The 56,085-nt window shown below is 40.8% G+C and overlaps 1 protein-coding gene and 1 long non-coding RNA gene across 2 annotated transcripts; both read left to right on the forward strand.

Moving 5' to 3' along the window:
- Window positions 1–15,109: 15,109 nt before the first annotated feature.
- Window positions 15,110–17,371, forward strand: LOC119726102. Its single transcript, XR_005270769.1, has 3 exons — window positions 15,110–15,143; window positions 16,059–16,130; window positions 17,296–17,371. It is a non-coding gene; the product is annotated as an uncharacterized LOC119726102 (long non-coding RNA).
- Window positions 17,372–17,456: 85 nt separating this feature from the next.
- On the forward strand, window positions 17,457–19,203 carry LOC119726000 (G-protein coupled receptor GRL101-like). Its single transcript, XM_038197621.1, has 3 exons — window positions 17,457–17,566; window positions 17,778–17,861; window positions 17,982–19,203. The coding sequence occupies exons 1-3, from the start codon at window positions 17,457–17,459 to the stop codon at window positions 19,156–19,158; spliced, it is 1,371 nt and encodes a 456-aa protein (XP_038053549.1). The 3' UTR covers window positions 19,159–19,203.
- Window positions 19,204–56,085: the final 36,882 nt, after the last annotated feature.

The raw sequence follows: 56,085 nt of genomic DNA on the forward strand, positions 1-56,085 counted from the left end.
ACTCGACAACAGGATCGGCTCGGCCCTGGTGAAAATGGAGGTTGAGTTTACTGTTCACAAAACACATGGTAACATATTTGTTTAGCGCTGGTCGTTTCTGTTCCATTTCCCCATTTGATCCATGAATTCGTAATACACCATAACGAAAGCCATCTCCATATTTTTCTTATTCCATCGTAACCTCTATGTTTATTTTGAATTCGTGACTAACATTGTTATCACTGTATCGTGATGCGTGACGTCGACACAACGTAACTCTACAAGTTTGAATTGCATCGCCACTGTTTATTATGAGGAAAGTAACTGTTGTCCCTTTCCCTCCATACCCACTTTCGATGCTTCATCCACCCGTACCTGGTCATCTTATTCACCTCATGTACCAATAGTTAAATGGGATATATTTTTCACATTTCTTATAAAAATCTCAATCTCGAAATGACTATTTTTTCGTATTGAGCAGTGCAACAGCCTTAACCTCAATGAAATTCTTTCCTCCGAGTATAGTATAAATGTTGCCACCGTTCTTGTGTTTCCTTAGACTGTGACACCGGGTACTTTCAATGTCCGTCCAATATGGCCTGCATCGACAAGACATATCGATGTGATGGCTTCAGTGACTGTGAAGTGCACGGAGATGAGCTTGGATGCGGTAAGCAAGTTTTGTGTATATCTGTAAAGGGTAATTCCACGCAAAAAGTGGACACGGCTGGAAAGTGGAAACTAGGTGAAATCTCCGAAACTACAAGCATCACTAAAACGAATGACTACAAAAAAACGAATTTGCTTTTTCAATTCAACGCCGATGGCTACTCAAGACGATTTTCACAAATTTAAGAACAATTGAGCTTGGGCATGTTCAGGGACGAAATTAAAGTATCGAAATAGGGATTTCATGTAATACAAGTGTTAAAATAACTGGGAAACCTATAACAATAATTCAATGATAATAACACAACTGAACCTTTCTGCCATTTCATTTATTTTTCGTTATGTATCACAAGCTGATTTACCCGATCATAGATCGGGTAGGGCGTATTTGTGTTGGGGTTGAAAGTGTGGGGAGTTAAATGTAAATGGGGGATTTAGTTGAGAAGACATGTAGCTATAGAAAAGCAATTTACGGTGACGCGATCTGAGGCAATTTCTGACCACGTAAGATATAGTAAAACAAAAGATCATCTTTTAAACATCATTTTCGAGTTTGGAGTCATTGAATCAGCTGTTCTGAGCAAAAGAATATTATTGTAGGCTACAATTTTTATTCGGGGAAGAAAAAGTGGCGGTAGGGAACCAAACGATATTCAGTGCCCGCTTTTAAATGTTGGGGTGGGGGTCCCCCGTGCCCCACCGATTGACGCCGCGCCCATGATAATTATGTACCATGGCATGTATAACTGTCTGTAAATTTTCCCGTTGGTCTGTTGCATTTTGTGAGGCAGTCGCGTTTGTTAATGTGGGAAAACTGAGTTGAAAGACTTACCGTATAGTACACAGGCGAAGGCTGATTGTACTGTTTTGACAATAAATCATAATGGAATAAAACGTGAAGGTGGCATTTGCAATAGAAATGTTGAGTGTGTTACCATAAAATTACATAGTCTGAATCATGGAGGAAGGTCATTATGAAGGTAGTATTGGACTCTTCAACAAACGTAAACTTGAACTTCTTACAATTTGCGAGACCTGCGAGGAAAAAGTCGATTTAACTATTTTATTCAAGTTGGCATGGTTCAACCATAATATAAGCAAGGCCAAACAGCCAACAACCGCCAATATTATTATTTATGCACTCTTCGTTATTCCAACCCAACATAGTTCAAAGATCACAATATTTGAAGCAATGCATCGATACCTCGTTGATTTACCCGATCATAGATCGGATAGGGCGTAGAGTTGGGGATGAAAATGTGGGGAGATGAATGTAATTGGGGGATTTAGTTGAGAAGACATGCAGTTATAGAAAAGCAATTTCTGTGGTGCGATCTGAGGCAATTTCTGACCACTAAAACAATTTTTTTTTTAGCAAAAGATCATCTTTTAAACATCATTTTCGAGTTTGGTGTCATTGAATCAGCTATTCTGAGTACTAATAGAATCATTATACATGTAGTAGCTACAATTGTTATTTGGGGAAGAACAGTGGGGGGGGGGGGAGGGGACCCAAAAAGTCTCCACCACTTTAAAATGGGGGGGGGGGTGGAGGGGTTCCCCGTCCCCCACCGATTGACGCCCATGATAATTATGTACCATGGCAACAGTCTGTAAATGTTCCCGTTGGTCTGTTAAATTGGCATTTTGTGAGGCAGTGGCATTTGTGAGAAAACGTACTTGAAAGGCTTGCCGTAGTACACAGGCGAAGGCTGATTAAGAAGGTCATAATTAAGTTTCAGTATATTGGACTCTTCAACAAACGTAAACTTGAACGTCTTACAATTTGCGAGACTGTCTGCGAGGAACTTGGCGAGTCAACTGTTATTCAACTTGGGTCAACCATCTATATAAGAGCAAATTTTACTCGGCCTCCGAGAAATGTGTGCTCCTGAAACGATCTGAGACCGCGGTCTTTCGCGACGCCAAAATCGCTCCACGTCCGTGGGAAAATGTGGAGGGTGTCTTCCGCCGGATCGGACACATTTTCGTTGATTTTTTGTGTGACTGCGTTTGAGATCGCGATGTTTGAAGCAATGCATCGATCCTTCGTTGATCCCAGACAGGCCCCCGAAATTATAACGCAACACATGTGGCGGGCAGCGAACTCACAACGCTCAGCCTTGGTGGAAGCATGGAGCTGTATTAACACACGATGGAAGCAACAGAGCACTATACACGTCACTCACATGCTTGTGCTTCAAATCATGCAAATAGCGAGCACCGTAGACCCAACCTCGTTTCCAGGGTGTGGAGCAGGCTGCAGTACGCGTTGCCATCGACAGTTTTGCATAGCCCGGAAATACTACGCAGTGTAGACTTTCGATTGGTCAGACCGCGCAAGGCATACTTAATGTGTAGTCCTTCTGAGTATTCGTTGCACTCGGCGCAGGGGCGGCAAGCGAAGCATATGAAAGAATAGGGGCACTCGGTGGCCACGCACCATGGTGAAAAAATATTTTACCAAGGTCACCCCATACCACAATTTGGTGAACGCTTTGGCAGAACGGCTGAGTAGAACACGTAAACGAAACCCCTACGTTGACCTCGCTGACCTCGCACAGTCTAGACTCGCAGAAAAGCCAGCACAGGGGGCGGCCAGGCAGTCAACGTGAAAGCGCACACGACGGAAAATTCCTGTGCAAAATGCAGTCACGAAAAATAGACGAAAAGGATCGCCGGTCCGTACGGGAAAATCAGGACGACCCGAAGTGTCCGACCCGGCGGAAGACACCCTCCGTATTTTTCCACGGACGTGGAGCGATTTTGGCGCCGCGGGAGCCCGCGGTCTCGGATCCTTTCATGAGCAAACATCGTCTCGGAGGCCGAGTTAAACTCTCTCTTATATATATAGATGTCAGATTATAAGCTTTCTTAAAGTATGTTCTTTGGGTATTTCGTCTAGTACATTCTGAAAAAAAAGTATCACAAGAACTAAAGAAGTTGCCTCATTAAAATGGGATTAACCTGCAGGGCTATTTAAAATCCATATCATTTGAGCTGCTCACAATTCCACATTCTTGTGTAAATGGTGCGTGATCAAAGGCAAAGGGTTTGGGACTACTTCAGTCTTTATTAGTCAGCGTCTAAACACACTACTAAGAAAGTCTCTTTTTAATTCTGGTTACCATTCATTACAGGGGGATGTCGTGTGGATGAGATTGAATGCGTCCCCGGCGGGAGCTGTATTCGATCAATGTATGTCTGCGATACAGTTTCACACTGCCCCGCCGCCAACGACGAATTTAATTGTGGTAAGTTATTTACAACTTATACAAACATTTCGATACATTTATATCGCAACATTGCATAAACAAACAGCTAAACAATCGGAATGTAGTACAATATCGTTAATAAAACTGAAAAAGAAACGAAAACAGGATTAGACATGAAGTTCTTTCTGTATTTTTTGCGTGTCTTTTAGAAGCTGTGATCGGTGCAGTATAATGAAATCCCAATCACAAGTCTCCCTACTGATTTTTTTAAGCGACAAGCTATTTTATGAAACTTCAATCTCATCACCTGTTTTACTAGTAACTTTACTTGTAACAATTATTACATTACATTTTGGTCTTATGTCCTGCATGTTAAACAAGTCGAGAAGGACATCCGAGATCCATTTCGTCTGTCACTGATCATGGTCGAAACTCACACGATTTAGGGTCAACATGACACGTTTTTGACTCATTGTGATTTTTAGTATTCATATAGCTTTTCCTATTTCCTCCTCTTTTATTTCGGTCCTACAACTCCGAAAAATGAAATATCAGTGAATAGGATTTTGTCAAAACAGTGTAACATAGTGACACAAATCACACAATGAAGACCCCGGGCACACTAGAAGTGCTGCAACTGTAGCCTTTAGAATGTAATTGGGGCATTGAGTATTGTTGAGTACAGAACATGTCACATGATGCTTATGATACTGTGGACGTATGGTTGAACCTCGGCGAAAACTATTCCTGAAAGCCCACACAATTCCTCCTGATATTTTGATTTAGTGCTCCAAAGTCCTACGTTCTTTTTCAAATTGTTTATTTTTATTCTCCTGGGGCTGCTTGAAAGCCTACGGAAAACCTAGCAAAAGTGTCATTCTGACCCGAAAAGCAATTGTGACCCTGAAAGTGTCAGGCCTAGATTCCGGTTCAAATCTTACCAGGGCCTTTTGAGAGTGTAGGCCTATTACAGTCAGTTTGAAAGATAATAACTTTTCCTCACAGACAATTTATATTCCAGATCTTTGCAGTAATATGACTTCAGATTTTAATAGATACTCACTTTCACTGATAGGTGATTTAGAGTCCCGCATTAACCTGACCCAGGCCGGTATCTACTCCCTTGACCGGCGCGGCCTGAACGACGACACCGTTTGGGACGTGTCCTCCCCGGCCGGCACGCGGATCGTGGTCACCGTGGCTTACCCGACCAGCTGCCTGATAATATTCGGTGACGGACCCTATACCAGGTGAAATGACACAGTAGTTTGATTTTCAATATTCGATGTTATGAAGATTGGTACGGCGAAAATGAGTTTTAATATTGGAATTGCCTACTCATTAATGCTGCAGAAACAGAGTGAACGCTTAATTGTCTGAAGTTTCTATAATCAGAAAGTTCATTAGTCAGAAAGTTTTAAGGTTCACCAGTCCGAAGGTTCGATAATCAAAAAGTTTAAATTAACCTTTGGACTATTGAACCTTGTTTTCGTTTCGAACTCTTGAACTTTCGGACTAATTAACCTTACTCTTGATTCGGAATGCTGAAATTTGGACACAATTAATTAACCATATGATTATCTAGCCTTCGGACCAACGAAGCTTCGGACTATCGCATCAAAAGCTCGGATTAACGAAGAAGCTTTTTTTTCATTTTCGGACATGTTTTTGGGAATATTGGACCTTCAGACTATCGAACCTTTGGAATATCAGGCGGACCCCCGCGAACATGCATTTATATGTCTTGTATCGAATTAACATTACGTTAACAGGTACAGCGATCCCTCCAGTGGGTTTCGTACGATCATATCCCCAGGCCACCCCGGTGGAGCTGACCGCTCGGTGTACCCGCACACCCTCACGTCCAGCGGGCCGCACATGTGGATAATGGCCACGGACTGTTACTACATCTTTGTGAAGAACACAAACAATGGGTTCTGGCTTCAATTTCAGGCCTTCTCTGAAGCAGGTATGACCGCGTTGAATAATAATTCGGACAATTATGTAATCAGATAATGTATAACACGTAAACAGAGTGGGTTGTATGCACAGAAAGCCAGCGAGAACGCCCTCGTGCAACACTGATTAATATGCTCAATATTAACCTCTTGTCAGTGTTCTAGTTTGTCAGGGATGTCAGAAGTGAAACAGCTATACATTACCGAATGAGACTTATTTTTCATTGTTTTTGGCCCAAATGTCAATTTATTTTCAATTGGTCAAGTTTGGACTTCCTGAAATGTTGTAGTAATCGGAACACCTTTTACTATTACTTCAGTCAGTGTTACCCCTTTGTCGTTGGTATTTGACACAATGAACACATATATGTTGTGTTTTGTGTCCCAAACAGAATGTTCATCTAACCTTGTGCTATGCGGGTCTGGAAGAACGTGCATCGAGTCATCAGCTCTCTGCGATGGGAAAGTGGATTGCCCAGAGTACGAAGACGAAGTTGGATGCGGTTGGTATCTTTCTTTCCCGATGAACTCAATTGAGTGATTGGCTTTTTATGGCGGGCAACATCACAATTATTTAATCAGATGTCCTAGGGATACCAAAAAATATCATCTTAGAATTTTATTTTAGGGAGATGCATGGAAACCAATTGTTCCTGCCATATATGTTGGTCGGTCAAGTAGTGATTCGAAACACGGGCCTGCAGCAGAGCATCTCAGAAAGGTACCCATCCAGGAGCCTCTCACCAATGCTCAGTGTCCTGATGTTTAAACGCAGTAAGGGAAAATGTATTGCAATTTTGGTACATCACTTAACTCGTGACGCTTATTTACGTCAGTATGATTTGTCAATGACATAGATAACGTCTAATAATTGTCCAACAGCCATGCATTTGTGTTGCGTTTTTGGTCTTCATCTTGTCACGGACAAAAGATCTCCAACAACCGTTATTTGGTCCTTGACCGGTCGGTCTGTAGGGTAACTCGATTGGTTTGTTTGTCAATCAGTCACTTGATCAGTCATTTGGCATGATTTTTTGTGTTTTTTTTTACGTTAGACGATGAGTTGAAAACTCATAAGGTCGGGCAATGTGTATGTGTCTCAGTGACTATGCGTTTAAGAAACAAAATCTGAAACAGTAACATCGAAGTTTGCGCTTTCTTTGAGTAGGGGACTGCGGTCAAGACGAATTCAAGTGTCTCTTTGGAGGAAAATGTATATCCAAAAATGCAATCTGCGATGGAGCAGTCGACTGTGAGGAAGCATCTGATGAATTCAGCTGCGGTGAGTTTATTTATTGTTGATAAATAAAGTAGTCAAAGCAGTCGGGCAAACTAGGAAAGGCAAAATGTAACGTCCAAACAGTTCAGGCAGACAGTAAGTGACACCGACCAAGCATATCTGCTAAAAGAAAAGAACAAAACGTCAATAACTCATAACATTGAGGCTCGTTTCTTATTATGTAATAGTAATATTTCACTCTCTGATATCAACTTATATTGTATCTTCGATGAAGCGGCCTCAAATTTGTCGATCTCTCCTATGCACGTTTGTTAATATATTTGTTTAAATATTAATGCATGTATATTCGTTTGCATTATATAGGGCCGTGTGGAGACCTTTACTTTAACCTCACCGACACTGGGACGGTAACACTCACGTCCCCGGCCTGGCCGCACAACTACCCCGACGAAGTGAAATGTACGTATCTGCTCCAAGCCGCACGGGGACACCGTGTCATGGTGACTTTCATGACCTTTGACACGGAGCAGGGCTACGACAATCTGTGGATCGGCAATGGGCTCACCCCGATGGAGGACGTCATTCTACAGCTCAGCGGGTAACGATATATGGATTTGGACCGTTGTGATAGTCGTGTCCATCACAATGCTCATAAGTCTGACCTGAAGTAAATCACAAGTCAGTCAACGGGTCCTGCCACATGTAACCGGAGATGAACAATCAACAAAGGCCTTGATCATAGCTATTTTAAACAGCCTAAGACTTGTAACTTGCCGACTTGTTCAACTTTGTGTCAGTATACAGGGTGACCAATTTAGGAGATGTCGTTTTTATAACTTACTCGGGGTTGTGACTAGACTTGTACAAATGGTACATGACTTGTGAGGACTCGTGGGGACTTATTATGAGCCTGACTTAACAACACTAGTTCGAAGAAGAAAATACCGGGAAAATAAGGACTGTTCACTTACTTCAAACCGCACGTTTAGTTATAAAAATACGAACTTGGAGAACTTTGATGTACGAGTTCGCTCGTCTCCGACGCACTGGAGACATTTGATGTTTGTCTTTCTCGCAGTGGATACAATATCACTGATCTGTGTATAGAAAACGTGGAAGCCAGCGTTCACTATTATTAGCACTCCCGTAACAATGGAATTGAGATTAGTTATACTGGTTCCCGTACAATTAGAATGACGCTAGCGCGTAGCTTCAACGGTGTGTACAGCGAACAATGACCAATGAGCTTTCTAGAATTTTACACTCTGATATCAGTGATGTATGCGTGGTCACATATGTGCTTTTTTATGGGTGGCGTCAACTCACTTCCTCCCATTTTTACACTGGAATTTCCGCAAGACAGCATCACGTATTTAGATTATTGTGACAAAGCTATCATGTTGGTGTAGGTAGGCGAGTTGAAATTGTTCTTTCCATGTGCGCACGACCCGTGCTCACGCAATGCACGTATATTGTTTAAGGCAGTTGACCTACCTACAATGCTTCCCATGTTTGCCTCAAAACTATTTTTGGAAAGGGATTGATCATCGGCTAACTTTTTTTGGATAGGAAGGTGGGACGTGCACCTTGTTAAATTACTTTTCTTTAGTGGTTCTCATCTTACATTGAACTTTTTCCCAGAAACCACTTTGACCATTTTGCATCATGCATGCAACGATTCACAAAACTTGTTTAAAGACATGTTTAGAGTTAGTAAAATGATGATAGCCTCTAAAGGTATGCAATACGACGTTATTTTAGTTTTGTGTATGTTCTTTGTATCCTATCAACGCTAACATCTTTCTTTCATTGCAGCGAAAAGTTTCCCGCGAGGGTTGCTGCGATGGGGCATACGATGTATTTGATGTTTTCTTCTGACGACAAGTACAAGTATCCGGGGTTTTCGCTGCGAGTTGAACATGTTTCTCCTGATCAAGGTAAATCCTGTTCTTTTGATGTTAAAATAAAAAGAGAACAGAATTATGTTTTTTATATTAACTAAATAATTCCAAACCTTTCTCCCGACAGTTTCCTGTGAAGCAGGGCAAACGCTGTGCGACTACAAGGATTTTATCTGCGTCAGCGAGAACAACGAAGGAGTATGTCCTGACCGTAAGTAGTTCATACATTAAATACATTTTTGTGAACTGAAATAGTTAAATGTCAGACTAAATTGTGAACAACAATGACGTTCTCAAATCACCTTCTAATCGCACTCGATTTAAATTATGCATAGGCCTACCTACGACTATTACAAAATTAGTCAGTTGTATGATTTAAGTAGTTTTTTTTTGTATATAAGTACAGGATTTGATGTTAATTTTGTGCAAGTTATTTGCAAGATCGCCCTGCGTGAAGGTATGTTTTATGACAATTCCCGATTACCATAGACGAGTAAATTGATCTAATACGTAATGACGTCACGCTCTGTTCGTAATGACGTCCCGCTCATGCGTGCTTCTTGTGGGTGGGGTAGGGTACGTCTTACTAAACATGCTTCCATTTTGACACTTTAAATTGAGCATGACGTAATGAAGTAATTCAGAGTTTCAACTACGATTTGTATTTTTTCATAGGGCTATCAGGTTTGATAATCTGATTTGATATTAATTCATTTTATTCACTTTTTTAATGTATTTTGACGTTTGAAACGCACCTTAAAATCCTCAAAACAAGACCTCTTTATTCAGTTTATCCTATAATCAGAATATTTTTGTCAAAGAAATATTTGTTTGGTCTGTATCATTACAGTGGAATGCGACCGCAACGCCGTGACCTTCCTCGACGACGCTGTGAACGTCAAGTCGCCGGAATATCCGCAGCCCTACCCGTCTGGCCTGTACTGCCGATGGGACGTACCCTCCCGCGGCCTGGCTCCAGCCACGCTGTTCCGTGTCCTTGACTTCTCCACCGAGGCAGGCGAGGATGTGGTCCAGGTCATCGGGCTCACTTTCCCCGGGGGTGAACCAGTGGGCTACACGCTTGCGGGGACCACAACCAAGATACTCGCCGTGATGTTTAACGCTTCGATGGAACTGACTGTCCGATTCCAGACCGACTCTAACATCCAGCTGACTGGATTCCACTTCCACCTGATCAATATCAATTTAACAGCTGGGGAGTCAGGTGAATAAGATTATGTTGACGTCACATTACATTAACCTGTACATTTTCACAACGAACCAGATTGCGAATGAAACAGTTAAAATGTTTTACTCTTAATTGTTGCCAAAAATAACTACATCAAATATTAAAAACGGTGAGGTTAAACAGGCAACGATATGCGAAGTGATAAACAATTCCTCATTGAAACAGTTGCCTGACTAAAAGTAGTTTAAATTATACCATTTTTAATATAAATACAGTAACGCAGGAATTAGTATAGGCCAAAAAAAAATACTCGGTCTCTGGTGAGCGCGTGCGTCGATTTTTATCATGCGCGTCAACCTTTTTTTTGTCTTCAAATTAACGCGGAAGCTACAACAGCGCCCTCTATTGCCGCCCCTCCTCAAATTGTTGTACCAAGGAGCACCAAGGAATGGGGAAATTGCACCAATGCAAATGATTAAGGACACCAATGCAAATTATGGAGGACACCAATGTATAACGAGGACACAACAAAGCAAAATAGTACCCACCTTGTCTGTACAACTCAAGCTTGAAAAAAAAAAGCCCCCAAAAAAAAAAAAACGTGTCGCCGCATTGATTCCGGAACTTTGGTCTGACCAGAGACCGATTATTATTTTTTTGGGGCCTTATTTTTTTTTTTTACAGCAAAATCTGATTTTTGTTTTAAAAATTACAAGCCAATTAAGTTTGAGGATCAAATTCCAAATAACGTTGTTAATTAATTCTACCTGCAACACATTATTTCTCACTCGTGAGAATCGAGCCACGAATTTTAGAGTGGACGTTAGCCCTCGTCATTGCTCGCTCACATCATCGTCATTTTTCGCTTAAATGTGTTTTGTTTGTTATTCTCTTTCGAAGATTCGCAATCACTTCACTATTTAAATGTGTTTTGTTTTCCCCTGCAGATTGGTGCATGTTTGACGGGCAGTCAGGATTCCTGTGCGAAGAGGGAGCGTGTCTTGTAGCATCAGCAGAATGCGATGGATTCCTTGACTGCCTGAACGGAGAAGACGAGGACGAATGTGGTAAGCTGTGGAAACATCCTAAACAGGTTATCAGTGAACATAGTACGGCATGTATTGTCTGATGTTGACTGGTACTTTGCTTCTTAATATTTGTTGCTATCTAAGGCCTATATCTATAGAACTATAGTTCCGATTTGGTTGTAACTTGGTATGCACCTAAACCGGGATGTGTAATAGATGACAATTTCAGTGACATCGTGGTGACGTTATGATGGCGTCATCACATGTCATGTGATCACACATTGAACATATTTTTGTTTGTTCTTCGGCCAATATAGGCCTATAGGCCTACAGAAGTATTTTTTTTCCACAGAAGTAATTTAGTTATGTAACTTGGTAGGTAGTTGTAGACCGGGATGTGTTATAGATGACCATGAGGTGACGTCAAGATGACGTCATCACCTGTCATTTAAAGTCACATTGAACATGTACAATTCGAAGGCCTATGAGAATGTAAGCACTTACTATTGAACACCACCTTCAATTGTACGCATTGCAATATCTACAGAGGTACAGTTCCTGGATGGAACTTCTTCTTGTAACTGTACTTGCCAGATGTCAGCAAAATGGTTTGCCGAAACATCCCTCTGTTTATCTACAAACATAAGTTTACTTTTACACAACTGAATTAATTCACATTTTAGTTTTAGCTGTGATCCTTTTCTATTGTTTCAGCTTATGTGTACTGCCCATCAGATTACCACTGCAGCCGAACAAAAACCTGCATTGTGTTCCAAAATGTTTGCGACGGTAAAATTGACTGTGAGCACGGCGACGATGAAGTGGAATGCGGTGAGGACTTTTATAATGCATCCAATTCTAGTCCAGGTGTTTCGCCTATGGTTTCCAATGCTTGTACTAGAATGGTATCCGTGTGAAATTATTTTTCCCCATTTTATTCGCTTGAATAAGTCCCCGTTATCTGAGTTTACATTAAGGCGCTGATCATGTTATATGTAATGAGCTCAATGTTTAATTATTGGGTTCAATCTACCGTAAACGTTAGTTTCATTGCAATTGTATTTGTATGAAACAAATAATGAATGTTTCATGTTCTTGCTATGGAAAGAATAATTGTGTACGCTAACGCCTGGTAGAATGGAATATTCTATCTGCTCTTCTCGAGTTGTTCTTACCATTGCACTCATATAAATCCCTTATTTGTATAGTACATGTAGTAAATTAAACAAAGTGGCGTAACAATGTCATTTTGGTTTGTAAATGGCACTTGCTAGATCATCCGTGCTGAAAGGTAGACATTTTCCCCCTTTCGGTCACTCCCGGCCACCGTAGAATGAAACGCCAAGATTAGGCTGTAGGTGGCGCTTTTCTTGGCGGCACAATGCCAACGGTCTCTTGGCAATAAAAAAAAATTCACTCATGAAAAGGGTACTCGTGAGAAAATAGGGGCGTGTTAATATTTCCCTTAGCCCCTGGATGCTACGTCGCTATTTTGCAAAACAGAACACTTTTTAATTATACACGGGGCCCACCAAACAACGGAACTACGTACCTCCACCACCCCAACACTCAACAACCTATACCAATAAACAAGCAGAATTCTGTGAAAAGCAAAAGCTTAGGAAACAAAGATCGCCCGATGCCTTCCAGAACGTTTTGTTCCTGTGCCTATTTTGTGGAACAAAGTCGGGAGTGATTTCGTCTCGATGAATTACTAAACCACGCCCACAACTTTGGCTTAATTTGATAGAGGGGTTAATTGTTAGGTTATCATACCCACATTAAAGATGTGTGCTTCACAAAATAGACAGCAAAACTACTGGACCAAATCTGGAAATGTTGTTGTCATATTTCTTCTAAATCATTATCAAAGGCAGAAAAAGGTACGCCGCTCGGTGTTTTTTTTTTTTTTTTTTTGGGGGGGGGGCAGGATGGGACACCATGTATAGATGCACTGTTTATTTTTGTCCGCCTTTTCGGCAGCGGTTGGGGTTCGGTGCGGTCTGTTATGAGGTTGGCATTAAAACAAAAGTGAAAAGATACTTTACCAAAAAGAATGTGCATTGACGACTAAGTATCCTTCTAGAAGGGGTAATGCAATAAGCAAAGAAGTACATAGTGTGTTTTAAAATAATTTTGCAGATAACAAACGCTGTCCAAACAATTGCTCCTGTACGTACGTCAAGGGCCAATTCCAGGTAATGTGTTCACATGATTGGAAACCAGATGATCTACAAGACATCGCAAAAATCACCGTGGCACTGTGAGTATTTCTAAGCTGAAAAGTGCAACTGAGTTGTCATGTCTTGTCTCATTTCTCGTCTTGTTCAACCATATCTCGGGTTTTTTTTGTCTCATCTAATATCGTCTCGTCTCGTCTCTTCTGGTTTTGTGTCGCATTGTGTCTATTTGTCTTTCTTATCTAAAACTCTTAGGTCTTCTTCGTCTCATTGTACCCACTCTCTTCAAGTCTCTCACATCGAATGTCTTCTTCCTCTTTGTGTTTGTATGTTTTATTAAAACAACACCCTATTACATGTCCTTTGTGTGACTTACACAACATGTTTGGTACATGCCATTGTCAAGGGCGGATCCAGAACACAATTTTTTATTTTATTTTTTTTTTTTTTGGGGGGGGGGGCAAATAATATTTTGGTACCCAAAAAGTGTGTCCAAAAAAGTTACGGCGTTGGGTTTGGGGCCAACTTAAGGGCCCCTAATTTTTGTTTGATTTTAGATGCCCTGTGGTGCGATCTGAGGCAATTTATGACCACTTTAACTAATGTTTTTGATGAAAAGATGGTGGTTTAATTTTATTTAAAAATCGTCCCTACCGTTTTAAAAGTATACCGATTAGTTGCACGATATATAAACTGTCACTCAACCTTGTTTTGTTTGTTTGTTAATAATGCATTCAACGACAGTTTTCTCTTTTTATCAATATATATATAGCCGGCTGACCCGGCAAAAAAAACACAGTTCCATTCAACTCGTACCAGGACTTTTCAAAGAATTGAAGCTTCTTCGATCTCTGTAAGTAGGAGTGGCAAAAGAAACACATTTTTACTTTGTCCGTGTCTGCGACTCTTTTGTTGGAACTTAATCAATTAGCAAAGAATGTACATGTATCAGTGTAATGCTTGCCTATAAAGCAGTGATATGCCCCTCCCCCCCCAAAAAAAAAAAAACCCCAAATGAATGAATAAATGAATGACGAACCAACCAACCAACCAACCAACCAACCAACCAACCAACCAACCAACCAACCAACCAACCAACCAACCAACCAACCAACCAACTAACCAACCAACCAACCAACCAACCAATACATCAATCAATACATCGATCAATACATCAATCAATACACCAATCAATACATCAATACATCGATCAATACATCAATTAATCAATCAATACATCAATCAATCAATCAAGACATCAATCAATGCATCAATCAATCAATACAAATGAAAATAAAATATAACAAAATGAAATAACAGGTGTTTCCGCCCGTTGAATTTTTGCGAGCAGCGCATTCATTACCGTTGGATCAATATTCAAAGAGCGAGTCATTTAAGCCTGTCTTGAAGTTCAGTTAATCAGTTCTGGTGAATAATGCAGGTGTTAAATTACAAAACCAACCCCATGTTAAGAACTGTCTGTCCGCTTTTTATTCCAAATTAAAGACCGCCAAACTAAATGACGTGGTAATAACCTTTATGTTAGGCCAAAGGTCTCCTGTTGTGATTCTTTCCCGGACGTCTACCTTCAAAATCTACAATGATGCTTGCAAATGTTTAATCTTTGCAAAATCGACAGTTCTTTCATCATTATATTCGACGATTAAAACATCATTGATATTATACTTTGTTTGTTTGTTTATATTTTAAAGATCTGTCCCCTACAATAAGCTACGTGAGATCCCACCGGGAACCTTCTACGGCTTGGCAAATCTTACATATCTGTGAGTTATATTTTTCGAAATTATTCTTCCAAGAATGATTAAAATATGACCTGAGAAAAAAGACACGTCTGGCAACTTTAGCAATCGCAATCACTTAACCTTTCATTTGTTTATCTCGAAATTTAAGGTTGGAACTGGCAGAGTTTGTATCATGTATAGCATCAGATAGGAGGGCAACACAGTGACGGAAGTGGAATTGTAGTCCCTTCAAGTAAAACTACAATCTACTCTTATTTCTTAAAGGCAGAGTAGATTACTCATTGGTGAATTTGTTTCGTTTGAAGCAACAAAAGTGTTCCACATATCAATAAACAAATAAACAAATAACCCCATGACGTTGTAGCTCTGTTAATGCCAGTGTTGCACTAAATGTTGTGACTCGAAGCGAGTCCAGACATTTTAAGGAAGTGAAACGATCCGAGTCGAGACATTAGGTCAAGAAGGTCGAGTCGAGTCACAGTTTATGGTCGAGTCAGGTCACAATTTGTGGGCGAGTTGATTCGAGTTGAGTCAACTTTATGCTCGAGCCAGTTCGAGCTGGTTTTTTGAACGATTTATATTTATTGTCTATTTAGAACATCATCTAATACATATTTTATAGGGAGTTTAGTGTCATCACTCTCTTCAAATCAAGTATCACCTTTAAGCCAAAAATTGGTTAGTTACTTCCAATTCATTTCTGTTTAACTTCGACAATGGCTTTTGAACCTTGTTGAGTACGGATGTCAGCATAAGACTGTTCGGTATGCCAGTCAAGGTCTACGTCATGGCTGGAGCCTCGTGAAGTCACATTTGGCATTTACTATCTCCCTTCTGTGGTCCATATCGAGTTCTTGTAATCTCTTTACCTAACAGTGTTTCTCATCTTCCGCACTAATTTGCCTTCGTGCATATTTTGTTTGAATGACTGTACAGCAATATTTCCGGGAATGAGATGACTGAGATAGTAGCCGACACATTCAGTGAACTCCAGAACCTCGAAGCGCTGTAAGTGAACTATAGAACATTTCAATCTGATCCAAGTATAGTGTTAATCAAATGGAGCATCTGGGACAAATGTAAACATGTTCTGAGTAGGATATGACCCAATCTTGATCGCACCAGATGTGCATGTTAAGAGTTTCCAACATTTTCGTTTCAAACAGTATTGTGAAAAAAAAACACGGTAACTTGAACAGGGGTACAATTGTTACACTACCTGTTCATAACGTCCATACGTAAAGGGATCATTTTGGGTCAGTATCCCCCTGTGGAAACATTTTGACCCCGCATATTGTCATATCTGATCCGTGACCTAAAAGCCCCAGTCACACATTCACGGTTTGCAGCTACATATATCCACGGTTTAAAACTCGTGTTGAACCGTGTGAGTACCGTATCCATCATTAGTACCTCCGCAGTTATCCGTCATCTTCCTTGGGTATTCATGGAGGGGCTACGGGAGTTTAAAACTGTTCCAAACTTCCGTGGTGAATCTTCAAGAAAATCCTTCCGTAGTGCAACCGCGGGACATCCGTATGACAACCGTGCTAATTCGAAGGGTTATTCGTGGCTATTCGTACATATTCTTGGAGATTCGTAGCTCATTCGTGGTAGAAATCTCTACGAATTCGTTGCAAATGTCCAACGGATATGCCAAGATATGCTAGGATTCTGCTAAGGTTGTACTACGAGTGTGTATGCCTCATTCGTAAGAGAATCAACCCAGTTGTCCGTGACCCAATCGCATACAACTGGGGCGTTAAGGTCATTTTTCTTTGTAATACCGTCGATATTCTTCACCAATTCGTTCGCATTCTTGACAAACCGTGGTGTATTCGTGATTAAACTTAGGACAGTCGTGGATATCCGTCCTGAAACCGTAGTGCACTCTTAGAAAGTCGATTTCTCCACGAATCTCGACGGTTCATCGTTATCGATGATTCTTGGTAAACCATGGATATTCTTAGCCCCCACCATGAGTGTGCGACTGGGGCTATATTTATTATGCCGCAAGATGTATATGTCAATAATCTGCACATTCATGTAAATTGGGGGAAGTTTTAATTTAGACAACATGACCAACTTTCCACGGCTTCAAGCGTGTGATTGATTATAATCAGTACGACATTTGGGAAATAAAAGACAAGATTACTCATTGTATTTTCAACAGGGTCATTACGGATGCACCAGAATTGCGAATTGCAGCTAAGAATGCATTCACTGGTCTCTACAATCTGAAAACGTTGTAAGTATATAATTTATACGGGCAGAAAAGCAGGCTACCACTTATTTTGTTTTGAATGTTGGTTTGATCCATCTATTTTGAAAATTATGGCCCAGACGAGTGTTGAATTTGAATATCAACTTGGTATCAACAATACGCTGTCGGCTGCCAACGGCCAAATGTTCTCAATCAACCGAGCTGCGTGTGATATCCAGGGGTATTTTAGTGTTGATGTAGGTTTATAATGAGATTGGAGTCTTAACATGATTTAAAAACGGATCTTCCTTTTGTAATGTTTTAAACCACATCGTCTGTTAGGTTTCTAAGCAGTGATAGATATTATTCTAGTCGTGTGTACACCATGTATCGGTGATGAACATACCAGGTTTAGATTTAAATATTTTGGTGCGTGATTATGATTTCTGCAGTGTCCTGGTGCGAGACGTAGCCGACGGTGACCCACTAGATGCGAAAAATGGAGCCTTTTCCTCTCTACCTGCTTCTACAAAAGCGTAATATATGTTTGATCTAGATAATATTTTGTTTTGTTATGAGCAAAGAGACGCCATACTTTCCAACGTTGAAGGATTTGAAGGTTTTCTCAAGTTTACTTTCAATTGGTTCTTCCTCAGTGTTGTTGATGACTACCGACTTTGCTGCAATCTCCTGAGAGATATTCCAGGCTTCCAGATAGGCAACTGTCACACCACACAGTCACAGCCCCCGCTCAACCTCTGCGGTTCACTCATGCAGAACTACGGACTGCGCGTGTGCATGTGGGTCCTTGGGATTAGCGCCCTCTTTGGCAACTTCGGGGTTATCGTTTGGCGGCTTTGGCATAGGGATGGAAATGAAGTCAAGAAGACCCACTCTTTATTGGTGCTTAATCTTGCGGTGTCAGATTTCATCATGGGGGTATATATGTTGATGATAGCCGCTGCCGACATCCACTACGGGGAGTGGTACTCCACTCAAGCAGCGCAGTGGCGGACCAGCGCGCCGTGTAAGGCTGCCGGGGTGTTGGCCGTTCTGTCCAGTGAGGCCTCGGTGTTCTTCGTTACAATGATCAGTCTTCATTGCCTCCTGGGAATCGTGTTTCCCTTCACCAGGATGAAGCTCAGCGAGACATCTGCCAACAAGTTCATCGTAACGGGTTGGGTGACGGCTCTCTGCTTAAGCATCGTACCGACTCTAGTCGTAGACTCGAACTCGGACGTCTACGGTCTATCAGACGTCTGTATCGGCCTGCCCCTGACCACCAAAGCGACAGGAGTCCAGCTTGAGCCCAGCGACGTTGACAATCCGTTCGGGGACGCAAATGCCTTGCAGATTGTTTCTTCAACCGGCCAGAAGCCTGCATGGATCCTGTCCATCGTGTTGTTTCTCGGCGTCAATTTGTGCTGTTTCCTGGTCGTCCTCGTCTGTTACATCGCCATCTTCGTCAAGGCCAAGCGGTCCGCTCGCAAGGTCAAGAAGAACTCGCACCGGGACCGCGATATCAAGATGGCTGCCAAGATGGCACTTATCGTCGGTACAGACTTTGCCTGCTGGATGCCCGTCATCATTCTCGGTATCCTGTCTCAGGCTGGGGCGGTGCAGGTCGGTGCTGAGGTCTACTCCTGGATCGTGGTCCTCGTCCTACCCATCAACTCGTCTCTCAACCCGTACCTGTACACCATCTATTCCTCTGCAATGGCAAAGCGCAGCGCGCAGCCGAGTATCGAAAAGTCGAGTAATAAAGTTTTGAAACCCAAAACTGGGTCAATCGAAACAGTGAACTCCTCCTTGTCAGATAGCAAGCATATTTGAGTGACAAGGGTGGGCACAGGCAAGAACTAGCAATCGTCTTACGTTCATAAGCCCGACAGTGAAAAAAAAAAAACAGCTGAAAGCCATACGGCTTATGTACGAAGCAAAAGACCTGTAGGGAAGGAGTAGTGATTTTGTTGTACGCCAACGACCGCCTTGGAGGCACTGTTGGGTAGTGGCATAAGGAACTCTCTCCGGGTTGGACGTATCGTGCACTTACAACATTTTTAGGCGTCTAGCAAAATTAAGCACTGGTTAATATGTCCACTGTAGTGATTAGAAATAGTTTATTTGCTTTGCCCATAAGGTCAAATGAGGGCGCTGTTTAAGTTAACTGGTCAAACTTCCGCGAATTTGTTGAGGGGTTATGAGGATATAGAAATAGTACGTTCATCAGCCAAGTAAGGGGATATTTTGACGATAATAGATAACTAAGGGGTTCTATCTCTCATGATGTGCTGTATTCTCAGAAGTAAATTTCTGTTATTGTAAAATATGTGAATGTAGGATAGAGCAGATTATGTTTTTATCGTGTGCGCCTTAATACTAAACAACTGTTTACGTAAGCGGGTTTGGCGGGCACTGTCTCCGAGGTCTGCGTTTCTGACAGCTGCAGAAAGCTTGCTTTAGCAACTATTATCAGACCAATTTAGCCTGACAGCCGATGGCTGGGATGTACATTTAGACATCAGAGGAAGGAGAGACAGCCCTGGAGCCCGTGCACTGGCTGGTATGGAACAAATTGAATTATTTTCATGTTATTTTGGGGGTTTTACTATCAATGAAAGTATAATTTCCAAGACGCCGACCGGGTCAGAGGTCACATGTCATACGTGTATGTTAATGTGGGAAGGCCGTTGTATTTGCAATGGAGTTCTTTGTATCTGGGTTGGACTATGTAATTTTCTAGGGTTAATTTATTACTTGTACACACATGTATTGTGATTAATGGGATACGTGCACATGTATGTGAAGTTATGTGAGTTTATATTGATTTATTTTTAATGTATTTGATTACTAGGTTTTTTGTGATGAATGGGAGCATAGACGACTAATAAATTTGATGTGATCGAATCATCACCCCTGAACCTTGACTCCACACCGAGTTTCACTACACCACGAATACTTAAGGTATATCAAAATGAGTTTAAAAAGCAATACTCGTGAATGCAGGTTAATGACGTTTTATACATGCAGTGCAGGAGCGAATCGCTTGCTGAGAATTGACACCACGTGACCATATTATCAATTTCGTAAAATAGTCATATCGTTTTTATGCGAATTTGTTAAGCTTAAGAAAGAACAGCACCATTTGTGCCAATATTTGGTTTTGCCCTCCCACGACTATTTTCTTCCGAGTGAACGTTTGAAGAAAAAAAACAACCAGATAGGACTGGATTTTCTTGTTCAAACGTCCATTTGGGAGGTAAAACCCTGAGTATGCAGTGTTTATACGTTGGTGAAGGGAAACTACCTAACATTGCTTTACATTATCCTGTCGCAAATTCAACTTGTAAATTATATCATGTTTGTGTCAATAATGAAAGAACAAAATGCACCTTAATAGCAGCGTTAAACGTGCAGTGTGTCACATTTGAGAAAATCAATGATCTTGAATTGCAGCACCTGCCTAGTAGGCACGTTAGCTCGTATCTAATTCACATGAAAATGTATACATTTTAAGCAACATTTCAAGTACTCAATTGATCAAATCGCATAGTAAATAAGATACTTTTACTTCTAAACGCAATTTAGCTTTTGCAAAATGTTTCAAAATATTGAAAGCTTGCACAACCACCAATGCACATAGATTTGTTTGGCACGTTTGCACGTTTATCTTTCAAAGACACAAGAACCTGGCATGAAATAACATAACATAATTTATTGTCATGTTCATTGTCATGAGTTGAGCTCAAATGTATAACGTCACAAATTAAATTGTGCTTACTTTTTAAACTGATCACTTAAATAAAAAATTATCTGACAAAAAGTAAGACTGCTGCAAACTGCTTACTGACCGAATGGACCTGAGATATATAAATCAAAAAATTATTGTGGCCTGACGTTGCGAACTTAGCAAGTTCTTCTTCAGAGGCTAAAACAGAAATGACAGAGGTACATGTACATACATTAACATGGGGTGCACAAAAACATGCAGGGCTGAAATAAGAAACACAAAAGGAGGATTAGGTGGGAAAGGTGTGGAAAGATGCAGGGGAGGGTGGACGAGAGAACAAAGAAACAAAGGGAGATAGCAAACCACAAGGGGTCTGGTATAAACAGGGGAGGTGAAAAGGGATGAAAGATGGGGGAAGAAGGGTAAACACAAACAAGGAAGACCAGGTGGATTATCTGTAACAAAAGACAATGGAGGAAGAACATGATTAATCATTTACAAGTTGGATGTTGAGACCATGTGGTTGAATAGTTCGAAGACGATTCATCCACACTTTCTCTCTGCTGGGGCGAACTGAGTCCTTGCGATGGCCAAGAGATTCAATGCCCTGCAAAAACATATCAGAAATGGAGTGGTTAGGCAGGTTGAAGTGATGACCAACAGGGGTGTCTAGTTTCTTGGTGTTGACCGTTGACCGGTGGGCATAGAAACGCTTCTTGAGCGTATTCTTAGTCTCACCTACATACTGCACTCCACAGACCCTGCAAGAAATGAGATATATGACATTAGAGGTGTTACAAGTGATGTTACCAATGGTTCTGTGGGTAGTGACAGAAGAGTGGCCAGAAAAGGAGTCAGATCCTGGATATGAATCTAACAGACAACACATCTGGAACTGCACTTGAAAGTACCATGCTGGGTGGGAGGGGATGAATCTAAGGATGGGACTTCAGCTCGAACAATCAAGTCCCGTAGATTTCGAGGACGTCTGTAAGCCAATGTGGGGCCGTTGGGGATGGCGCGGGCAAGGCGATCTGAAGTATGGAGGATATGATGATTGTCATTAGTGAGTTTGCGAAGGGGAGGGAGATTGGGGTGAAACGTGGTAACCAAGGGAATCATGGGTTTGGCCATGGCATCAGGGGCCTTTCCCGTGAGAGCTAGATTTCTGGGGATAGCTTTAGCTCTGGCAATGGCACAATGAACTTGGCGAGAGCTGTGACCCCTGGCCACCAAGTTGTTCCTCAGTATCTGTGTATGGCGGGAGAAATCGGAATCATTATAACAAATTCTTCTGAGTCTGAGTGCCTGGCTAAACGCTATGCCAGTTTTGCAGTGCCTGGGGTGACAGCTGGAGGAGTGGAGGTACTGGTGGGTGTCTGTGGGTTTGGAATACAGGTCAGTGGTTAGTGAGTTGCCTTGCTTGCGGACGGTGACATCCAGAAAGTGGGTTTGGTGAGCCGAGAACTCCGATGTGAATTTGATGGTTCTGTGGAAGGAATTGATGTGGTTAGTGAAGGTCAAGAGACTGTCCTAATCACTGGTCCAGATGAAAAAAACATCATCAATATATCTCCACCAGATCCAAGGGCGACATGGGGCTGAGGCAAGAATGCGTTCTTCGAAGTCACCCATGAAGAGGCAAGCCATGGAAGGGGCCATGCGAGTGCCCATTGCAAGGCCGTGTACCTGTAGATAGTGTTCACCAAGGAAGGAACAATTGTTCTTCGTTAGTATAAGTCTCATGAGGGTGCCAACATCACTGATGGGAGGAGTCGTGTGTCCTGCCTTGGCCAGAGCCAAGGAGCAAGCACGAACACCCTCCTCGAGTAGGATGTTGGTGTACAGAGATGAGACGTCGAAAGTCCCAATGATGGCTGTGCTGGGAATCTGGTCCTTGATTCCTTCAAGCTTGCGTAGTAAGTCTGGGGTGTCGTGAATGTATGACAAAATCTGTGGGACAAGGGGTTTGAGAAAACTGTCAATGAACAGGGAGATGCGTTCCGTAGGTCAGCCATTACCGGACATGATGGGTCTACCGGGGTTACCAGCCTTGTGAATCTTGGGTAGAAGGTAAGATCTGGCAGTCCTACAATCACAGGGAGAAAGAAATTTGTGAGCTTAGAAAGAAATTTGTGAGCTTTCTTGGACAACTGGTCACGTGATCGCATAGCGTCAAGTACCTGTTGAATATCTCGACAGAAAGTGCCTGTGGGGTCAGAGTCAAGGCGGGTATAGTTAGTGCGATTATCCAACTGGCGGTGGGCCTCATCAATGTACTGCTGACGATCCATGATGACCACAGCTGAACCTTTATCTGCTGGCTTGATGATGATGTCGGTGCGAGAGCGCAAGGAGTTGAGAGCCAGGCGCTCCTCTCTGGGGAGATTATCATGAGTCCTGTGGGGGAAGTCGTCCGGGTTAGTGACTTGGGAATTGATAACTTGAACGTATGTCTCTATGGCTGGCACACGATTCTTGGGGGGTACCCATGAACTCTTGACTCGAAAAGGCTCTGGCTCACACGGTTCACTGTCCAGGAAAAACTCACGCAGACGGATTCTACGGTAGTATTCCGTGAGATCTTGGCTGAGCTGAACCTGGTTCACAGAAAAGGGAACGGGACAAAAATTGAGACCCTTGGAGAGAGTTTGTGCTCTGCGTCAAATATTGATGAGGAAGAAAGATTAACTACAGTGTTGACAAGGGGTTCTGGCGGTGGTGTGGTAGATGGGGACCTAGGACGTCTGAAACGTCTGTGTCTGCGTTGCTGTTGCTTGGCAAGCAAGCCATTAATCTTCTTGTTTCTCCTGTTGAGTAGGACAGAGTCAAGGTTAGACAAACCCCTTTCAACCTCATCATGGAAATTCCTGTACGTGGAATCAGAACAACTGGATTTGAGTTGGGAGTCAAGGTGGGAAATATTCAGATGGAGGTCCTCACGTGTAAATTGACACTGCTGAGAGAGGATATTGATGAGTTTAATAGAGGCACCATGTATGACTTGATTCCATCTCCTTTGAAGGTGTGGTGGGGGGTTTCCTAAGCAGGGAGTGTGAGACAGTTGCAAACTTTGGGGATAAATCGAGAGAGGGAGTAAAAACTGTAGTTATCCTGATGGTAGGAAAAGCGTAAGGCCTTTTCCTTTGCCTTTCTGAGCTGTTGGAAAGTGCAAATGGTGTCACTCATATCTGTAGAAAGGGAGAGAATAAATGGTTAATACAATAAATCAGTGGAGGAACACGAAGACAAAAAGTACAAGTCAAATGGAGTTGCTCATGCCTTTTGAAGGGAAAGAGCAAAACAAAATTGTAGGTACCTGTAGTGGGGAGAGAACAGTTTGATTAGTACGTGGTATAAAACGATCAAAAGAAGGAACAAAACAAAACACAATTATCTGGAATAAAACGTTTTACTTCTCCGTTATGCAAAGAAAGCTCTGAGATTAAGGAAAATAATTTTAGAAATAATGTAATTTGCACATAAATGTATCATTTTGTAAGCATTGTCACTAAAAAAAAAGAAGATGATCTGGAAAAAAAAAAATTTACTTTACCGTAATCTAAAAAGGTACCAATATTAAGGAACTTTTTTAATGGTGTTTTGGTCGTTAACATGTGAATTGTGAAAAGTTGATTCACTGTCCTGTAGTTAGTACATACATTGTATATTTAGCTGTATAATTTAGTTTAAGGTCAGAAGATTCGCTCCAAAGGTTTACCATGGAAGGGGGACGTCTGTAAACAAGCTTCTCCATCGAGCATACGTGGACTGTGTAGCTGGGGTTGTCTAAACTGTACTTGATCCGAAATGCCGAAACCAAACATTAAAAAGTGAATAGTCAATACCGATTTGGGTATATTTGAATCTTTCGTCAAATGCAAAATGGAAATTAAATGACAAAGAACTAATTTCTAGAGAAAGGTTGAATAGTGTGTAACACAGTGTTTTGTCGACCTGTCGAATCCTGAACGTGTATAGCATGAACATTTTATTCAGAAAAAAATCTGTACTTTTGCATTGCATTTCATAAAACAAGACTAGTATTGCAAAAATGTCACTCTGCTGATTACATGTATACACAATTCTGGTTTTAACCTGTAGTCTCAATTCAAGGTTGTATTATGGATTTATACAAATTGCTGTAGTCGAGTCCACCACATCAAAGTCCGAGTCCCAGTCTGAGTCCGAGTCATGGGTATCCGAGTCCGGGTTCGAGTCCGGGTCCGAGTCCGCTGTTCTTGGTATCCGAGTCCGTGTCCGAGAACAAAAGTAAGTTCAACCAGAACTATTTAACCAGCCGCAACTGCGTTCGTTGCTTGTTCGTAAAACATTTGAACTACAATGACTGTCAATGCTTGGCTTTCTGTTTTTTTTTGTCATCATCCAATAACCCCATTTTGACTGACACGCACAGAGTAAACATAAATAAAAGTACACGTAGGCTCTATCAAATCTGTGTTAATATAAGTGGCGATTCATAATAGTTTGAAAATCATCAAAACGTAATTTGTCACCCCGTGCCTAGGCACGCCATACTTTTTGGATGGAAATGTATACATTGCGTGGCAAATGTATACATTGGGGCCTATATGACACAGCGCACAAAAGCCAGTGCATGCTGCAGACGCAGGGAGATAACGCTGTTTTCACGTACTATTATTGAGCCTAGCATAGCCAGACATACCTAGTCTGCGACGTGTAGACCAGTTCGAGGGCTTTCTCTCCAAGCTGTGAGCTGTGCATTTTGTGTTTCCTTAAATAACCGAAGCCAAAGGCACTGGGGTAGGTTTATCTGTAAAATTTTATTATTTAATAATATTTATAAATCAGACCGTTTACTTTGTTAGAAACCTAATTTTCACCTCACTTATCGTAATTGTTCAGGGTTTTTACTCCTTCTGAAAGAAGTCTTGTATTCTTCGCGATAACAAAACTAGATAAGAGATAATTCCGAAGCTTGTAATTTGTCATGTCATCTGTTAGATAAAACAACGGCGAGGCCTGCCGACGAAACGACCCTTGATATGTGGCTGACCAGCTACCACATATATTTCGCTTTACATGGCAAATATATTTCTTTCACTTCGAATAGACCAATTCAGTAACTACCCACATGGTCAACTTACACGTGTTCATCTCCAATGTAATCCGGTTCGTTAATGTGACGTCACTTCAGTTTAAACCACGCCAATTAAGTAGCATGCATATTTAAGTAGCATTGACACCATTGGAACCGGAAGTTAACGCAACTTGAGTGTTTATCCAATTGGCGCTGGTAATTAATGGTGGGCGCGCGTGTTTGACGAAGACACTAACGAACTGGATACTGTATGGTCAAGGCTCACGCGTCTTACGCGCGTGCACGCATGTCGGACTTGTATGCGCGCTTGTCGGACATTAATCAGGGCTGTGATTGGTCAGAACACTGATCGGTCTGTTAAGAGGGAAAACTGTACCTTATCCCTAAAAGGGCCGGGGCGGAATCCGCCCCCCTTATTTTTTTCCGCGATAGCCTTGATATGTATTTTTCGCGACCTGTCATGACTTTTTAATAGGCTCGAGCCTTGCACATCTTTTGATAACAAAAACATAAAATCGGACCACGGGTTGCCGCGCAATGAAAAACAAACTCCGGTGAAAATTGAATTTTCCCATATACGTTGTGTACACAGAGCAGAATTACAATTCTTACATATGAATAATTAATAAGCCATCATTCTTAAACCCTTTGACCTATTGTAATAACATTTCTTGGGTATGTTCATGATGGATTGTTCTATGCATGTACCGAGTTTCAACATGTTTTGTCACTCGATGGCCGTGATCTTCGGGGGGGGGGGGGGGGGCGGAGTCCCCCCCCCTCCCTCCCGGCCGAGAGATGTCAAACCCCCGGCTGAGAGATTGTGTTTTAATCTTCAGTTTTCTCCCTATCATGTGAAACCTTCAGTTTATATTTACTGGCTTTAATTGTAAAGTGAAAGACAAGTATTACATATAGTACAAAAAATATTCAATTCAATTCAATTCAATCGCACATTTATTTCCATACCAAAGGAGAAATATAAGCAGAGAATACACGATAAAGGTAAATGAAATTGTCAGAAGGTGTAAGATGCATTCCTGTTTATAGGTATGGAGGAATCCTCCAGATGATTAGGCTTGTGGCGAAATGCCTTGAACGGACGGACACAGCACAGAGACAAGAATGAGCACACACGGACAGTCGGACCAAATCAGAACGTAAGCATGAAGCATTAAGAATAAACTAAACAGTACTAATTGAAAGGGGAAAAAATGCTGAAAAACTAAATGAGAAGCAAGCTATGTCAGATTTATGGAGATGAGAGCTCTTTTACAGGCATGTTTGAATAAACGCACACAGATTGAAGAGATCTAATAGATTCGTCAATGGCAATCCAGGGACGAGACCCCGCAGAAACGAAGTGGGTTTTCAATGAGTATGATGTACGTGCTTTACATAACCCCCGAGGACGGACATTCATAGGGAGAACAACATAGCCTTTCATTCCTCGGGAATTTTTCGTTGGAAACGGTCCTCTATAGTAAGTTTATATGTCAAAGAGGGCGCCCAACCGACGTCTTCAAGCCCGCCAAGGTAAGATGTTATATGCGAGTTCAAAATGTCTGTCAACAGGGACAACTATCCATGATTTATACCCTTGGTCCAGGGAATTCCCCCAAATACCTCCTCCAGTATAAAACAGAACGCTAATATATTTTTTATGTTTTTAACTGCAGAACACAAAAAAATACATATTGTTTTAAAATGCAGAGCTGTGCTTCATTTGTATGCGTCTTGGTTGATGTGGTGTATTTTCCTCAATTTATTAACAAAAATTCTTCATCGAGGCGTTTACTTTGCTTTCAATCTAGGTTGCGATGCAACCCAGCTCACCTGCAACGATGGATTATGGATTCCCGGTTCGTAGCAGTGTGATGGCTACCCTTCGTGCAGTAATGGGGAAGACGATTTGGGCTGCAGTAAGTCTAATAGTACCAAATGGTACCTTACGTAGACCCTTTTATGGTAAACTATTCGGTGAGATACTGGACAATAAGTACATCTCCTTAAAAATAAGGCAACCGTTTCTTGAATGAATTATAATGTCAAAAGTTGCCTGAAGCGGTCCTTAGTTTGAGAAAACATGTAAAAAAGGTTTTGTCTGGGATGGCTTTTAAGAATTAGTTCGACAGGGTTTTTATTAAAGCACAAGTCTTTGGGAATATCTCAACAAGGTACTACTTCGTAGTAGCATTGTCATTCGTGGCTTATTCGATGAAACCTTTTGTGGCCAAAAGGCATAATTTACAACTATAGCTTAATTGTTTTCATACATTAAAACAAAACGAATGAAAACACATCAAATAAAAATGCATTAAATAAATAGAAAACTGATATGAAATTACAGGTAGATATACTTTTCTTTGGAAAGGTCAAAAAATAGATGATACATTAAATTAAATGATTTATTTAACTTAGAAGCTTGTCACTTTGGAATACTTGCCAAAAGTCACGAAACGGACAAGCAGAACCATAATCAGGAGGTCCCATGAAGAAAAAAACATCCTAGTTCGTTTGAAACATTAACTATATTTCTAATCTCTAAATGTAAATTAGTTAAACAAAAATCGCATGTCGAATATGCCCCCATATGTGTCTTTAAAAAGAGTGGGAGATTATTCAATCTAATAAAGTTGTTTTTTCACTTTGTGACATACTTATTGAGAAAAAAAAATCGAAAAGGTGAACCACAGCCAAAATGACAATGACGAGTAAAGTGCTTGCAAGATGTGTGCCCCAGTGAATACAAACGGATCGCATACACAATGCTTTCAGCTGAAAAAGGGGAGTGATTTGTTTTTCATTTATTTCAAGATTCAGCGTCTAAAGTCACGATGCCATTAGCTAATGTTAATGCCATTGTTAATGCCCTCATATTATTATTCAATAATATTGTCCTCCACACTCTGTGTTTTATTTAAGATGTAAATAGGTCTCCTTTAAATGCAAGAACAAGACTCTCAAACGATCACGCTGTTGCTCTGTGCAAGCCTTAAGAATTGTGAACTGATAATGCAATTAACCTAATTCAGCTTTACTCCACCTGTTACCAAATGAATTGAATGGATCGACTGAGCAGAATATCTCACTAAGCATTTTCTTCCTACGGGAGTATTTTAATTTGGTATTTTGTTATGGTTCTCTTATTAGTTTGCCTCTAATTAGGATCGGTTGGTCAGGGTGTAATAAACATCTGAAGGAAAACAATGATGCCAAGCCCGGATTGTGTCTTGTTTTGTTCTTTTCCAATCTTGATTTGATTTCACTGAACAAAATAACTAAACCACGTTTGGTAAGCTGTAGCTGTCTTACACTTTAACTGATTATAGCAAAGGTGAACTATAAACTGACCATATGACGAGAAGCAGCATCTTCGCATCTACTGGGACAATATTAGTTGATATGCGCCGTGCTTCGGGTTTTATTTATCATACCTTTTCAAAAAGCACGAAGCCTTATTGCCCAAATTATATTTCATCTTAACCAAAATGTATGATTGTTTTCGTTTGTTAGGGATCAATTCAAGCTCTTTGGTAATATTATTTTCTTGGGTAGGGCGACCATTTTATGACAACTAAAGAATCAAGCCCGGGGCACACCTTTCAAGTTTAACCTGTTCACCGGAACATCGTGCCATCGTACAGACGTGTGTGCTGAAAATTCAGACTCATATGATCGTACAATAGTCTACGGAGTTTCCCTTCGTACAACTGCCGCAAGGGTCTATTATATGTGAAGCGATTCGGGGAGTCGTTAGGCACAACAAGAATGCGTCTTGACATCGATATTCTGACCATTTTTTTTTTGGGGGGGGGTGCCTTCTATATCGGATTTTTGGTATTAACACCTTTTTTGTTTTACAAAACAAATGACATCTAAATTTACAAATCAACGGCATAAGCTAAGATTTGATTGACATGACGTCACCGGTTTAAGCCGTCTCTGATTGCTTGGCGCCAGGGGTCTCAAGAAATGTGAATGTTAGGATACATCCTACATTTGCAGATGATTTAAATATATATTAAATCATAATATATTTAATCATGGGAGCATCAATTGAACTACTTACACTATAAAAAGCCTTCACATTACAATATCATTACAAATATATAAGTTGTATGCCTATGTTTGGCGAGATTGCCAAGTCGAAGTGAGCCGGACTGATGCCTCACCGCGTGTTGATGACTAGACTTGACTCAAGTCTGACTTCAGTCTGTTTTGAGAAGATAATGAGACGCTATCGCCGCCATACGTAACGGGTCATTCTGCCTGTCAATCAAGCCTTGCACACTGATCAATAGGATCACCACGATTTGTTGATTAAACGATCACAATAGCTCAGCCAAACCCTATAACAAACACTATGAGAAATGATCACACATCAAAAGGGGGGCAGGGCTTTTGCCAAATCAAGAATGACTAATTGTCTTAGGTCCGTATTTATTTTCTTCATGAATACTTCATGGTAAACCGTTACGGTCGCACAAACCTCAAAAGAGACATCATTCTGTAGTAATTTTCCGCCATGAGGCCTCCGCCCGAGAATACTGCGATTTGATTGGTCGCTTTAGAAGTGGTAAATGAGCCCTATTGGACTCGTACAAACCTGTGTGTGCCACAAATCTGTGCGTGCCACAGTAACATACCTACTCCTGATAGTTACTGCCGGGCTCCCTTTCGTAGCTGCTGTTGAAAGGTACCATCTATTTTCATTCTTCTCTGAACTACTCGGCGAGGAGTGTTGTCTTTCGGCACTACTGTTTGAATTTTTTTTAGCAAAGAAAATTTGTCACGAAGCTGAACGGTATGAGCGTGCTGCATGCACTGTCCGTTTATTTTTCAACAGTGTGACCAATTGATTCTCCAACTGAGAATGCAAAAAAGAAGAAATATGTTTGAATAACATTGGTTAAGAAAATAAACTCGTTTTTTGAAAATTGTTTGTTCCAGCGCCCTTTCTTTGTATATGAAAATATATGGTTACAAAGTGCGCATTCAATCTCAAACAGTACATGTTGAGAAATGGAACTATGTGTGAAGAATCTGAAGCAACATTGAAGCCTATGTTTCGAAAATGGTCTGGAGAAAAGCATTACCCTCACGTTGAAGTACATTATAAATAAGTGTAAATTTTGCAACTTCACACAGTTAATACTGCTCAACGATTGAGAGTACACTACAGACTCCCTTGGACCCAGATGAATCGTTAACAGGTAGGTGTACATGTTATTCGTTCGTAATTTCATTTGTTTTGACTTTAAAGTAAGCTATCTTTAAAAACTCATATAACGATCGGGGTGGCACCTTAATGCGCAGTTTGTAGGAGATCCAGATTTAACATTGACAACAATGAAACATTATTAATTATTGGCTTGAATCACTCCAAATTTGCATGTGCTTACATATTTATAGTAGAAGGGTCCGTGCACTTTTAAAATCAAGAACCTTAAACACTGCATTACCGGTTTTCTTGGATGATAATTGACTCAAAATGTGGATGAACTTAATGTACTGAATGAATGTTTGGTATTTGTTTGTTCACCCTTCAGACGATGGGTCGGTTCGCAGTCGTCCGTTTTATATTCATCCCGTGGTTGATGATGACCGCCATCAAGCCACACTGCTGGGCGGCTTTTCCGGGTAATTAAAGGGACACGTTTATGTTTGTCCAAGTATGATTCCCACAACAGATTGAAAAGCTGATGAACTACATGCATACTCGTCTGCTTATAATGGCGTTTCCCTGAAAAATACAACTTAACATTAAGTTTGGAGCTATATTAACATATTTTAAATGATATTGCCTGTGGCAATAACTAAAAGCAAAATGTGTACACCAACTAACTAAGTAGTCATCAGTTAGCAGCGACGTGGATCGGTGAAATACCGTCTTAACAATCCATTTGACCTGTTTGCCACTTGGCGTGAGCAGGGATAGCTTGTGATATAATGTACTTGATTGCAACACTACACTAACTAGAAAGCTGTACGCCATAGTGCACAATTAAATTATTGTGTACATTAAAAGGATATTTCCTTACTCTTTCGGAGAGAAACTGATGCAATTTCCGCAAAACCATCGTACTAAGGCTCATCATTATTCTATAGATTGAGATTATCTCGCTAGGTGCTAAGTCTTATGACTGATTTACCCCCCCCCCCCAAAAAAAAAAAAGGTCATCACCTTTTCACCCTCTCTATTACTTGTAAAAATTAGCTGAATCCTTTATGAATAATCGTCAATTGTTTTTTTTTTTAGGTCTACCCCTGATAAATGAAACGTATAGTGATCACTCGACATTTTGTTCAATTATTGGCTTGCGTTTAATGCAGAATCTTTGTGTACGGACATCCACCTCGTTCCCAGTGCTGAGCCCGTGACCCTGTCCCCATACACCTCCGCCCTGAGCTCTGTTCACCGAGAAGACGGCTTCTCCGTCTTCTGTTGGTCGGTCCGGACCGCGCCAGGCGAGCAAGTGCACGCCCGTCTCCGCTTCGAAGAGAATTACCCCGGGGAAATCCACTTCGATGCCGTGGACTTGAACACTTCACTCCGAGACCCGTTGGCATCCGGAACGAGGAACCCAAACACTATGTACGCACCATTCACATGGCTGGGAATCGCCGTTAAGCTGCCCAAGAAATCGAATGCGACATTCAGCATTGACATGACTTCGATTGGCGTCGATATTGAGCGTAAGTACATTCTCATTGTACATTGAAACTCAATTCAACTGCTGCAAAATGCTTACTGACTGAAATGACATAAAATATACAACATAGCTGGGTGACGCTTTGATCTTAAGCAAAACATTTTCTCAAAGACGTATTAATGATTTGTTATGGTTTTAATATGATAACACGCCTATTACTGGAGAGCACTATTTCATATAATGTAATTAATGTTCCGTGCAAATGATTCCCATTTCCGTGTTATTATTAGCTTATCGGGTTGGACCCGGTCATTCTTTTGAAATGGTAAGAATTAAACCTCTTCGTTAAGTGATCGGGCACATCCCGACCAGAGTTAAGAATTGTTCTGAATTGTATTTTTTTTTCTGTACAATAGTTTTCCACGGATTGTCTCCTTAACGGTTTATGGTATGAACTTGTAATTGGCAACATAAGATATTGACTCTCATCCCGAGTGGTACATATTACTATGAAAACATAAGAGATATTTATCAAAGCAATTGTGACAATGGTCCAGTTGTGCCCGACCACTCCACAAAGAATATTTATCTGAACCAATATAAACAGTGGTGGGGTTGTACAGCAAGTGGAAGGTGTGTACTTCGAGCCTATGGTGTATACTTCATCATCCGATTATATACAGTACGTACCAGCAGAGTTGTAGTCGAGTACTTTTTCCGAGTACCGAGTACTGCCGAGTAGTTAGGTAACCGAGTACGAGTATTTTCCGAGTACGAGTACGAGTACGATGTACTTCTATTTCCGAATACGGCCATACGGCAAACAGTTCATTGTGCTTAATTAGCCCGGGCCCAGTCGGACTGATACACAGACCCAATCACGGCTAGCTGTTACATTTTTTTGTCCGGACGTGGACAAAGGACAATCAGAAAAAGAAAAAAAAACTTTGATTTCTCCGCAAGCCAATCAACCATTTCAAACTGAAAGTATCGATAACAAAGGCAGTGGTAATTCAAGCTATACCATTTTTTCGAGTACTGCTATTTGAGAACGAGTACTTTGATGATCGAGTTCAATTTTGCATGTCAATTACGAGTACTTTGCTGCCCGAGTACGAGTACCATCATTTCGAATATGAGTACTTTGACAGTTGAGTACAAGTACCAGTATGAGTTGTCTAATAAAAAGTAATGGAGTAGCACCCGAGTACGAGTACAGAGTAAGGGTACTACATCAATGCTTACCAGCTCAATAAATCCTACCCTAAAAGGGCTTCTTCAGATCTTAGCTGTGCGATGACAGATTGTATTGACATTTACAAAACAAGCACAATTTGAGTTAAATTAGACGAAGTGTTTCGGGGGAAAACAACGACAATTTCTTTCAATGCAAGTTTTGTTTAAATCAAACCTTGTTACCATGATCTGCATCATTTTCAAACTTGTTTTTCAAGTACAATCTGGGAGCTTGATTTTCCCACATAGTCCGATTCACTATAGCTTTAACAAGTAAATTGCGTGCTCGGTTATATCTTCGAATTACACACGAGGAAATAACGAACGTGTGCGTGGCATGTTTGTGTGAAAGTGGAAACAAAGGCGTAGATTTGGAGACTGCGCGCACTCTAATCAAAGTGAGTGGTGTTGGCAAATTTGTATTTACACCTGTAGAAAAGACAGACACACGGCGTGTAAAAAAGACAAACATGGTCGTTCACGTTTATTTAATTGTGTTCTCGACATTGCACTAACATATCAGGCAAAAGTATTTTTGTTTGTCTGAAAAGAATGATGACCCTTTTAAAATTAATCACCAGCTATCTTTTACTCTTTTTTTTCAATTTGGCAACCAACCACCGGACTGCATTATTGTAATCGACAAAATTGAGAGAGAAAAAAAGGGGATCATATGTGAAGTGGTCTCAGGCATACTGTTCAAAATTTGATGCCAAAACACGTAGTACACGCTGAAAATAAAAATTACTGTCAAAGACGTGTTCAGTCAAAGACGTCTTTTTTTAAATTGTGTTTCTAACTCTAGTGCTCTTCCTGTATATTGTTCCCTTGAGCCCGGGTGCCTTTAGCGAGCTTTCAACTCTGAGACAACTCGCAATTTCCCGGACCAGATTCGTGATAAATTGGATTCCACAGGCCACACTTCCAACGCAGATAGGGAAAAAGACCCACAAATAGAACGAACTCTTGCCAATCGATAGTGTCCACTTGTAGATAACTGCCATTGTTCAATACTAAACGTTCCCTTCACTTTCTCGACCCGTTTAATTTATTATGGTTTATAAATTAAAGTTCATTGTTACAGGTTTTCGTCAGGACACCCCCCCCCAAAAAAAAAAGGGGGGGGGGGGAAGAGAGACCCATATTGATTTTGTTCCTCTAAAAACTTGATGTTAAAGAAAATTAAATGGTTTTGCCAGTAAGACGGATATGAAGATTCTCCTCCAATGCCATTGATTCATCGAAGACAATCATTTTGTTGCGCCCCTCAAATGTCGTTGATCACATACGCACAAACTACAAGAAGAAGCACCAACGTGTATGATACACGTTGGTGCTTCTTCTTGTGTTTTGGCATCAAATTTTGATGTAATGTTCAACTATGAGTTGGAAATGGTGAATTCATTGGCCGAGACATAAATATCTTCTATGAATACTTCAGATAAGTATCAGATGTTTCTAAGCCATCTGCCATTTTATTTAAATTTACAAGACAACTTTTTAATTAAATTTTACCAAATCGCCCCTTGATTTATTTTCATTAACCACCACTAGCATTGCAAGGTTTCAAAATCATGACGTCGACAGACCGGACGTTAATGTAGGGAGAATTTGAAAACGATCACTATTTCATTATAGTATATATAGGTTTTCCCGCCCAATTTCCAAATTTTTCGAATCATTTTTATTATCAGCCATTCAATTTAGCGTGAGTTTTGCACATGCTATCAAATTGGGATTTCTTTTTCATTTTGGGTTCAAATTTAATTTTTAGGCAGCCACGATTTTGCACTTAATGTTCGTTTTCGTTGTGGGGCATTCTATTTCGATTTGGTGCATTCAAGACTTACCTTGTAGCAAATCTTAAATGAAGTCTTTCCTACCTTTTGACGGTTGACGCATTCAAATTAGCGAACGTCCGTGCACTTATAGTGCATCACCATGCTTTTCGTTTCTTATTCGTTGTGGGGCAATCGCTTTCATCGTTTGGTCATTCCAATTAATTAGATGTTCTAATGATACATTATCCCATTTCGCTTCGATGTTAATTTTCCCAATAAAAGTCCTGCTGACTGCAAAATTTACAATGCAGCAAGTTAACTAATAAAGAGGGATACAATATGTACCAAAATAATGAAAAGAAAAGGGCTAAGATAATTTCTTTTCTACATGTTTAAACGTTTGATCAAGGGGCTTATTTTAACGTTGACGACTTCTTGACATGCAAGATATTGGGGCATGTACGTTTGGCAAGGATTGTATAATGTATATACTATTGCTAACACTTCTCTCGGGTGATTTCTTAAATGTTTTTTTTTGCGTGTGTCTGACTGAACACTAATTTAAAGGGCACGTGCAAAGTAATTTGTCAATGCAAACCTTGAATACACATCTTTGTGTCACATTTAAACTTATTTTCAAGTTTCAATTTTTTCCATTCTGAAAGGTGTTTTTTTTTGGTGCCTTCTCCCTTGTTCCATGTTCATGAGCAAAACTTCGATGTCATTCCGGGAAGATAAATGTTAACTGGCTATTTCAGCCAAAAAAAATTGCTAGAATTTTGGATATTTTGCTGCCATACATTTCTTTTCTTTGATGATTTTTTTGTTGTGTCAGCACATGTCAGTAAGCAAATGAGCAATCCTTTTTCATTAATGGTTTCAATTAGCAAATTTTGGGTGAATAATTTGAAAGAATATGCGATAAAACATAACCAACAAGGGATGTCAAAATATATAGTTTCATACAATTCAGAGTAGTAGAAAGTTGCGCAAAATATATTCCTGAGATGAACTAATTGCACGGCCCTTTAATTAAGAAAGAGAGGGGTGCATTTACGGATTGAAGACATCAGATATGATTTACGCCGAGATAATTCAGAATTTTACAGTCTTAAACATGCTTGACAAAATGTGAAATATGTTGCCCATTAATGAAAATGAATACACGATCAACCCCTTGCTAGTGATTCAGACGAAATTGAATGAACAACGCGATACTTTTAACTTGAATGCATCTTTTACAGGGACGAGTCAAGCAAAAATGTAATAGATTGCTCGGATAGTGAAACTGAATGATTCTTTTTGATTGTTGAAAAGCGATCTGTGTGATCTTTCAATTTCCATCTAAATGGAATGAGCCAGGCGCTAAATTAAATGAAAACTTGGTGAAATTGGCCGGGAAAACCTATATTTTATTATTTGATACATGTCTTATGACTATGTTCCTAGCCCATATCATGATATACGTTATAATGTTGACCTTTGGATCCATAAAGCTGTAACGCCATCAAACTCGAAGTTATTTGTTATTCATACATACACTAATAGTTTTCATAATCATACGTTATTTTATCTTCAAAATGCACATGTATCCTCTCCGAGCTATTCCCTTCCCTGTTTTGTCTAATGGCGTCATCAAACAAGGAATAAATGTAACGTGTTCACAAAATGAACTTGAAATGTATAAAACCCTTAAAAGTGATATTATTTTAACGAAATAATGGGTGGCACTGAAAAGGTTATATTCTGGCATATTGCGTTTGTAACTCAACAACTCTACTTTTCATTTGTGTTTTCGGTCTCAAGGCTTTCAGTACTCCAGGGACAATACTAACAAGTGATTGATATTCTTTCTAAAGCTATTTGTGGACCGTTGGAACATTTGTGCGAGCACGGCGCCTCTTTCTGCGTTGATGATGAAATCAGTAATTGTCTCTGCCTGTGGAACCCGGCGGCTGATTGTGGTATGTACAAAACCAGAACCCGCCATCACAACACTTGCAGACAATACATTAGACCTGAATACAAGTTGAGAGGAAAGTTACGATAATTCGAGTGTGTGATTGGTATATCCTCGTCTTCTCCGTGTTCATTTCACATTCGAGTCATGTAATCACGCTTTCAATAAAACGGCCACAGTTTTGTGAATTATCCCCAATTATATCTTTCGGAAGATATTTTAGCGTGGTTTACATTTTGGAGATATGTGGAATGATATATGAGACAGTTATATTCCTTTAGCTTCTTTTTAGAGGCAAAGTGTTGTCAAAATAGGCTACATCGATTGCCCATGGTCGAATAAAGATACCAAAAGTCAAGAGGGCTCGATCAGGAAAATTGGGGTCAGGGGTCGGGAAAGTCGGATTATTATTTGTGCACAAGTGTAAGGGAATGTCTGCCTAAGGGTATATTGTTCGGTGATATTACCAAGGAAGTCATTCTTGATTCTCAACTTCTTATCCCTGATTTACGTCTTCGTAGTCCTCCGTGCCTGTTCTTTGCTATGCTTCTGTCCTTTGTACAGTGTATATGCATGATCACTTTGAGTAGGCCTAAATGTTATTACATGAGAGAATCGAAGAAAAAAATCCAATATTCTTTAAAAAATCACAAAATGTGAAACCGAAATGTGGAACCGCCTAAAGGGAACAGTTCAGTTGGTAGAGCCTCGGAACGGCATTACGGTTGCACCTGTTCAAAACCCGCTCCAGACAATATTTTCACAGTGTACATCTCCATGCAAGCCTCATGAATAAAGCCGACACATTTTAATTATAGATCTATATTTAATATAGCCCTATGCAAAACTATATTATACACAGTGTAATATATGGTGCATTTTATTGCTTTCTAGATTCACATGAATGCGGGTCTTTGTCAATCGTCCTCAACAAAACGCAGTCATACTCGTTAGTCTTTCCTCAAGGCGCCCTTGTGGCAGGCGACAGCGAGCCTGACGTTGCTTCAGAAACAAACTGCAGTTGGTGGGTCTACGGCGAACCCGGCCAGAAGATCAAAATCGATTTCAACCGATTCCAGCCTTACAAATCCAAGCCCGACGTCAGCTTGATAGTCGGGGTACTAGACAATAATAGCGAGCCGGGTGATATCGTTAAGACCTACAACACTTTGAGGGAGGCTAGCCGAGTGGTGAACGCGTCTCAAGTGTGGATACGACTCGAAGCGGACAACGAGACGATACTGGAGCTCAGCGTAACGGCTGTTGATCCGGGTAACGTTGCCATAACTAGGGTTGAACTTCTGGTGGCACCCGAGGGTGCACACATTTTTCATTGAGGGCAGAGCACTGGCGGCATATATTTTTGTTTAATTGGGGGAGAGACACGGACATTATTTTTGAAGCACCGCCGGGTAAGGTTTCAAATAACATTTAGTGGCAGCAGTTGGCGCCTGTTGGACTGAAATGCATAGCACTATAAATCAGTGTTGCATCTGAATAAGTCGTTTAATGTGGGTTTTGCCTCGTCCCCTTTTAACCGAATAGGGATGCACTATTCAAACTGGGCAGCTTGTCATCAACATTATTCGCCTGCAAATATAGTATTCGAAATTTGTGGAATTCGCCCTCTAACAGAACCCAAACACGATTCGTGACATGTACGAACAGAAGTCCACCGCCCCAAGCTTTGAATGATATCTTTGATATATATTTTTTAAAATACTAATTAAAAATGGCTTTTTAAATATTTTTTTCCTCGTTTCTTTACTAAGTGGCGTGCGCTGGTCCAGATAAGTTCCTGTGCCGCTCCGAGATCGAGTGCATCGACCGCAGCCTTGTCTGCGATGGATATCAGGATTGCGGCGACAAGTCAGATGAATTTGGATGCGGTAAGTTGAAATGTATCGCCTATTTAGCTTTTATTTCAACTTTGTTCTTATTTTTTTCTTTTGGCAAATAATGGCTAGTACACCGAATCGAGTTCTCTTTTACTGTCTTGTTATTAAGAATGTTAAAACCGAAAGAATCGAGTTCTCTTTTACTGTCGAGTTTTACTCATTAAACATGTTTAAACCCACAAACAGAGCTGGGTGTACTGTCACCTGCAGATTAGACCTTCTTAGTTCTTAACCTTGGTCAATAAAAAAGAGACTCAGATGATAAGTAAGACCCTAATACCATTTTGTTTTATGTATCGTTCTTAAGGGCCTTGCCCTCGCGACAGCATGCACTGCAGTGACCGGATCGACAGATGCGTTTCCGATGATCTGATCTGCGATGGCAGTCGGCGTTGTTTGAATTACTTCGACGAGCTGGATTGCGGTGAGTTCACTGATCATGCAGTCTTCAAAAGAGTTTCATCTCAATCTGTTAAGTCTGCATTTAGAAAATAGACAATTTCGGCTTAAAATAACGGACTCGGTCAGTTGTTTGGTCTTGCATAGAGTGATTTCATTTTCAGAAATTTCAGTTGGTTTTCAAACCGTTTAGTCAGCGCTTTCACGAAGGGACGAATTTGGCCTAAACCATTGTGTTTTTCCGTTTTTTCGAAATTCTTCTTTTTTCAGTCCGAAATAAATTGAGTGGATAGCAATGAACATCCTGGCAAAGTAATTTTGTCAAAATCAGTTAAATTCATCGAGATCATGAAAATCAATCACGAAAAAATGTTATCGAAATCGTTTTTCCCCAGTTTTCACGAAGTGACTAATTGAACCCGCGATAGGCAAAACATCCCGCGCGTGTTGGATTTTAAACGTTTTAGCGAAGAGAAGAATAACGTGTCCTGCACGCTATCAAAAATCCCAAAGGAGGTTTCACAGCGTCATCTATTTATCACCGTTTTCACGAACTGACACTGACAAACAGTGTGCTGCCTAATCTGATGATAACCTCGTAATCAACAATTTCGGTTTCACAAACTGACACCCGTGTTTGCGCGGAAACTTCGTACACCGTCGCGAAACATACTGATTTTCATTAGCACGAACTAAAACTCAAGCACGTGGCAGAAATACGATTCGGAGAAAAAAATGTTTTAGCGGGTTTGACAGGAATATAACCCATCCAAAAACTGTCTGGTGGGCATAATCATATAAAAACAAAATGTTTAAAAAATATTGTTACTGGTGAAATTAAGGTCGGTTTTAGTTCGTGAAACGAAAATGCACGGAGTGTGCGCATTCAGTAGCCCGGGTGTCAGTTCGTGAAAACGAATATCGCTGCTCTGTAAAGTACGCGCGCGTGCTGGGCACACACGTGCAACTGAGTGTCATGTCAGTTCGTGGTGTCGGTGACGTATTGTTTCCGCTCATAGTTATGTTGTTCTGATTTCCATCAGGTTACTGTGGGCCTTCCATGATCCGTCTAGTCCCCGACTCCCCCGTGTATATCCGCTCCCCGCCCGTTTCGCCCGACAACGACGGCGTGTCCTGCGTCTGGCTCCTGCAGGCCTCTGACCCGCACCACCGCATCGTGATCCGCGTTGTGGAGTACGTGACTGAGACCGGCAACTACGTGCGGATCGGCAACGGTCACGACCCCGGCTCCCGAGCCTCGGAGATCGTGCAAAAGAACTCCGGAGTCCTTCCAACGAGGTCGGTGGTCATCCCAGAACGCGACAGGGCCTGGATGAGGTTCTACATACTGACGACTAAAGGCGACTCGGAGGCCAACCACTTCACCTTCGAAGTGTCCCAAGTCAACCATACTGGTAAGTGGCTAGTATCCTTACGATACTGGTAAGGTTTTCATGGTAAATTAGGGGAAATACAAAGTACGTTTGTGGGCTACAAAAACAAAAACAAAAAGAACCAGAGGCAGAGCATATCAAGCACGAATCAAGGGGGGGGGGAAACAAACAATTATAACAATAATACGAATACCAATCACGGGAAATGGTTCATTTGGGGGAGATATTCCCAAAAACTGTGCACAAATTTTTTCTAACTTCAATGTGCACTAACCCAATATTCCCTTGTCTTTTTTTTCCAACAAATTTTGGGATGTTTACTAATTAGACTACGAGCAACAAATATATTCTAATTGCGACATCAAAATGTTGCCTCTAAAGGGGGCTATGACATTAATAAAATATCTCTCTAATGACCGATGTCTCCCATCGTGCAAGGAAATTACGATAATGTTTCTCAAATCAAATTAGATTTTGCCCTTCACCGACGTTTTTAAAAACGTCGGTGAAGGGCAAAACCTAATTTGATTTATATCACCCCGACGCAAAATTCCATCTTATGATAATGTTTCTCCTTAATGGTACCTTTACACGTCCTTTATGTCCACCTGTCCGCAACAATCGGACATGAAACAAATCTAAAGGGCCTGGCAACCCCCCCCCCCCTTGCATTCATTCCTCGATCCGTCCCGGAGAAGACACCTTGAGAGACCCAAGTCAGGCTGGCCACGCTAAACGACAGTGTACGTTCGAGCACTCGGGCAGAGCTCATTATAGTACTTTCCGAAACGCACGAGCCAGCAAGAGAGATTTGTCACATGGTACAACCGCAAACTTGCTCTGAAGACGGCATCCGGCTTGGCTTTTTTTACATTTACTTCGTAGTTTTCTTAATATTTTGAGTTGTCATTTATACTGTTTAACCATCGACTATAGTAAACTGCACAGACGATGAGTTTCCTTGTTCGTACGGACTGCAGTGCGTGCCTCTCTCTGCCAGGTGCAACATCTCCAGAGACTGCGATGACTTCTCAGATGAGCTTGGTTGTGGTAAGTTAAGGGTCCACGGGGCAATTGTGGACCTGACAGTGCCAGCAAGTGGATGCCGGCGTCGATACGAGAGGGAAAACTCGCAATCTCTTTCGGATACTCGCAGCTGGCATTGCACGCTCGCAGTTGCTCGCCGGGTTTTCGAGTTGTTCGAAACAAACTTTGCGAATTCCGCAGGGTACTCGCAAGGAACTCGCAAAGTAGCCCACTTGTGTGGATCGCAACTCGCTCTCCGTTATACCAGGGAGTTCAGTTTCAGTATGAAGAAAACAAAATTTCCACCACCCACCTTCCGGCGCACGCTACTCGGTAGATCTCGCAATGGCTACTCGCAATCACTCGTATCCTGTGAAAGCAAACACGTGAAACGCCTATGAACATTCTCCATTCTCTCCTTCGTCGTAGAATACACGTGGGCACTCGCTACCACTCGCAGGTGCACACTTGCCCCCATTGGAGACTAACTTTAACACCAGTATTAAGTTTGACAAGGACTTCATGTAAGCAATTGTTAAGCTATCGAAGCTACGCACTTTAAGGACTTCCGGGTCAGATAGAACCGAAATCTGACTCCAAATTTGCCTAACCGTGCTTTTTTTCTGGGTCAGAACTGTGTCAAATGAATCAGAAATTTGTCATTTTTCACCACAAAAAGAGTTCAGCAAACTTGGACATGGATTCCGGGTCAGTATTATCCGGGAGGCATTAGAGTTTACATGTCGATAGTTAGCATCAGCTGTTCAGAGACCATGAGTATTATATAATTAGAGGGATTTCATTGGAGTGGTTTGTCTCTTATTTGTGTACGGGACATCAGTACACCACTGTACATAACTGCGATTCCACATACAAAGATGTTCTTCATGGTGTTCCTCAGGGTTCTATATACTGGGTCATTTACTCTTTCTCCTTTCATGTTAATGATTTGCATTATTGCTCTTCCCTTTTGCAATTTATTCTTTTTGCAGATAATACTACAATCTTATATTCTCAAACTCAAATCATGCCTCCTTGGTCAACACTTTGAACTCCAAAATGCAGACAGTATCATCTTGGTTTAGAGCTAACAAACTCTCCCTAAAATAACCTCCCCCCCCCCCCCAAAAAAAAAAAAAAAAAAAAAAAAAAAAAAAGGATTTTACAAAGTCCAGCACGCCTCAAGTTGATAATGTATATTCCCCATCGTTATGGAGCCCCTCCGCCGGAGCACTAGTGCTAGAAAGCAATGACATCAAAGTACTGCATAGACTGTCCGTTACAGTATCTTCTCCCTCCAACTTGTCCCTCCTACTTCACTCCATTACACAAAACACACTCCCATCGCACTCGATCCAGAAAAAAAAAAATATTATTACCATTCACCCGCACGTCATCTATTCACACGCTGAGATTCTACCGTTCTCGCGTTTGGAACTCGATTGATGGATCCATAAAGACTCAATCGTCCGTGGGCGGATTCAAGTCCTCCTATAAGAACCTCTTCATCTCCCTGTATTTGACTTAGCTTCTTTAATTGTCGTTCTTTTTTTTCTCTACTGAACCTTAGATTGATGGCCAGTTCAAAAACTATCTTTCTATTTCTTGTTTACTATGTTTATCTTTGTTTCATTTCGCCAGCAATATGTACATTGTTTCTTACCAGATTACATATGTGTTTAATGTCAAGTCCATGTAATCAGTTTATTTTGTTTCATCCGTCAATTTGGTCATTTTGTATAACTGTTTGTCTTTTGTGTCCGTCTGATTTGAAGTATGTCTCATCATTTCAGTCTGTATTTCTTTAAATGGTTATTTTTTTAAAGGCATCTCTTTACAAGCTTCGGCTTCCAGAATATGCCTCCATGTATGTACCAGATATTTGCGCAGCGTTTCCAATTTTTTTTTACAACAACTCGTCAACTGCTGCCCAGGTACTTTCCCGCACTACGCAAGACCCTGTTCATAGCAATACAACAAAAAGCCACGTGCCAGACAGTGTCCAGACAGTGCGCTGGAAAGATAATTGACTGACGGTTGTGGTATGCAGTTGTATGCAGTTATGAAGGGAGATGGCTGTGTCAAGTTACAGGTCTTTGTTGATGTTTCAATGAGACTTGTTATTGGCAGGAGGCCTGGTCGAAAGTTTGTTGACACGGCCTGGGTAAAGCCCTGGCTGCGAAGTTCATTGAAGCAGCTTATTTGGCAAGGGTCGAATGAGGATTAGATGGAAGGTGACCGTCATTGGCCCTCATTTTTTTTCGCCAAAAAATTCGGTTACCTGGGGCCCAAAGGGCAACAGGTCACTCTGCGCAATGTTAAGTGTTATCTAGAGTACCTAAGCGATCCCAAACTCGAGTTTGTTCTATCTATTGTTCTGTTCATCTTCCTTTGAAGGCGGATGCAGTTCCTCTCAGTACCATTGCGGTGATGGGAATTGCGTTAAGGTGACCTGGATATGTGACCATATTGCGGACTGCAGCAACGCCTTCGACGAATTCGACTGTTGTAAGTTTTTTTTGTTTTTTGTTTTTTTGTTGTAGATTGTTAAACAGGTGCTAACAAGAACAGGAAATAAGCATGAACATTAAATGCCGTTATGACAGCGCATCGTTATTTGATTCGGATAAGTCAGTCCAGATACAGTTGCACACACAATTCAGTAAATATTGGCATTGAACAATGCAAATATAATACGACGTCATATGAAAGGTGATGACGTCATCATAACGTCAACGTTTGTTTCGGCATTCTTTTTTTGTTTCGGCATTTTGACTTTCTTTGGAATTTTCTGTATTTCTCCTTTTGTGTTATATCCCCTACTATGTACCCTTGGTACATGTAATAATCTGTACAACACATTTTGCATCAAACATAGTCATTATCTCTTTGAAAGATAAGATAGATGAAGACGAAATAGTGAAGTAGCGTATCGATTAGTGAAGCCATGGTGACGTTACCATGGGTCAATGACGTTGTTTATTTTAAAATCCCGTATTCGAATAAATATATGTTCATCCGATTTAGTTGAAAGGATGTGCGTATAAAGACAAAGATGTAATATGGGTACAATTTGAGGTAACTTCATGATGATGTGAAGAAATGAGATTTTACAAGAGTAAATCGGATCGTCATGAAACTAAGATGATAACTAAGGTATGTCGGTAATATGTAGCACAAGGAGTGACGTCATGATAACGTCAATGGTTAATTTTCATGGCTCAATTTTATTTCTTAAATGTCATACTACTCAAAAAAATCACACTATCTGTGCTCAGATCGTCTCCAAATTTGACACGATCGAGGACCTCAGTGTACATGTGTGTAACTACACGTGACGTCATGATGAATTTCCCCGAGTTTGATGTGATGACAGCTAATGTAAATTACTTTAAAGCAGTAATCTAGAGAACTAAAAGTGCACAGGGGTGTGTCATTCATGAAAATCGATGTACTGATTTTTTTTTAATATTTGAAGATTATCACCATATCCCACGCACACAATATGATAAATTCATCATTGTTTTTAACATATTTGGTAGGTCATACATATAAGCCCAAACATGCAACAAATGTGTGACGTCATCATCACGTCATCCAACTTGCAAATGATGACGTCATCGAGTGTTACTTGGCATGACATGAGAAGTGATGTTTTGAGACTATAGGATGATGTCATAATTTATAAACAACCTCAAAATAATTATACCCAATAGTTCTTAAGATATTGTACCTGCAATTCTTTATGTGTTCCTTATTATATCCCTGAAAATAATGTAAATGTAATGTGCTGTTTCACGCCTTTGGATGACGTGATCATAACGTAACTGTTTTTTTTTGTATCTGTGGGGAACATCAGCGGCTGTTGGTCTATGTGTGAGCCAAGTCTGACGTTGGTCAGTACCAAAGAGCACTGATCTGAAAGGGGGGGGGGAACTTAACAAAAATAAAAGCTGTTCGCCTTGTTTTTCATAACGCATAACTATTCATGACGTCAAATTCGCCCAGCATTTGCATCGTCCGTATTATCACCGACCTTTACTATATGTGGACAGAATTATAATAAAAAAAATAATAACATGTTATGTGATTGATTTAAGCCGTCCGCAATTTTCTATAATGTACAGTGCAGTCATGTAATGCAAACAATGTTCTCATGTTTCGTTGTAAAGTCACTATCTGCGGACCTAGTGTAATCAACATAAAAGGAGAAGAGACGGTACCAGTACGTCTATCGGTTCCAGCGTTGTACCACTACTTCTGCGGGTGGTTGGTTACCAGCGACTCGAGCACGTTCATCTACATGGACATCGTAAAGACGGACCATTTAGAAGTCCATTCGATCAGTATGCAGGTTATCCCGTCTAGTCGGACCCCGCCATTGGATAATTACGACAACATGGTGGGGACGTCACTCTATTCATTGTCGAATATCGCTATCATCCACTCCTCGGGTCTCGTGGCAAGCAGTCATGTGACGAAATGGGAATTCAATATCAGAGCTCAGAGTTTACCAGGTATGAACAAAAATTCACTCGCAGCAGTTCGTATTTCGTAACTTTATCCGACTTTCGTGCGTGCAAACATATTTATTTTACAAGTTCCCCATTCAAACATAACTAAAAACGAAGCAGCGCCTTATAAATCGGTTGAACCTTTGACCGAAAAATGTCCTAGCTAATTACCAACTCTAGTAACTCGAACAATCCGTTTAAGCTCAGAACTCCGTTGTAGGTAGATGGTTCAGAGTTGGGTAGACATTCATTGATCATGTTGCCTATGAACTTCAAAATTGTCATTGTTTGGGTCGTTAGCGCCACCACGAAACATGATCGAATGGAGGGAGAAGTTGAGACATTGAAACATTCCTCAAATAGGTATGGATCTGATGATTTGTTTGAAGTTGGAGTGCATAGGCCAATTGTGATTTATATTTGGAATAAAAAAGGCCTGAGTTGACAAATTATCTCTTTAAGCCCACGAGTACGGGACGAATGTTCTGTCTGAACATACAAACAGTGGGCAAATTTCAAACCATGATAGGATCAAGTTATTTAGGATTTTTGTTTCATATTTAACATGTATTATCGTAACATCGCATTTGCTTTATCCGGCAGGCATTTGCAGCGGTAACCAGACACGGTTCGAGGACCACAACGTCTGCCTCTCTGCGCATGCGCTTTGTGACGGGAAAGCCAGTTGGATGGATTTTTCGGACGAGATGGAATGCGGTAATTGTCAAATGTCTATGCTGTAGTGTTAAATGTGTCTGGATCGGTTAGTTTTAATATGCGTCATAATATCAAAACATACATACAGTGTGAGTAAAAAAAACCCCACATTTTAACATGGCCATAGTTTGATTGTGTAGAAATATATATAAAATATTTTCATAGGAACTTTTAGAGTAATGCCTGCTGCTTCTTTTGCTGAATTAGTTTGCTGGATTAATTTTCATGCATGACTGCACAGGAGACAAGTAAAGGGGTCGGGTAAAATCTGACTCGTGCCAACTGATCAGGCCTGGATAGGAATGAGACAATTTAAAAGAAAACAACCATTGTCTTTGTTCTGGTCAGGCTAACGCTTGCTTGAAAGAGTTTCAGTAGGCCAACAGTAGACCAACAGTAGGCCATGAGTGGCACACCCAGGATTTGGCTGTGTGTGTGTGTGTGGGGGGGGGGGGGGGGGAGAGGGCTCACAATTTATTTTTCCATTTTTTATTTTTTTTTTGGCGGGGGGGGGCGGACTATTTTGACGTTGGTGGCGCCACCTACACCCTTATTATACTACTCGAAAATCGGCAACATTCATATCTCCTAGGTACAAATCCTGGGGAAAAAAAATACAGCCTCTGCCCCCCCCCCCCCCCCCCCGGGCGCGCCACTGTGACTACTTGGTACTGTTGAAGCACGGTGCTTCCACAGGAAATAATAACTCGTGAAATTTAAATTCTCAGACAAGACAGGGAGGTGATTTGCCGTGCTGTTGCAGGAAATATTCGCCGAGCCCAGCTGTGCATTGAACGAGATGGTGGCCATGTTGAGGACTAAGACACTGTGAAATTTGATTGCCTTCTTTAATGTAATTTGAATGTTTTAAATTAACACGAAGTTCAAAAGCCAATGAAATGTGTTTTGTCTCTTTGTTACATAATGGTTGTGTTCTTTTGTATGCATGCATGAAAACTAAACCAGTGAAAATGTCACCAAAAGAAGCAGAAACAGTCACTCTAACAGTACATATGAAAATGTTTTTTTCTTTATTGATACATAAGAAAACTATGGACAATTAAAAAAAAGTGTATATATAATATATATTTTTTTTTTTTTGGACTAGCACTGCATAACCCAAAAGCTTTTTATTATTTTTATTTTTTTTTATCGTATTAAGCTAAAACGAGATACGTCTGCTTTCTGCAAGGATTTCAAAATACGTTTTGCTAAAACCGGTCGGAGCAGCATGTATCCAGTGTGTGTCCGAGTATGTAAACAACGGCAATCGTTGACCTAGGACAACAGGATGGGGGCACAAACGATACGTCCACGATTGACCAAACGTCCACGTGTACAAAACCAATTATGAGTTGTTACTAACAAGGAATGATGATTATGGACAGTGGGTGGTCAACGATTGCCGGTGTTTACACATGTATGTTTGTATGTTTCTGCATTCAATAGGGGACGTTGAACAATAGAGGACAATAGGGTACCCAATCTCCCGAAGGTCCCCAATTTGGCAATGTGTACAAAACATATGGGAGGTCTTCATCAAAAGTGAAATACCAACAAAATAGGGACAATAAGGGGTCTTCGATTGCAGGCCAATACACACTTGTAAGGGTATGTGTGTCAATGTCACTGTTTTACTCCATATTACAGATACCTGCGGTGGTTTCAATATAAAGCTATCTACGGATTACGCTGTCAGCCTTTTTGCCGATTTCGATTCCGACACCGGACACGGCGCATTCGTCGTGTACCACGGCAACCGGTCGGTGTTTCCGTCAGTGACACCGACACTTCCGGCCGGTGTGGCAGAGCCGACCGCGTCCGTGGCCAAATTCGACTGCGTCTGGCGGGTAACTGCCCCGGCCCGGACCCGCATGGAGATTGCGGTGACTGCTTACAACCAACTGACTTCGAGTACGTGGCTGAAGTTTGACGACGGTGAGGCCCAGCTGCCCACTGCCGGACCGATTAAGGAGATCCGAGGGCCCGACGACGTCCCGGCCAAGATACATTTTAGTGGCTCTACCATGTGGGTGATACTCGACAACAGAATCGGCTCGCCCCTGGTGAAAATGGATGTTCAGTTTACTGTTCACAAAACACATGGTAATATATTTGATTCGCACCGGGCGTTTCTGTTCCATTCCCCATTTGATCCATGAATTCGTAATACACCATAATGCCAAATGAAAACCATCTTCATCTTTTCCATATTTCATCGCAACCTCTATGTTTCTCATTTTGAATTCATGACGCGCATTGCCATCACTGTATCGTCATGGATGACGTTGACACAACGTAACTCCACAATTTTGAATTGCATCGCCACTGTCGTATTATGAGGAAAGTAACTGTTGTCCTTTCACCCCATACCAATTCCGATGCTTCATCCACCCGTACCTGCTCACCTTCTTCACCTCACGTACCATTAGTTAAATGGGATATTTGTTTCACATAACTTAAAACAATCTCATTCTCGAAATGACAAATTTTTCATATTGAGCAGTGCAACACTCTTAACCTCAATGAAATTCTTTCCTCCAAGTATGGGTATAAATGTTGCCAGCGTTTTTGTGTTTCCTCAGACTGTGACATCGGGTACTTTCAATGTCCGTCCAATATGGCCTGCATCGACAAGACATATCGATGTGATGGCTTCAGTGACTGTGAGGTGCACGGAGATGAGCTCGGATGCGGTAAGCAAGTTTTGTGTATATCTCTAAAGGGCAATTCCACGCAAAAGGGGACACGGCTGGACAGTGGAAACTATGTGAAATCTTCGAAACTAAAAGCATCACAACATCAAATTTGGTGTCAAATTAAAGGGGACAACAAGATATTTCATTTAAGATGGAATGCGGTTAAGTGTGATTTTGGGTCAAACAGATTTTTGTGGCTAAATTCATGGATTTTTGGTATTCAATTAGGCAGCTGGTTTTAACATGCAAAATGTGACTGTTATTGAGATTTTTTTGTTAAAGGCAGAGAGTGAAGTAATGTGAGTGACGGTACCTCCCTGTAATTTGATGTCCCTTGCATTTAAAATACACATTTATTTGATTCAAAATGGGTTTTTATATCTAGCTATGGGTTGAATGAAATGTAAAATAATGTTACTTCTGTGTTGCAGACTACAGTTTGAGGAGACTGTAACAACACAATTGCAAGACAATTGTCCATGTCCTTTTTTTGTAACGTTAGTGACGACCAACCAAACACATGTTTTCAAAAACTGAATGAATGGATTGAATTTTTCTCCACATTTTTTGAGTACCCCTTAGCCCAAGGTTGTTGTATGGATGGTTTGATTCAGCTTCATTAAATACTTTTGAAGCAGTGAGAGGTCAAAGTAGCCTCATGTCATATAAATGTGACGTGAGTGGCGGTGGAATTCCCTTAAAGCGTTTAAGGCTATGTTTAAAGTGATTGACTGCAATTAATAACTGATTACAGATTGGTGTGTTTGATACTTTGGCTTTGTGTGGCTTCGTTCAAGACCTTTGTCAAAACCACAACCAGTATTGCAGTCGATTTCACTACATCATAAGTCTTGAAGTCTCAACTCAAGTTATTGGACTTGCCTCTAACTTTTCTTCTGACCGGACTAGTGGTGGAGTTGACTACACCACTGCTTATTATCTGACTGCCACCAGGCCAGGTATAGGAGATACTGACTCTACTGCCATTGATGACTTTTGTTTTCTTGATACCGTCAATTTGGGTTGCCAGATTCGAGCACCGGTATTTTCCCCGTGTTCCACGTCTTTGACCTGGGTTTGGGTTCTATCCGGATACATATTTATTTTTTTTCTTCGGGGGGGGGGGGGGGGGGAGGGCGGATCCAGGGGGGGGGGGGCAAAGGGGGCCATGCCCCCCCCCCCAAAAAAAAAAAAAAAACGAAACCAATTTTTTTTTTTTTTTTTATGTGACATCGCAATAAAGGCAGGCAATGAGTACACCACCATCTTTTCTTCAAATAAACATTGGCTAGTGGTCAGAAATTGCCTCAGATCGCACCACAAAGCATCTAGAATCCAAACAAAATTCGGGGCCCTTAAGCGGGCCCCGAACCCCACGCCGTAATTTTTTGGACCCACTTTTTTGGAGGACCAATTTTTTTTTGGCCCCCCCCCTAAAATTGTGTTCTGGATCCGCCCTTGGGGGGGGCGGGGTGGGCGTCTTTGCCTAAAGTCAACATTAATAGTCAGGTTTCCTAATGGTCAGAATTGTGACCAACTGGTCGAAAGCACCAAACTTGGCAGATACAATCTTATAGCCCTTGAGAAGATATTTGGAAGGGGTGAAACCTGAAATTCTTTTGGGAAGGGTGACTAGTTTGCATAAATCGTTAATACCTGCCGTGTTATATATTTATTCCCATATTTGGGTATATTTGTATTGTTTTAATTTTTACAAAAATATGTATTTGGGGGATTCCATTTATTCCCATATTTGGGTATATTTGTATTGTTTAAATTTTTACAAAAATATATATTTGGGGGATTCTAATTACATATCCTTACTTTAATAGCGTTTTCTTAAGCATATCAGAGACTGGATGATAACGAGGGCATAATACGGATCAAAACTGGCTACCCTTATACCCTAAAGTTGCGTGCATTTACCTTTTCCTCAGATATCGTCAAGTTGTCTTTTCAAACCTCAGTATTGATGGGGTTACATTCACAAAGTTACATACTGGGACAGTAACCATAACAAAAAATGAATGGGAAATCATGTGGGCAAATGATAACATCTTGATGTTTAATTAACACCCCCGCCCCCCTCAAAAAAGGGGGGATAAATGAGGTGCCTAGACATTGGACTATAAACATTAGGCGAAGGGTTGCCTAACGTGGGGGGCATGAACAAGTTCAAGGACATCCCCAATTACTGTTAATTTTGGGAATTTCCTTGAACTTGTTTGGATCTCCCACGTTAGAAAACCCTTCACCTACCTTTTAGCCCAATTGATGGACACCTCTTTTTCCCCGTTCTATATTTTTTTTTTTGGGGGGGGGGGGGCTAAATATCACAATGTTATCAATGTTCACATGATTTTCCATAAAGTTTTAATGGGGTATCTGTGCCAGTAAGCAACTTGTTGATTTTAAAGTTCATCAACACTGAGGTTTTGCAAGACTACTTGATGATATCTGGAGACAAGGTAAAGGCGTACAACTGTATGGTATACGGTAGTCATTTTGCATCGTTACTATGTCCTCATAATATTATTCAGTCACTTATATGCGGTAGAAAATGTTATTGGAGTAAGGAAGTAAATTATAAGTAAAGAGCATGTTGTTAAAAGTCTATTCCTGGTTGTAATGTTAATGGTGAACACAGAAAAGAAGATTTCAAATATACAGCTAACCACTTTTATTAATACATTCTACATAAGGAAATGCATGCATGGTATGCCTTACACAAGCTTTTGCTTTTTGGGTTTGGCCGCCTCTTCTTGACTTGATTTTGATTTCTGTATTCTTTTATATCTGTTTTGATTTATCATGAAGAGAAATACATGTAACCGAATGAAATGAATAAAATATATATTGAAATTATAATTTGTATTAATGCGCACAATTCTTCTAATAAGTTCAAACATTGGGCACATTTTCCAATCGTAACGTTTTCAGTCACCAGAAACGAAATGTAATAACATCAACACTAAAACGAATGACACAAAAAAAACGAATTGGTTTTTTTTTTTTCAATTCAACGCCGATAGCTACACGAGACGAATTTCACAAATTTAGAACGAATTGAATTATAGTCAAACTTAAATGAAACGTAGTGGTTGCTTTTTGAAATTCAAATTGAGAATTGAGCTTGGCCATGTTCGGGGACGAAATTAAAGTATCGAAATAGGGAATTCGTGTAATACAAGTGTTAAAATAACTGGGAAAACCTATAATAATAATTAAATTATAATAACACAACTCAACCCTTCTGCCATTTCATTTATTTTTCTTTATGTTTCAGGTCAGATCATAAACTTTCTTAAAGTACGTACTTTGGGTATTTCGTCTAGTACATTCTGAAAAAAAGGTACCACAAAACTAAAGAAGTTGCCTCATTAAAACAGGTTTAACCTGCAAGGCTATTTAAAATCCATATCATGCATGGATGTATGGTCATTTGAGCTGCTCACAGTTCCACATTCTTGTGTAAATGGTGCGTGATCAAAGGCAAAGGGTTTGGGACTACTTCAGTCTTTATTAGTCAGCGTCTAAACACACTACTAAGAAAGTCTCTATTTAATTCTGGTTACCATTCATTAAAGGTGGATGTCGTGTGGATGAGTTTGAATGCGTTCCCGGCGGGAGCTGTATTCGATCAATGTATGTCTGCGATACAGTTTCATCCTGCCCCGCCGCCAACGACGAATTTAATTGTGGTAAGTTATTTACAACTTATACAAATATTTCGATACATTTATATCGCAACATTGCATAAACAAACAGCTAAACAATCGGGATGTAGTACAATATCGCTAATAATAATGAAAAGACACAAAAACAGGATTAGATATGAAGTTCTATGTGTATTTCTTGCGTGTCTTTTAGAAGCTGTGATCGGTGCAGTATAATGAAATCCCAATCACAAGTCTCCCTACTGATTTTTTTAAACGACAAGCTGCTTTATGAAACTTCAACTTCATCACCTGCTTCACTAGTAACTTTACTTGCAACAATTATTACATTACATTTTGGTCTTATGCCTTGCATGTTATACAAGTCGAGAAGGACATTATATATATAAGTCAAACGGACCCGGAATCCGAGATCCATTTCGTCTGTCACTGATCATAGTCCAAATTCACAAGAGTCAGGGTCAAAATGACATGTTTTTGACTCATTGTGCGTGTTATTATTCATGTAGCTTTTCCTTTTTTCTTTCTCTTTCATTTCGGTCCTACAACTCCGAAAAATGAAATATAAGTGAATGGGATTTTGTCAAACAGTGTAAGATATTGACATTATGCAAATCACACAATGAAGACCCCGGTCACACTAGAAGTACTGCAACTGTAGCTCTTAGAATTTAATTGGGTCTGGAGCACGAGTATTGTTGAGTACAGAACATGTCACATGAGGCTTATGATACTGTGGACGTATGGTAGGCATCGACAAAAAACTATCCCTGAAAGCCCACACAATTCCTACTGATATTTTGATTTAGTGCTCCAAAGTCCTACGTTCTTTTTCAAATTGTTTATTTTTATTCTCCTGGGGCTGCTTAAAAGCCTGCGGAATTCCTAGCAAAAGTGTCATTCTGACCCCAAACAATTGTGACCCTGAAAGTGTCAGGCCTAGATTCCGGTTCAAATCTTACCAGGGTCTTTTGAGAGTGTAGGCCTATTACAGTCAGTTTGAAAGGTTAATAACTTTTCCTCACAGACAATTTATATTCCAGATCTTTGCAGTGATATGACTTCAGATTTGAATAGATACTCACTTTCACTGATAGGTGATTTAGAGTCCCGCATTAACCTGACCCAGGCCGGTATCTACTCCCTTGACCGGCGCGGCCTGATCGACGACACCGTTTGGGATGTGTCCTCCCCGGCCGGCACGCGGATCGTGGTCACCGTGGCTTACCCGACCAGCTGCCTGATAATATTCGGTGACGGACCCTACACCAGGTATGATGACACAGTAATTTGATTTTGAATATTCGATGTTATGAAGGTTGGTACGGCGAAAATGAGTTTTAATATTGGAATTGCCTACTCATTATTGCTGCAGAAACAGAGTGAACGCTTAATTGTCTGAAGAGTCTATAATCAGAAAGTTCATTAGTCCGAAAGTTTGATAGTCCGAAGGTTCACCAGTCCGAAGGTTCGATAATCAAAAAGTTCAAATTAACCTTTGGACCATTGAACCTTGTTTTCGTTTCGAACTTATGAACTTTTGGACTAATTAACCTTACTCTTGATTCGGACTGCTGAATTTTCGGACACAATTAATGAACCATATGATTATCTAACCTTCGGACCAACGAAGCTTCGGACTATCGCATCAAAAGCTCGGATTAACGAAGAAGCTTTTTTTCATTTTCGGACATTTTTTTTTGGAATATTGGACCTTCAGACTATCGAACCTTTGGAATATCAGGCGGATCCCCGCGAACATACGTTTATATGTCTTGTATCGAATTAACATTACGTTAACAGGTACATCGATCCCTCCGGTGGGTTTCGTACGATCAGTTCCCCAGGCCACTACGACAACCACGGCGGAGCCACCCGCACAGCGTACCCGCACACGCTCACGTCCAGCGGGCCGCACATGTGGATAATGGCCAAGAAATGTTACTACATCTATGTGGAGAACACCAACAAGGGGTTCTGGCTTCAATTT

This window comes from Patiria miniata, unplaced genomic scaffold (assembly GCF_015706575.1).
Source record: "Patiria miniata isolate m_02_andy unplaced genomic scaffold, ASM1570657v1 HiC_scaffold_19, whole genome shotgun sequence".
Classification (NCBI taxonomy): Eukaryota; Metazoa; Echinodermata; class Asteroidea; order Valvatida; family Asterinidae; genus Patiria; species Patiria miniata.

Excerpts from the sequence above, each read along its gene's own strand:
- LOC119726000 (XM_038197621.1), top strand. The coding sequence starts at position 17,457 with ATGGCCCAGACGAGTGTTGAATTTGAATATCAACTTGGTATCAACAAT. Across the intron at positions 17,567-17,777 it reads GCTGCGTGTGATATCCAGGG|TGTCCTGGTGCGAGACGTAG; the intron begins GTATTTTAGTGT and ends TGATTTCTGCAG. Across the intron at positions 17,862-17,981 it reads CTACCTGCTTCTACAAAAGC|TGTTGTTGATGACTACCGAC; the intron begins GTAATATATGTT and ends GTTCTTCCTCAG.